Below are 60,864 nucleotides of genomic sequence, written 5' to 3'. Positions count from 1 at the left end.
CCCGGTGACGACGCTTACGATCTAGCCGGTTTACAATAGGTTTTATACAAGAGTACTAGAATAGATCGGAGTATACTTACAGTTTTCGACGTTCCCATGTACTCCTTGTTTACCTTCAATACTACTTCCTTCTCTTGTTGTATTGTGTTTTTGGATATGCCACTTCCATCATCCCTCTGACATAAGATAATGGATCCTCGCTCCGGAATGTCTTCAAAACTGGGGGGGGGGATTAAAATCGCTCCTCGTGCACAATTCTTCCAGATTACCGAAAGAGCGCCTGGTGCGATTGGTCTCACCCGATATTCTTGAAATGCTTGACATTTTGAATAAAACATTGCCATTTCCAGACTTCGTGTTGTTAGTTTTCTTGTGCTTAATGCTTGATTTGTCATTCGCTTCGTGTATCTAAGAATTGACTCTATAAATAGATAAAAAAAAAAACAAAAACAAACACAACGCTTCCCGCCCACAAGCTGAAGACCGAGTGCAGAATCTTTGTGATGATACTTTCCAAACGTGCATATCCATAGAAATAAATCCAATTCAATAAAGGATTGATTTCCACTGCGACTAAATCCAGCATTCCTACTAAAACATCAAATGCTGTGCTTAATCATTTATTATTAGTACAGAGCAATAAACAATGTACGGTGATGATTAATCTGTTAATATGCTTTTATAAGCGGGTTCAAATGCACTTTTAGTAAGCATCAACACTGATCTGGCAACACTAGTGTGCATTTTTCCAATGTGGTAAAGATCCAGATCAGCCCTGGGACCTGGTAGCCTAATTAAACTACCTCAAGGTTTTGCCAAAGCCCAGGGAATTTTGTTTTCATTTGCTCTTCAAAAATATATTGTTGCGGGTTTGTTTTCATAGCCTTGGCATAACATCAAATGGAATACTTGTTTTGTTATCAACGGGAAAAATTGATATCAAATTAAGTTTCCAGTTTGCTCTCACTGATAGTAGAAATAGTTTTCAATGTGATGTCACAGGAAGATTTGTTTGCTCTCAATTTTGATATTTTAACCGTTAAAACAACAAAAACGACAGCAACCTGAGTAATCATTATCAGCGAAATCACAACATCAAATTTAGATTTTAATTTGATCTCAGACTTTGCTCGGGGATTGTGTCAGGTTTCGCACTGGTCCCAACCCATATAGTAAAAAAAATCGCTTTTAGAAAGGCCCTAGACATAAAGCCAAAATTCGCTTAACCTCAATGCCTCACATTGAAACCAAATATGTTCTGCAGGACCTTATCTGTTAATGTCTTACCATAGTTTTTATGTGTTTGTGTGATACTGGACTCTGAGTACAGAAAAAAATCTTTTGACAGGGTTTTGTGTATTTTCCCCCAACAGTCGGTTTGTTTTTTGAATCAATTTTGTACTATTTTCCCTATAACAACAACACTATAAATCTGGGCCTAAACAAACAAAAACAATCAGCTAATAAATTTATAAAACTAGATAACCGTCTTTCCTTAAAAATGCGCCCTCAAAAAATGCTACTCGAGTTGACTTCATTCGAATGCGAATTTGGTTCTTAATGAATATAATGATGTGATATTGTCTCCTACAGCCAAGAACTGCCGACGCATTCTAATAAAAGTAAATTTATAATAAGTTTCATTCTCTCCTACTTCTGATACTAAATTTACAAAGGTTTTAGTTGTTTTTTGATTTTTAGTTCCACTTAATTAAATATAGGCTTTTTTCGTTCTATCTTAAGTATGCTGTTTTAGCTTCAAGCAACAAGGCATTGTTTTTAACATTCTTCTCAATTGATAGAATTTGGAAGATACACATTCTCTCTCTCTCTCGTTTTGTTTTGCAATAAAAATGAATACAAATAAATATTCTTCTGTTCACACGATATTTTACTTTTATAGTATTAAAAAAAAAACTTTTGTTTGAGCGCTCGCGTTTTCCTCTTTGCTTTCGTGCATACATCTTTCCTGTGTAGCCGCAGTTCTTTTTTTTTCTGTATACCTAAGTTCTCATGCATCAATCGAAAATGAAATAGTTTCTTGCTTTACTAGTACACTGCTTGATGAGTATGCCAATTCCATGATTTGTTCAGGTTGTGTGCTCTTGTATGGGTAATCGACTTTATTGCATTGCTCTACACTTCGTCCGGTGCTAGGTTCGTGTTGGTGTAGTGGCTACCACCGTCGCCATGCTGCTCATCGTGAGTAGTTCCGGTTTGGTTCGTCCCAACGATCGTGGGTGAAGGCGTCGAGGTGATGAGTGGGGCAGAATCGGTTGCATCGGTTGCACCCCGATCTGCCATGGCTTTCATGGTGGCCTCTAGGGAGCGGATGCGATTTTCGTGCTTTACGATGATTGCCTTCAGTTTCCTGAACTCGTCCTCGAATTTGGTGCGCAGATCAGTCAGTGCTTGTTCCTGTTGGAGAAAGAGAAGATGATAGCTTAGATACACTGCGATTCATTTGGAGTATTCGAGAATACGCTTACTGCAACTCCACTGATGATCACCGTTTCAGACTGTTGACTGTTGGTGTTGGCTGGTGAGGTGGATTGCGTCGTTCCGTTTGCAGCGGTTGCTCCATTGGATGTTGCGCTAGATGCTGTTGTCGTCGCTGTTGCACCCGCTACCGGGCCGCTCTTTGGTCCACGAGGTGGCATCTTGTCTAGCACGTTTGACTTCTTGGTTACCGTTAGTGTGGTGCTCTGGGACTGCGAAACGTATCCACCCTTTTCAACGAAAACACGATCCTATTGAGCGGTTTACATACCATGTTCTTGCACTAATAATACTACAAGGTGCCTTACAAACTAAATATGTGTTATTTGGATTCGTATAGAATGAACAATATGTTTGACTGTTCAGTGATGCTTGTGTAGTGAATGTATAAGTAATCGTTTATCGACATGCACAGAAAACGGAAACAATTTATTGTAGATGCTTAATAAGTATAAGTTGAAAAGCAAAATTTTGTTTTGCATTGTTAGTTCGGTCATTCCGTGGACATTTCGCATATTTTAATAGAAAAATGGCATGACAGTTATTGAAAGACAAGCACACATGTGAATGATTAAATAACATCAAAGATCTTTGAGCAACATTTTCACTGTGTAGTTATAACTTCTAGTGCGTAGTGAATATTTAAATTTTGTGACTCAGAGAAAGTGAGCGATGGTCATCTCTGCGTGAACGACCGAATTTTTTGTTTGTTCTTTAATTTTCTTGTCATTTACCGTAGGATCAGCGATGCCATGTATCGTGATTTTTGTACACGATAAAAGTTGGAACTCCCTTATATATTTTGATACCGTAAGGTTTAACTATTTTACTATTTTTTGAGCTATCATACTATCAAATTGGGCAAGGGGGTCTCAACTTTTTTCGTTTACAAAATCAGGATACATGGCATCGTTGCGTAGGATACAAACGATGTGCATTAGGGGAACGAATTGAATGGTGCAGCGCTCTCGCACTAAGCCTGCGCTTTAGTCAGTACTATCATTCACCTTAATTTTAATCGATGAAATTATGTGACATGCATCACTGGTATACAAATGTGTACACGTATTAGCAGCAGATGCAAGCGCATCTTCTGGTCGGTAATACTAGAAAATGAAAGCAGCACAAAAAGGAGATAGCAGTTGCACTCAAGGGGGATTAAAAAAAAAACAAACACACAAAATCATCAACACTTTTCGATGGGGAAGCATCATGCAGGTATAACTGAAAGACAAGCCATTTAACACATATTTTCGTTTGAATTTAATTCAAGAAAATTATTCAGCATGGGGCAGCGTGAATGCAATTGATTTTATGAAGTAGTATTATTGAATGCTGTTATTTACCATTAACGTGAAAAAGGAGATTTGTAGCTGTTTTCCGCAGAACAGGACCAAGACTCGGGCAGAGAAAGTAAAGAAATCAGACACGGTTATCCATCTGATTTCTAGACTATTCAGATATCATAAGCTTCTGAGGATGAAAAGCATTTCCCAGAAGAATGGTTATGATGTTGTCCTGTCCTATTCATGCGTAGTCTGAACTGTGGTAAACGATGATGAATGCATAACTCCTATAACTTACTTTTAGCGACACCAGCTGTGGATCCGCATCCGACCCGGAGATCCAATCTTCCGCCGATATGGACGCTTCATCAGCGAGCGTATCCGGGTAGAGATCCTCCTGGAAGAGTTCACTCTTTCGAGGCACAATCATTGAGATCACCTGGCATAGGCCACTATTGTTGAGCCGGTAGAATCGCGCTAGCTCGCATGTGCTGACATCACATCCTCGCTTGGGCATCAAACCGATGGCTCGTTGGGAATCGGGTGTCTGGAACTGATTGATGTAATGCACAAATGGTTGCTCTGGTGTCACTTCAAAGTAACGGATAACCGAGTCGCCTTTGCCGCACAGGTAGATCAGGTTCGTGTCCGGGTCGTAGAGTGGGAACATCACACCGTTCGATGTGTCCAGGTCTACCATCACAATAGGATCACCTAAAGCGTCCGGCGCTCGTAGAGAATACTGTCGTTCCGAGGATCGATTGAAACCAGTCGTAAAAATAAGGCCATGTCGTAAAAATATTGCCCGTGTTGCTTTCGACCCTTCATGTGCAATGGCTTCAGCTAGCATTTCACCCGAACGGGGATTGAGTATGCGAATTTTTTTATCTTTACATGTAGTCACTAGCTGGGACCCATCCCAGTTCCAGCATGCACTGTAGATCGTATCCGGATGACATTCGATTCGCACCAGCACTTCACCCGTGCCGACGTTCCAGATTACGATGAGGTTGTCTGATCCAGCCGTGAGCAGGACGTTCAACGCCGAAGGGTGCCATAACACAAGGCCTACCCTGCGCTGGTGATACACCAGATCTACAACTGGCTCGGTAATTGTCCGGCTCAGTCCACCATCCGGTATCTGCCACACCTGCAATGAACAAATTGGTAAATGGTTAGTTTGTTTGTCAATGGGTATATTAATGGACACTGTGAACTGTGGCATTATCTCGCGCTATTCGCATAACAGTCCCATGTTCTGTGGAATTCCTATCTACATAGGACTGTTATGAGAAATGGCGGCAGTATACCCATTGATCAAATATGGTTTAAAAAACAAGATCAATGCTGAGTGCCAGGACCATATTGGTCAAATCCCTAAGACTTAATTAAAATTCCACCATATTTTCATTGTGTGGTCAGGACCACTATGATCACACCCCGATATCCTGTTACCTGAGGAAGTGGCAAGATTGTGACTTGTACTAAAACCTATATTAAGAAAGAGAGAGGGTGTTTATGGTTTTGAAGGAAATGAGTTCATCCCTGACTGATTTTTAAGCAATACAATTACTGTGAGAGAGAGAGAGAGAGAGAGAGATTTCAAGAACAGGAACTGTGCCTGTCTACCCGATATAATTTGTTTTTTTTTTTATATTTTTGTTCCACAAGTTTTATTCATTTTCGGTTGTGGAAATTCGGAAAAGTTTTGGTAGAACTTTGCGTAATTTCTCGGTAGTCGTGCCTTGTCCACTTCCAAAACATTTCGAACGACATAACAGAGGGATTACAAATTTCTTTTTAATTCCACTTCCTTAATTGGTTATCCTTGACTGATACGGTTATTTCGTCTACATGTGCAGACATCTTCAGTGCCCTGTACTAATACTCAACTAATACAGAAAAAATCGAAATCGAAGTTACGAACTGCGATTCCCATATAAATATTTGAAATATCATAGTAAATTTATTAATATTTTTCATGTTAAAATCGGTTGCATTGAAGCTTGCATGTTATGTTATATCAGCAAAAAATATGGCAATTCGAAAAACAGAACTGTAACTTAATCTCTGGACGATTTAATTTAAGGGTATGACTGATATGCGATTACTTTGCTTGATTGGACAAACTGACTTGATGTTGTTTTCACATTTTTCATGATCATAGTATGTAGTTTTATCACATAATATGAAAGTAGATGCCAATCGATAGTCGATAGCATTGTTATCTCAATATTTGGCGACAATCCATATGGGACTGCTATGCGATTATTGGCAGTGTAGAAGTCCGCACATTGTAGACGACATACGCGCATCTGTCAAGGATAAGCAATTAACGTTTTGGAAATAAATTAAAATTACTAATCCTTCTCTCTTTACACAGTTATTCCACTATGGATCAGGAAAACCTATTTCTTCTTCTAGGCTTTTTACGCTTCTTTAACGAGGCACAGTTATTAACTCTCAGAGTACTACCAAAGCCTGCCAACTGCTTCTCGGCAACGGGACAGTCATGCTGTGTCACAGCATCGACACGCGGTTTACAGGCTTGGTACTCTGGCTGTTCGTTGAAAGCTTTCTATGTCAACCAATGCATGAATTTGCATATTTTGGGGTAAGTACAAAGATACTCTATGCCCTGGGAAGTCGAGAAATTTTCAAACCCGTCTAGTTTTCTTGACCGGGCCGTGAACCGAACCCGCCGCATCCGGCTTGGTGCCGGATGATACCGTGCTTTTACCTACTAGACTACGCTATCTGAGGTCTGAACATATCATGCGGCACCCTAATTGATATATTTAAGAACTCAACAAAAGTTCAATGGCAGTCAAAAATTCGTCAAGCTTCGTATACAATTTGGACTTCTACATCAACACATGTCAGGCAGCCTTCAGGTTCAATTGGTTAAACTTGGTGAGTTCGTTCGATTTTGTAAATTTTTATCTTTTCAAACCAGTAACGTTGGGAGATCTACCACCGAACCCTAGTCATGACAACTTCAAACTAGGGAATCAGGATTTTCCAGTAATCGAATGATCACATTTTAGTCCTTGTTACTTTTGACTTGACAATAGTGACAAGACTCGGGTAGTGACCACCGCGCCGTTATGTAAATTTCAAATCAAAAATATTGTTTATGTTCATAGATTTCACATGATCTTTTTTCCCTTTGTCCTTCTCCTTTTCCTTTCCCTCTTCTCTCTTCAGAAAGTGAGTAATGGCGCTATAGCCATAAGTCATAAAAGGCTAGGACAAGAGTTAGTGCTCATGCCTCAACCGTCAGAAGAAAATGGAGCATCACTTAGCCCTTTCTAGCCTTGATGCTTCCACCGACTAACCAATCATATAATTACCAAAATCGGAAGGTACGGTACGAAATCCATTTATTGGATTCTGAAGCATCGTGTTTAAATCTTCGATTTAAACAGGCCCGATGTTTTCTGAATCATCTTGCCCCATAAATGCTGCACAGTAGGCCTGGCCGTTTTGATATGTGCGACGCATCTTCAATGTGAAACATATATTGAATAGATAAGAAACATGATGTTGGCATTTCAGTACAGGGGAGGTTACTTGGGGAATGCTGAGGAGATTTCCTAAGGAAAAGAAGTAATACCACCGACGAACCGACGTACCAGCTCATAGAAGCTGCATTCAAATTCTTGCCCAAGACGCCATATTTAAAATACGTTAAACACTACCGCATTTTCTCATTCGATCGCTTCATATCGTGAGCAAGGACACGAACACACGTAAAATGTATATTGACTTTGGTTTGCGCCTCGTTTGAAAGATCTGATCGCCCATTTGACAGACAGAATTGCTCATTTGAAAAATCGAATTGCGGACAAACATAATGCTTCAGTGGCATGTCGTTTAATCGGTGGTAATACTAGCTATGTATATATATCCAAGCAGAATTCTCAAAGGTTTTGAAGAATTTTAACATCATTTGAGGAAAAATTAATTGAAATCATGAGGAGAATTCCAACGAAATTCAGTGGATAATTCCAGGGCTACAAAGTCGGAACAGTGCATTTTTGGTAGCCCGGAGTCACAGCTAATACTGTTTTAGTGATTAAACAGTAAGAATACCTCTGATTTGGACCATAGATACTACAAAAGTGCCCTCGACTCCGACCCAGAATTCAGAGGGAAAACGGAAAATAATTTCTTTGAAATACTTTTGAATTTTCCTAGGAAATAACAAGATTTCTGATAACAAATCTAACAAAGGAATTCTGAATCTAATGATAGTTTGATAGGAATTCTAAGGCAATCTCCAATTTTAAGAGTTTGAAGGGCATTATGAGAAAAATTCCAAGTGAGTTGTATGAAGGATATTTAAAACCAGAGGGATTTCTAGGGATTTTTTTTAAAGATAATTTGAAGGTTAATTTTGAGAGAATATTTGGGGAATACGGAATGAACTCGTAACCAATTTTCAAGGGTATTTCAATGAATCTGTGGGAGCATTCCAAGCAAAATTTTGAAGGATTTTAAGCGATCAGTGAGGAGTTCCTAGAAAGGTTGCATGATAATTCAGAGGTTATTTCCCATATAATACTGAGAAGAAATCCATAATTGTTTTGAACCATTCAACCGTAAGGTTGCCATTCACTGCTTGATCTTCTTTTACATCTATACTTTGCATGCTTTTCATTCGGGGGCTACTTTGGACACATTCGAATCTGTTGAACCAAATCAAGTAGATTTAAGAATCGATGCGAATGCTACTGGGTCTGCAGTATTATCGATCATAAGAAACCCCAAGGAAATATTATTAAGCGCTTTTCAGAACTAAAGGGTGTACCGTTTAAAATCCGCACACACTAAAATTGCTCTAACTTTTGATCCGTTGGGTAAAATTAATTGAAATTTTGCATAGACATAGTTTAATGTGTATTGTTTACACTCTATGAGTTGATTTCATCAGGTACGAAAAAAGTTTTCAACATGGCGACGAAAGAACAGTGCGTGCGCGAAACAGTTTGCAAGAGTACTTTGAGAATAAGGATCGCATCGTGCCATCGGAAAAAAAAGTTGGGAATCGTGAATTCTACGGTGTCTGGCATCATAAAACGTTCGAAGAACGTCTGACTGTTGATCGGAAGCGAAGATCCGAAAAAAAAGCCGTCAGGTCAACGAGAACGATCACAAACGCGTGATTGGGGCCTTTAAACGGAAACCGAACGCCTCAGCTCGAGATGTGGCTAAAAAGTTGCATGTGAGCTTGACTTTCGTGCAGAATACCAAAACTCGAGCTGGGCTACGTACGTTTAAGGTTCAGAAGTTCCCAAACCGTGACGAGAAACAGAATACGGTCGAAAGACCATAAGTTAACGAAACCACACTGCTACGTAATGGATGACTAGACATATGTGAAGGCGGACTTCAACCAGAGTCCAGGAAACCTGTATGTGACTACCAAGGATAAGTGTGATGTTCCCGAGAACCTCCGGACACAGAAGATGTCGAAGTTCGCCAAGAAGTTCTTAATTTGGCAAGCGATTTGTACTTGCGGTAAGCGGAGTACACATTTCGTTACCGCAAGCACCAGGTGTATTTGGAAGAGTGTCTCCAAAAGCGGCTGCTCCCTCTCCTGAAGGCTCATGACGGTCCGACGATCTTCTGGCCGCATTTGGCATCATGCCACTACACGAAGGACGTGCTAGAGTGGTATAAGGCGAATGATGTCGATTTCGTGCCGAAGGATCTGAACCCCTCAAAAACTCCGGAACTGCGCCCAATAGAAAATTACTGGGCCATTAAGAAGGAGCACCTTCTAAAACGACTTAAAGTGGTGAAGAATGTAGAAAAAATAAAGAAAGCATGGATTAATATGCAAAAAATTGTCGATTCTGAGGTCGTGCAGAACCTTATGGCTGGGGTTAAGGCCAAGGTTCGCGCATTCGAATATAAAGGATTAGTATTTACTTCATACGAACATGTTAAAGTTCGCCTTCACACAAAAAAGTGTCGAGAGAAACCCCGTTATACGGTAATTATTTTTGTAAATGATTGAACAAAAATTAATATTTTTGTACAACATTTAATTCGATTGATTTTTATTGAAATAATTTGCGAATTTGTAGAAAAATATTTATGCTAAATATATAGTTAGCAGGGACAGCTCTCTTGAGAACGGTGAATAGCGAAGTAATTAAACAATAGTTAATAGCATTGAAATTTTTGAAAATTTTATTGCTTCGAGATCGCGATCTTCTAAGTTCTAAGTTTATAATTTCTGGGTCTTTCCTTTTTTTCAAGAATCTAGGTTGTTCGCAGTTTTGCGAGTTCTTAGACAATTGTTTGAGATTCCGTACATAGCGAAGTTTTGAAATGCCATGCATTAGAAGTTTTCGAGAAGCTTGGACTTGGAAATATTTGTTTATACAAAGATAGTATATATATGTGAATGATTAGCTGTTTTTTTTTTCGAACGGTTAGGGTATGCATTTGGAAACGTGAAAATTGAATAAATGCTGACGTCGAATGTCGAAAAATTAATCCAAATTTCGGCCTTATGCCTTTCACCAAAAATAAATTTAAACCGCTAGCCCTACCTTAGCAAGCATTTAAAATCCTTCCAAAGATTTGCAAGAATTACACGATTACAACTTCGATCGGCGCATGCTTACCTTAACTACGCAGTCCTCTGATCCGGAAGCGATCACATTGTCATTGTGCGGACACCATGAAATATCTAGAACAGGTCCTTTGTGTCCTCCTACCAACGCATGGTCAGCTGCAATACGTCCGACCTAGAAGAATACAATGAGAAAATTCCATTATCGCTCAGCTCATATCAATCATCTTTGTTTGTGGTTTCGATCACTCGTCGCTTTCACCCACGCGGCGGTCGCTCTTCGTGTCCCCCTACATCTCAATCAATAATTTTCCACCTACGTTCACTACCTTCCAAGGGAAAAATATGGGAGGAAATATTTCGGGCAAATAAGCCAGCTATTAATAGTTTTGCGCACGAGCACCGTCAGATCGTGCCGAACAGAACGGCGTCGAGGGTCATGTTCACTAACCTACATCGCTTTCCCATCAGCGTTTTTCCACGAAGGCAAACCCGAGGGAAACTCTTAACGTTGCGTTCTTGACGCGAGTTTCCACGATTGACCTTAAAGTTTGACAACATGCGCGGGCGTATTTTCTTCGCTTTTGACGTTTTATCGTTTTGCTTGGGCGACTTTGAACCTGCTCGAGTCTCCAACTGGCGGTCCACCAGCGTATGGCACGATCATCGAAAATCACACGGAGAGACCTTTCTTCTCTTTATGGATTTATAAATGTTTGGCGCACCGAAAATAGATTCCACAGCCGCATCCCTTCGCTCGGGAGGTATTTATTTTACAAGCAGCTCGTATACGAGCGGAAACGCAAACGTTGATTTTCCTCACAATTTTCGCATTCTACCAAAAAAGACGACGATTCTTGTTTATTGACCAAAAATAAGTCGTTGAGGTTAAGATGTACTGAACGAGGTGGGTGGTAAAGATGGTGGCAGCTGGGAAGATACTTCGCGAAGCGCGAGAAACGTGACAGTTGCAATTTGGCTATAGCAGTCGGCAGCCGGAGGTGATGCATGCGATTTTATTAGAAGTATGAGAAATATTTGGGCCAAAGTCAAAAATCTGATCATTCATTTTAAATTTAGAGTGACATTAAGGGTGTGAATTATTGTACGTTTAAGACAGAAATAAGTGAGTTGTATCAATGAATCAAATGTATATCTTTCTTGGTTTCAATTACTTACGTTCTTGAGATAATGGATATTGATCAGGGTTGTTATCGACGGTTATCCATTAACAGCCCTGATCAAGATCCTTCGATACAGTTACAATACACAACAAAACAATACCATCCATCTCCCACTGTCCGACAGTGCTTTTATGAAAGAAACTTGTCTGCATCAATGTAACATTTTGATAGATGCGAAAAATTTGAATTCTGGAGATGTAAGGTGATAGCTCTATAGCTATTGTAGATCCAGCGACATATTTTAAAATGACTGCTTATACGCATGCCCATTAAACCCATTTTTATACACAACATGCCGCGCATACATACATTTGCGTTTATCAATTGAATATACAAAAAAACATAAAATGATCCATCAATTCATCACCAGTCACCACGTGTTGGTCGTTCTATGTTTTCTCTGGAAAAATGATAATTATTCATCGAGGGTTTCACGATACCGTGTTGTTAAGACCCTAGCGTTCGATTATCTCATTACGCTTTTGCACCTTCGTTAAGCTGTAACTTTTTTGGAAGTCCCTTACGCAGTCATCATAACCAAAATTTTCCAATAACGATTGGAGCAGTTTCAGGCAAAAAGTGATAAAAAATTGAAGTTTTGAATCGACCTTCTCTGATTTAGATTAGGTCATTTTGGGTCTTGTAAAATTTTCAATATGACTTTCTTGAAAATTTTCTAACTATTTTAATTGTGACAATTGTGGCAACGGAATGTCTCATCAAAATTACGTCTGAGACAAAGTTGTAGAGAAAAATCTTGTCTTTCTGAAAAAAATATGCAAAAAATATACCAATATATATATAAAAAACCAAATAAATATACCAGATTTTAAAAATACTTTATTAAAAAAAAAAAACTTAAAATTATTACTTTTTTAATGTTTAAAACCATAGGCAGATGAAAAGTGACAAGAACTGTTGGTCAAGTTTTTAAACTTTTGTTAGTAAGTTTTTTTTTGTATTTTTTTACAGATAATAATTTAAAAATGTCTCAAACATTTTTTTCTGAGTATAAATTGCATAAAACAACGTTTTAACAAAAAGCTGAAAAATTTGACCAAATGTTCTTGTGCTACGATTTTTGCTAATTTTAAAAATTGGTGTACATAATTTTAAACATTCCAAAAGTTTGTATTTTCTATGAGTTTTTCTCTAAAAGAACAATTTAACAAATTGGACTAAGGCATTTTGATATTTAGGTTTTCATTTTTTTTTTTTAATTTCTACTGGAAATTACTTAATTTTTGTTTGTATATTTCTTCCAAAAAAACATTATTTATCTCAACAACTTTGTCTCAGACGTTATTTAGATCAGAAGAGCCGTTTCCATGCTAAATTTTTTTTAGTGTCAAAGACGCCATTTTGAAAATTTTACAAGATCCAAAATGGTTGAAATTTAGCAAAAATGTGAATCGTTGCCCATAACAAACAATTATGCAAAGTTTCATGCAAATTGGAGAAGGTTAAGTTTTTCCGAATCGTCATTTGCCGTCAAACTGCTCATTGCCAACTGTCTTTGTAAACTCCAAATCGATAAATCGGAAATAGTCAAGTTGTCTGTACTAGAGATGGGCAATCCGTTCACGAACAATTCTAAAGAATAAGTTCTTCTTAATGAACAAATGTTCTTTTGGAACGAATAAAGCAAAAGGAATGAACGGGTCGAAGAACATGAACTACCTACATTGAAGAACTAATACGGTAAAACTAGTACGAGAATGAACTTGTAAGAGAACCATACGGAAGGGAACACAACGGCCAAGAGGAGACTATAAGGTGATCTCACTCGTATCAATTTCAGCCGTTTTGAAATCTCTGAGCTATTTTCTGAGTTCCCCCGAGATTTATTTACAAACATTTCTAGAAACTGCATGAACACATAAGCATATTAGATGCACACTAAAATATTTTCAACTAATGAAGAACATAATTTCACAAACGATTCTAAAAACCACGATGCTATCGATTCGAAAAAAAATCTAGGCTAACCACGTTGCTGTTTCATACAAATTGTTGACTGCCAATGACATAAACAAACAACTGAGTACCAGTTCTCAGAGTTTTCCTCCCTGCGCTGCTTAACGCTCGTTTTCTCTACAAACTGACGAAGTGAGATTACCTTACAGTAGTAATCTTGGTTGCATACGCGTAGGTACACTCAGAATTTTTTCACTCAGATCTTACATGAAAACATATATAGATTTTTTCCATCTAGTTTTTCACGTAAATTTCACGTTTTTCATATGTGGATTGGTTTGAAAGTACTAATATCAATTCACATACAACTCTAATAGGTAGTATAGGATTTGGAAATAAATTTCACTTTATTTTCATGTAGCATCTAAGTGAAAATTACTCAAAGTGAAAAGATCTTTGCCCAATTCACTAGAAAACAACATAGATTTTATGGTACTTTCTAAGTAAACTTTATTATGTTTCCATTGTTAGGAATTTTAAAATTATGTTTAAAGATTATAAAAATTGTATTGTTCAGAAAGCTGATAATATATTCCTATTAAAAACTACCATAAACGAACGATAACTCAAATAATAGAACTATTACACAAATGGTTTGGATGATTCCCAAACACGTCGTTAAGCAAAATAACCAAAACAATTTTATTAGGGATGTCTTATGTGTTCCAGCAACTTCCGGCCAGCTGCACTTCCTCTGCCAATCTTTGGGGTGAGCTCATTCCTCGTTCTAAAAACATACCATAAATAAATGGTGCATCATGACAAAAATAAAACATCATACTTATCAGAAAATTCAACAAATTCAATGGTATTTGTGAATGCAGCAACAACTCGTCAGCAATGCACCGTTTGGATGCCATGTTAGGTTTTGTTAGTGCCATCACCACTCAGAAATTTTCACACTATAAATTCATGTAGAATCTAAGCGAAGACAACATATAAAGATTGATTTGAAGTCGTTGATCTAAGTGAAATTATCTTACATGAAATTCATTTGAATCTTATATATATTCATCTAAGTTTCAAAGCGTATATTGCTTTTAATACGATTTGTAATAAATTTTATTAACGTCATGTACTTTACAGACAATTTTTAATATCTGAAGGCTACGTGTTTTTTCCAGTCAAATTTTTGTGACAAATTTTTTGAATGTACATACGGCGAAGCGAGGTGTTGATCGTTCATCAAGGACCGGTAGATTAATTGTTTTTTTTTACAGATTTCTGAAAAGCAATTTAAAACAACATATGAACATAGGAATTCTGCGAAGAATTAAAGGGGAAGATTCCCAGAAAATTCTGAGATCATATCCAAGAGAGTTCTGAGGAGAATTTCAAAGAAATTTAAAAAAAAAGCTGAAGAGAATTCTGGAAAATTCTGATGATAGTTCAGAAATTCAGAGCAAACTTCAAACGCAGCTCTGAAGAGAATTTCAAGAGAATTTCCAAAAAATGTTCTAAGTCAATTCTGCCTAGTTTACCAAGAAAATTCAATTGAATTTTCTTCGAGAACTCAATAGAGATTTAAAAATGTTGAAGGCAAATTGTTAAATGAATACCATGCGATTCCGTTTGTAATTTGAAGGTATTATCAAAAGAGAATTACATTTTCTCTAGGGCAGTGGTTTGCAGACTGTGCTTTGCGGAGCACTTTAATAATTCTTCGTGGTGTTACTCTTAAACTTGATATATGGTAAAATTGAATTAAAATTGCAACCAATAGCATATTATGGAGCTGGTTTTCATTGGTTTTCAGGTTGTGTAAACATCTAATCTAATCTAACACCAACACAGCCAGTTCATGAAAGCATCCTAAATATACCTCCATCATTTTTCTTGTCTATTTGGTATATGTTGCAGAGATGTGCAAAATATATCAAAACGGGCAGGCCTACTGTGCAGCATTTAAGGGGCAAGATGATTCACAAACATCGGGCTTGTTTAAGTCAAAGATTTAAACACAATGCTTCAGAATCCAATAAATGTATGAAACGTGGACATCTCGTACCGTACGTTCCGTTGTATTGTTATTTATAAATGATTGGTCGTTGGGAGCATCTAGTCTAAAAATGTTAAGGGATGCTCCATCTTCCTTTAGTGGTCCGGACATGAGCACTAACTCTTGTCCTAGCCCTGTATGGTTTGTGGTTATAGCGCCATTACTCGCTTTCTGAAAAAAAGTTGAAGGAACTGTAAAAAGGGAAAAGAAGCTAGTTTTGTGGGCATCTTTAAGAAGAAGTTCACCGAACCGGAAATTAAATTTCTTTTTTGGTGCGTTTTTATTTACCCAAAAATACCGGGAAAAACATAAAAAAAATTCAAGAAAATCAGTTCCCTCCTTAGCTTCCTGAGAAAATTCACTTGCAAAAACATGTTTTCCGTCTCATAATTAAAAAAATAGACGCTCAGCAAAACCGAAAGGTCGCTGTTTCGTGGTTTTTTGTGTCCAGTTTGCACATGAATCCTCCTTAAAAATCAGAAAAAAATGTGATGTCTCTAGGTTTCTGTTATCTCTCGCCAATACCTTTACAAAAATCAAAACGTATTTATTTTTTTCGGAGCCGTGAACTTCCCCTTAACTGGATATCTGTATGTGTGAGTTTGTGTCTTCACGCCAGCTGACCAGAGTTCAACAGTGGAAATAAGGAAAAATACAAGTCTGCATTATCGATTGATTTTAATTAACACCAGCAATGTCTAGAACTCAAAACACAACTTGTTGCCATATATAAATTGAAATTGTTCGCAAAATAATATAAACAGAATATCAGCAACGCCTCTAGCAATAGATGTGCCGCTGGCCGTATTTGTTTTCCTTCTTTTTCAGCTCGGAAAAATAAATACACCGGAACTGCTGCTGGTTTCCGAATCTTCAGCATTCAGGTGCTCCGAAATATCAGAGGTAACCAAAATCGTAAAAGCACCACTACACTTCGCAACCCGTAAATTTAACTCTTGAACCGCGCACTAGAAAATACAAATCTCACGACTGAACCGAAAATAACGGAAAACCCGAATCACAGCTCACACGCCCGGAATTCCGTTAGAAATTCTTATGGAAATAGCCTTCAATTTTTATACTCACGCAATTTCTAGAAAAATCTTATCAAGCGCCTTCAACCAAAAGTCAAAAAAAAAACATAAACGAAAAATATGACAACTGACAAATTTTCGCGTCCGTTTAGAAGCAGGGCAAACTTCGATCGGGGTGGTTCGCAGTCCTAATCGCAGGTTGTGTAAACATCTTAAGCTAAATTCATTATTTTTACGGGCTAGTTCATCTCCGGAAACATAGTTTGCAACTATGAAACTCTGCCCCAGAATCTTAACAAATGTTCGAAGTCCGGAAAAAAAATGTTAATGCCCGGAAATCAAACCCATTCATATTAGCCGGAACCATTATTAAAAAAGTCATAGTTCAGTATGAAACCTAAATAATTATCGAAATGCCACTGAATGTTACAATTATAATTCAAAAAAGTTTATAAACTCATGAGCATTTCCAGCCCAAAACGTTAAAACAAATTTGGTGAAAAAAAAGTTTTATATATTTTTTTTTATTATTTTTTTTTTGATTTTCACAATTTAGTGAAATTGCATATTGCATAGTCAAATAATAATTTATTTGGAATCTACGCATCATTTTTGATAAATTTGCAGATATAAACTTTTTCCTAAGTCCAACCGTTCTCTAGCTAATGCGAGTTTAGAAAATAATAATTATGAATTTTCAACATTGATATGGTGGCTGTCAGACTTACCTGGTTCTATGTGTAGATAGAAGCGGGTAAGTCTGACAGCCACCATATCAATTTTGAAAATTCATAATTATTATTTTTTAAACTCGCATTAGCTAGAGAACGGTTGGCCCGTAGCGGGTATATCGGAGAGTATTAACAAGTTCATAAATTAATACTCTCCGATAAATCCAAATAATCAACAAATCCGCATTGTGCCTTTTCAGGCCTCTTTTAGCTATATAAAACAGCAAAGAAGATTATCTTCCATTTAATTACACCTAATTAATTTTTATATCCATGACAGATACATATTTCGACTACAATGTGCAGTCTGCATCAGTATCTTTCCCACAGAAAGTTTTTTTCTTTCAGCATGTTTTTTTTTTCTCAAAGCACATTTAATTACCTACATCTTTTTCTCAGATGTCATTGTGATCTGATCAATGATTTTCATGTTAGGATTTTTTGAAAAAAATATAATCCTTTTTTTTAATACGCCTTTTTCAAAAGTTACTCCAGAGAAAAAAAAATCATATTTAAATTCAAAATGCAAGCAGTAGCAAGTGGTAGCAGCGAACATTTGAGTAATGTTTCATTCAAACACTCATATCCAACCGATTTGCGTTTTGGGCTGGAAATCCTCATAGTCATATCCAGGGGTTGGAACGTATGCCTTTTTTAACTACACTCGGTTCGTTGTCCTGCGCGACAGTCTGTTTTGTATTGGTACACTCATGCTCTACCGTCGTCTATCTCATACAACACAACCGTAGAATAACATTCGAGCAAAAAGAAAATTATCAAATAACTATCATATGACATCCGTGATTTCGTTCTAATTCCTCAATTGGTGGAAATTAAACCATTTCTGATCAGAAATGTTTTTACTATGAAATTATTGCTTGCTATTTTCAGAATTCACACAAGCACAGCTTCAGCAGCTCTTATTATGAGTAAAACTAAAATACATACATTCGTGACGGTCTTCGGCGACAGTGTCGTATGACAGAGCCTATCATATGAAATTTTAGTTTGGTACTGTACTATGATAGCTTGTTTTGCAAGTGCCGGAGTCGATTATCACAGAAAATGTGTCGACTACCGTGACCGCTTACAAGACTGGTTATATCATTATTTTTCTTAGCCTGAAATCTCGCAAATTCGTTGATGTCCCAGAATATTGAAAACTTGTCTAAGTTATAAGCATGTCAATCGTTCGTCAACAATTTGTGACACATTGTTCGTGATGATACAATGGTTTTTGTCCTGGTTTTTTTTACAGTTTTTGTATTTTAACTGAAAAAATAAATAAATTGATCCTTAAATATTATTGCAGATTTGGAAGTGCGTTGAATTTCATATGAGTAATGATCAAGAGTTTCTGATATAAACAGCTCAAAACGTGTTGGTGAATAGTTGTGGTGGAGTAGTTTAGTTGATAAGTGCAAAACGTTGTAACGTCACGTTACTTTCAGTTATCTTTGAATTTTTACAGTTACAGCACCGACAAACCGACACGACACTTAATTCTGACTTATGCCCGAAAATCTTTAACATCCGATTTAAATGTGCAGTCAGAACCATAGGATTTTTTGATCTAGATAAAAATAATTTGTCCTGAATAGATCAGACATGAACCAATACATAAATTTTGCATGCGGGTTCAATTTTCCCGCGATCACGGAGCCAGATGTCAGTAGTGTGCTTTGGTCAGAATTTTTATTGTCGTTGCTATGATCATTCATGTCGGTTTTTCGGTGGTTACAGTAAAAATACTGTAAAAAAGCAGGCAAAACGTGAATACTTCCTGATAGAATGTGTTTCTATATTCAAATCTGCTCTAGGGCTCTTATAAAAAAAAATCTGTGGAAATTCTATGATGATTCTAAGGCGATTCTTTAAAAAATGCTCAGGCTCTGTCATACGACACTGTCGCCGAAGAAGACCGTCACGAATGTATGTATTTTCGGTTTTTCTCATAATAAGAGTTGCTGATGTTGTGCTTGTGTGAATTCTGAAAATAGCAAGTAACGATGTCCTTGTAAAAACATTTCTGATCAGAATTGGTTTAATTTACACCGAATTGAGGAATTAGAACGACATCACACATGTCGTATGATAGTTATCTGATAAGTATCTTGTTGCTCGAATGTTGTTCTACCGTTTGTATTGTGTAAGAGTCGTCTCTCTTAGGTAGAGCATATGAGCACCGAAAAACCGACATGAAACTAAAACTTAACTCTTGATCGCGTATCCATAACGGCGGATTCAAATGTGCAGCGATCCCATCTGTCAAACCAAAGAAATTTGTTATCTAGATAAAAATAATTTGCCCGGAATAGATTAGACACGAACCAACTCATACATTTAGGTTGTGTGTTCGTGGCTAGGATATACATTTTTCGCGAACACGACGGCAGATGTCAGTTTTGTGCTTTGATCAGAAATTTGATGATACTTTGTATGATCAATCATGTCGGTTTGTCGGTGGGGGGAGAGGTAGCTCATCGATTCTTCCGGTTCGCCTCCTAGCATCGTGCTATAAGGTACCAGGCGATAACCAGGGTAGTTGATCGATAGCTCGATGACGTCATTTCGTTGACGTCTGCAATGGGAAATTCTCATAGCAGGCGTTGACGATGGGACGTTGTCGTGTTGTTGAATAGCAACTATCGTGGTAATTCACCGATTACCTGTCGATCTGCCAAATTTGGAAAGACGTCTGCATTGAATTGTCTCATATAATAATATTCCGCCCACTATATCACAAGAAATTGCGAGTAGCTGAGTGGAATGGAGATAAGTTAAGCATTGGGTACAGGACCAAGTCTCCCCTGGGTGGTGCCAAAAGATGAGCGCAATAGAATCATCAAGTTGCCATAAGGCACGGAATGAGACTATTGCATGGCTGGATAGTCAAAGTCTTCCATTCGTTAGTCATTTCAGGTGGATTAGAACAGGTTTAGGTGGGCGTTGGCCAGATTTGGGTTTTTCAGATGTAATCCTGGATAGGACCCTGTCATTGAACGTCGCGTGAAAGTGGAACTTAATGAAGGCCTAAGTACTTTTTCGTAGTTATTAGTTTTCGGATTTGAAAGATCGTCGGTTACAGTGGCCTGCTTACTGAGCAGAAAAACGCTGTCCCAGGTCCTTACATATCAAAGAGATTTATGGTAAAATCGCTTGTGTATCGTGTATTTTGCGAAACTCGTTGTTGTCGTTGGTTCCGGGTTTGAATGGATATACAAATTTGAGCAACGGTATTATGTGTTATGAGGGGCTCGGTGGCCTTAGAGCAACCGTTTTTGCTTACTGAGCAGAACATCATGAGTCTAATCTCAGGCCCATCCACATTCAAGATTCGTCAATCGTTTTATTTGTTAATATGACTACATGGTAATAACAGCAACTCGATGATTAAAAAGGTGCTCGTCTGCCTAGTGGCAAACGTTTTTGCTTACTGAGCAGAAGACCGTGGGTTTAGTCCCAAGCTCCTTCGCGTTATATGATCGCTAGGACATCAATTCAGCTTATCGTTTACCAAAACGAACCCTGCTGCAAACCCAACCCTCTTATCCAACATCCCAGTGATTCCTCGTGGAAGTGCAGAGGTGTTCTCGGCTTCCATCAAAGCGAGTGTCATGTCAACACAATCCTTCCCATTCCTTTCTTGACCTGTGTTCGGGCGCGGCCAGCGCTAGTATTGCCTAATTTAAGATCACCAGTTTTTACACATTGAGGATGATTGCTAGTCCCAAGCATCGTCTATTGGTTCTCTGTGTAATTACAGCTGATCTGGCAGTAACAGAGTAGCAACCGTGGGCGGTCAATCAAGCTCAAGCTCAATCATGTCGGTTTGTCGGTGATATGAGTACGAATACAAACAGACTGTCGCATACGACAACGAAGCGAGTATCCCAAGTAACAATCCAAATGCTTGGAAGATTTATTCTTATTTTATCATTGTTTTATCATAGCATCCCTTCCAGCCTGTGGTTGTATTACGGTTTTGTGTGCTTGTCATAAAATCAGGCCGTCAAGTCGTCTATAAAACTGTTTTATGACTACTAAATTAAAACTCAGACTTCATAGTTTTAACGGTAGCTGTAAGGTGGTTCTGCATCACTACTTATAACCGAAATATAAAACCAAAACAAAACATACAATTATGTTTTATGGTACACTTTTCATGACCGATATAAAACTTGAAGCAGTCTTAGACCTTCATTAAAGCTTCATTACAACTATCATCTTTATCAGAGGCCTAAGATTCACAGATAAGAAATATACTGCTACAACAAAAAATACTCTGAAATTTTTTGTCATTATAAAAAACAAATCTATTCAGATATATGAAATGAAAACCCCTTCAGTGCTTCTGAACACGATGAAGATGAGACGATCGACAATATGAAACTCCTGGAGGAACTACAGTTATACGATCCCTACGTAAGGCACAGTGCGGTGAAGGAGCTCTTAAAAATATTGAACAAGCGGTTTTCCGATACACTTCCGAAAGATCCACGAACCCTTCTTAAAGCAACGCCGACAGTTTCACTAAATCCGTTTGGAGATGGCCAGTATTGACATCACGGCTTTAAACCTTGTATTGAAAAAGCTTTTAGTGGATCCAATAAGCATTTCTTACATCTTGATTACAAGCGAAAATAGGAGGATCGCTTGGAATGTTGACTTTTTGACAGGTGGTCATGGTTTTTGTTTTGTTTTGATTCGCTGTACCGAATAAAACCAGCAAGCTAGTTATATAGCTTAAATATAACTTAACGCTTTCAATTTGGACTACGAAATGCTAAGATACAACCATTAGGTTTATGTTATGCTATAGAATTCCAATCTAAGAGAATATGTTATATTGAGGTATTTTTAAGGAGTAGCAAGTTATAACGAAAAAAAATGTCGCCGTATGAACAAATTTCACACAGTATGAATAATTATGCTTTAATTTATAGGCAATAAAACACTTTCATACATCTATGTATAATTAAATAATATGTGACTGGTTACTGCTCAACAGTAGTAACAGTTTTGTACTAAATAGATAATCTTTGAATGACTCTTTAATGCATGGTGCTAATGCAGACAAATTAAAAATATCCCTATATTTTAGTATTCATATGGCGCACTAAATTTATGCTCCTATTTGGTATAATAATCACCATAAATATTGCACGGCATGCTGTGAAGCATATACAGATTGGTTTAAAATTATAATAAAGTCGTCTTATTTTCAATGTACAATAATATCAGCCATTATTACCAACTGACAAGGATCATGATTTCACATCAAACATCGAAAGAATAAAACCACAATAAAATATTTCTCAATATTAACTATCATCCAAAAACCCCAACTTAAAACCTTCAAAGCTGTCAAAATGTTTTGCGTATCATGTTTTATCAACTTCTTCAGGAGCGATTTATGCGGTTGTAATATAGTTTTATGGTAGTCATTAGAAGGCTGTTAAAACTTTCTGACCTGGAGGAGGTTTTATGTTTTCATTTTTAACAATCACGTCTAGAGTGTGATAAAACTGACATAAATCCTATGCTCCTAAAATAGTTCGCATATCAAGTTTTAATGACTGCATTAAAACTGGGCCAATTGGCCATGACATGGCTGTATTGCGGTTCTCAGGAGATTGTTAAAGCAATGTGGTCGTCAGTGAAGGTTTTATAATTTGGTTATATCAACTGCTATAAAACTTAAATAAAACAAAAATTGTTGCTGGTTCTAAAAAAAACTTGAAATGGTAAGACATGACCTACAATTTTGAAATATACTGGCGTCTAGGATAAAATTGTTGTGCTAATGACCAAAGTCAGGCTGACAAGTGAACATGGGCGCACTGATTTTGCATTCATAATGTTTAACTGAATACGGGCCTGGCGTAAATGGTTAGCATCCATGATACCCCTCATCATCCCTCTCCAACGGGGGAGTTTGGTAAAGAGAGATGATTATCCAGATTCGTACCGTCCTCAAAGTTGTCCTTGCTCGCTTTCTACTCTCCATATACAATTTTCACAATGCCGTACTCTTACTCTATATTTTTATCTCCTCATCTTCACTGACTTAGAAGTATGTTATTTGAAACTTGGCATCTTCAACTATGTTAAACAAGACGTCAACAGAAGAAGTTCAAGTTAAGTTGCTTTAATTTAAAAAATCTTGACTGCATAATGAAAGCTCAATACGATATCAGACTTCTGTCGCGATAATTGAAACAAAAATGAATTTTCATTATGATAGGAACTGCAAACTTTAATATCGCTTTACTTTCATTTTGCTAACCGACTTTGCTCGGGGTTGCAAGGTTGCTGTAGTTGCTTACGCAATATTTGGGGTCAAACCAAATTTTCAACCCTAATGTGAAATCTGTGCTGTTATACGCCTGGTGTATTTCGAACTCTATTGTCAATGTTTTCAATTTTGGCTCCATTTCTAAAGTAGATTACTAATATCCCAAGTAACTACCAAGCCCGCTAACTACCCGATAATCGCCCTTTTTGCGATATAAGGTAAATATAGGGTTTCTGAACTTTATATCAGTCGTATAGCAGCCTTATATACCAAAAAGGGCGATTAACGGGCTTGTTGGTTACTTGGGATGTCTCTTAGGAGCGAAATACTTTTTAAAATTACTCCATTTTAATTTTAATTCGTTGTTGCTTTCCGTAATGCTCCAAATATATAGGTCCAAATTATGAAACCCAATAACATTTTGCATAAAAGTCAGTCAGCCGAATTAACTTTGATCGATTTGATTTGATGGTTTATGAAAAATGGATTACTTTTCATACAGCTGTACAGCTTTTCTGAATTTTAAATGGATTAAAATTTATAATTTGAAAAATTAACAAAACTTCAGGTTTTTGTGAATGATGGTCTAAATTAAGTAATTTCACCAATTTTGGTTCAAATCGGAGATAGTCAATGTGATTCTGCAAATTTACTCGGTCACTTAAGATATATAGAATAAACCGTATGCGAAATAACTTAAGTTTTTTTTTGCAGCTCTTGGTCACTGATGTTTGGAATCTACAAAATAATCCAGGGATGTCAGAAGTATTTCAAAAGTCTATGTTCTTGTTTTAAAACTTTTCTCAGGTTGGGCATGTTATGTTTAAAAAGTCAATCATCTTGAATTAGTTTTGGTTCATGATCTTTTTTTTTTTTAATGCCAGGTCTTCAATGTTTATGATCGGGAATTTTGGATCCATAACAAATCTTAAGTGAAATTGGAATATCCATTGTTCTGTCACCCATTAAACCACGTGAGCGTTTGATAACGATAATGATAATGATAATGATCATTGGCACCATATGAGCTCACCATCGTAATTTTAATATGTAAGAGGGGTCTGATCCCACCTTAGGTGGATAAATGCGCGTTATAAGATCATTTTGTCCTTATAATATTTGTCTTTACTATAGGTGGGTCACGAGCTATGTCTTTTGTGGGTGGAAATCTACTCAATTTATAAAATTTGATAACACTAATTTTCCGACGTAAACATTCAAGCAATTTTGGGCATGTGGAACAAAATTCTCCGAATTTCTCACGCTAAATTCCCAGTAAATCAGCCAATTAATTAGCATCGGCATTCTTCTATGCAGTGCGCCATTCTCATCTCAACAGAAGCATCTGATAGCCATAAACATCGGCGTAAAAATTCTATTCTGTATAACCTACCGCACCACCTTCAGTCCATCTGACCGATACAGGCAATAGAATAGATGATGAGGCGAAGAAACAAATTGAGCGCGGTAGCGGGTGGTTGGTTGGTTGGCGGTGGAATCTGACCGAACGGAAGCAATTCTGAAAAAAGTGCTGTTGTTCTTTTTTCAAAGATCAGCAGTTCTGTTTTCGTTCATTTTCCTCCCTACCAACAGATGATAGGTTGGTCCGAAAGAGGCAGTCTCGAGCAGCTTGATGATCGAGACGGAAAATGTGTGAATAAGTAAAAGTGTGTAGCGAAGCAAAAAATGCCTATAACCTAAACCAACACTTTATTTCTTAAATTTGGATGGCGTAAAAATAGACCTTTAAACATACAGGTCTATTTTTGAGCGTAGTTCTTAGACTTTTGCAGTCGAACGTGTTTCGCAGCAGAACGAAACGATGATGTGAAGAAGTGCCCGCGGTAATGTGCGTGGTTCGTCTGCTATAGCTGAGATTTGACTCATCATCGTCGCACAATCCCGCGATCGTCGTGTGGGACTTTCTTCAGAGTCGTATAATGTGAGCAAGATTTTTGTGCAGAAACGTGAGAATACATCATTTGCATATGTATGTTGGACGACGGTATCGGGGTGACATGAATGTGCTAAACATTATATGTCAGTGCGGGTGCATTCCGGCTTTCTTACAAAGTGTGGTAATTTTTGGTAAGGGTAAATGTTATTGTACAATCAACTTGTAGCACATCTGCTTACAGAGGCAAACAACACGCAATTACTCTCGATAAACCGTCAACAGTTTTATCAAACTCGGCAAGTGTTCACAATGAAAGCGAAATTACGGTCTGAGGCAATTCGAAGGCGGATGAGTCATTGTTCTGCTGTTAAGGAAGAGGAAAAGACAGTGAGAATAAACTTTCGTTCTGTTTATGTTTGCTGATGCGCGTTGCACATTCCACACATGCAGTTTATACGAAAAATGAGCGCGTGTGCAGTTCTGATGCGTTTTCGGGTAATTTCATTGCGGTTTGGCGTGAGTTTGCAGCAGATGATGAAAACGGGCCAATTCCGTGGATGGAACATTTTGACACATACATTTTTTTTAAATCGGGTTTTATAAACTACTAGCTGAGTGTGCCTTGCTCGGGATTCAATATTAGTTTGAGTTTATACGCCGATTCAAAAAAGCATGCTATATTTTTCTGTTTCATTTGTATGGGAAGCCCTCCCCCCCCCCTTATCGAGGGGAGAGGGGTCTCGAACCATCATAAGAACATTTCCCGGACCCAAAAACCCCTGCACGCCGATTGGTTCAGTAGTTTCCGAGTCTATAAGGGTCAGACAGACAGACCGAAATTCATTTTTATGTAGGGGAAATGGCTCTACTGGCCCATCGCTTAAAACCTGCTATTTATCAATTTTATCTAGATGAACGCGTCATTGGGACGGTACTAATGGATATTTTGGGTTGCTATTGAAAATTAAGCCGGTTGCTGAATTTATGTATGGGCCCAAATTAGGGGCATTTAGGCCGACATTACATCCATTTCCCCCTGTATAGATAGATCCGGTTAATTTTATTTTGTTGATTGCATACACCGAGATTTATAAGTTTCGCAGTATTCAGTAATTATACGTTTACATATTTTTTAAATTTTGGCTGTCAAAATGTCACATTTCAAAGTTGTATTTAAACCAAAATGTTTAACTTGTTGCAGATAACGCCATTTTGAATTTGTTACCGAAAACTTCACCAAAACATTTAGGAACAGTATCGGAACTATTTCCTAAGGTGTTTTTCAGTAATTATAATAAACCCGGATTAAATAGCCTATGCAGTAGAGATAGTCGGGTACAGGTATTTTTACCTGTAACCCGACTCGTACGGGGCACCCCTCGGGTACGGGTATGCAAATGCATAAATTTTCGGGTCTACCTAGGTCGGGTACGGGTAATAACAAACGTGGAATAGTCGGGTATTTTTTGCATGTTATTCAATCAATAAGCGCGCTGACCAGTGTTGCCAGATATGCCAATTTATCGGATTATTTATTCCAATTTCCAAGCTCAATAATGATATACCGATAAAGCTTTTCGGAATACCGATTTTGGAGATTTCATACCGATTTTTACCAAGTTTAAAGGCGAGTTCGATTGCTAAGCTAAAAGCAGAAACTGCTCCCCTTGAATGATCTTCTGCAAACAGGACCAAAAGGTTATACTGCAATGCTGTGCATCGTCGTCAATTCTAGCTTCCACCAGTTTGCCATAACAAGAGATGTGGTGGAATTGTTTCGACAAACTTTGGGTCATCAGAACGAGCGAACTCTACTGTAAAGACCCAAGCGCAATGGCAACGGAAGCGGGAAAGCCCTATCTAAGGAAGCCTACTTGTCGGATTGAAAACTAGTTAGAACCAAATCGACTTCAGTTAGACATCTTGATGACATTTGTGACAACTGTCAAACTTTCTGTTTCCGTTCCGCTTCCGCCCAAATTGCGTTTGGGCCTTAACAGCAAATGACGCAAAACGGAATCCGAGGCACTTAAAATCTATAGCCAGAACATACCGACGATACATCTTGTACTCCGTATCAGGCATCTCAGGCTATTTCTGCTTGATGTCCCAATTTTTAAGGACTTATATTTACATATGTCGACGATGCAGAAGATAGCATCGAAACACTAGTTGAAGCATGTACTTGCACACAGCTGATTGAACTACTATTTTAACAGATGGGTTTTTAATCTCCACAAGAGGAGCGAGTATCATTTCAGTATCCTGAAACATACTCTAAGCGGTCTTATGGAGGAACTAGAAGTTGATCACTCTCTAAAACATTGACCTTTTGAGCTTCCCAAAGAACGCTGATTTTGAGTTTAAAGCTTAATTCAAAGTTCCTGAGACGCATTTTTCTCTATGGCAGGATCAACTGAATTAGGACGATCAACTTCCGGAGGTTCTAAAGTCTTTGTGACTGCCCTTTAAAGAATCGGTCCGTGTCAGGTACGACCTGCACTGCTTTATCGAAGCTTTTTCAAAAATCCACTGCAAAAATGGCAGATAGTTAAAGGGTCTTTAGTTAATTTAATAAAAAATAAACTACTAATTCTTGAAGAACCTAGCTTAGCTTAAAATTTGTGGTCAAAACATTGAGCTGCTAATGCTTTAAATTTGTTTTGAAAGTTGGTGCACAGGTAAAAAGTGAGGTTACGGGACGCCACTGCCTTGATGTAGAAATTTACGAGGCTGATCATCTTCGTTAAAGCGGCCGGTTATCGCAATAACGTTGCACATTCGACTGGTGATAAAATATATTCCAAGTTCTTCACATCTAAAATAGTTTTAATAAATATGATTAAAAAATTAAGATTTGGAAATCTGATTTTCGGGTCTTAATATTTTAAACATTCTTTGCAGCTTTGCTTCAAAGTTTAGTCAAGGTGTCAGAGATCATACAATGTTCAAAAAAATTGTATGTTATTACTAGTTAGAGATATTTTGTACCAAAAAAACAATCTTGGCCTAAAGTATAGAAATCATAGCTTCCATAGTTTGTATCATATTTTTTTCATAAATTAGAACAAAAGTCTAAAAGTCAGGTTGATGTATGATTTCATCATCATTTAACAATCCACTCATTCAAATATGAGAAATGATCTGCCTTCCAAACGACAAAGCAAAACCTGTTCAGTTAATCAACAACAGAGCTTAAATTAGCTATTTTTAAAAGATTTTGAAAATTTGATAAGAATTTTAGAATGTTTAACGAATTTCAATTAATGATCTCCAAAGGTGGTTTTTCAAGTCAGGCTCTTTTTTACCATCAAATTAAAGCTTAAATAACCTGAACCCTGAACCCTGAGAGCAATCTGGCAACACTGGTGCCGACTCAAAATCATCGTCGGGGGCGTGTGAAAAAGGGCAATGTGAAATGCATTAGTTGGCATAGAAAGCTCTCAATTATCAAATGTTCAAGTGCCTAAAAGAACGCTAAGTTAAGAGCCGACAAAACGGTCGTATAAAAAGCGTTAAAAGCCAAGAAGAAGAACAGTCATTCAGAATATTACAGCAGCCAATAAACATTAATGTTCATTCTTTAGGCGAGGACAGTGCAGTAGACTGGCCCAACTTTTAAGGGGGGAGTTCTTTTTCATTTTTTTTCAACGGCCAACCATCAGATTTATGACTTTAAATGAAAATCAAAAAAAATCAGCTCATGTGATTGTAACCCGTACATAAAACTGGTTCAGTATACTGAATGAAGTTCAGGAATTCACCACTAATTTTGTGGCTTCAACACAACCCATAGCTATTGATGAATAAAATAAGTAACGAAAGCGCATTTTCAACTAATATATAGCCTATTACTCAAATAATAAACTGTAAGTCACCCAGTAACAATTTTGGTTTTATGAGGGTTCTATAGACCGTGATTTAGACTTGTAGAATGCTTTAAAACCTCGATGAAACTTGCACTTGCACCCATTAATTTGAGAACATGAACATGATTGATGGTCCGTCGTTGCTACTCCGTTATTGCCAGATAATCTGTAATTACTCAGAGAACAAACATATAGTAGGGTTAACTACCCCATTTCCAGCCTATTAAGCACAACGCACACTTAGTCTTTCTTAATCTTGCATATTTTAGCACTAAACGGAATGTTATTATTACTGATGGCTTCCAAATTTATTTACCTTTCCGTACGGTACCGTATGATTTGATAAAGAGAAAAAAATTATTGAGATATTTTTAAAAGCCTAACACTGCTTCTTGACGCCAAATTCAGCCCACGGATTCTAAACTCGGCCTAACGCATTGAAACGCCACTTAATTCAGTTCGGCCTATCGGATGATTGATTCGGTCGGAGCGCTTCATTTGTTTTTGAGAATATGCGGTGCAAACATTCATATCACGCGTTCTTACCCGAACAGGGAAAAATAACTTATTAATACCAAATTCAGGTATGAAAATAGCATAACTGGCAACCTAAATGTGGTATTAGTGAGGCTGACATAAGAGGTAAAATACCAAAAATAATACTTCAAAAATATTCTACGAATAACAAACTAATAAATAATTTAGTTATTACAATAACAAACGGATAACATACGCTTTTTTAGATGCCAGAATACCATATTTTGTTATTTTGAAGGTCTTCTAATACCAATTCATTTACTCTTTTAGATGTTATTGTCTAAAAACTGAAAGATTACATTTTATTATTTTGGTATTCATTTGATATTTTACAAAATATTTTGATAACTGAATAATATCAAAACAAGGTTTTATACCACAAGCATACCGAAATCTGGTATCATACCATATTAAGATATTCATTTGACATCGATTAGCTATCGGTTCCTGCTCGGGTATTGACTTCGTTCGGTAGCATTTGAACTAACGTATCGTATCAAGCGCATAATTTACCTGTTAACGCTGAAATCATGGATTGAGTTGATGTTTTCTGCTTGATAGGCCTAAAATGGCCGAAGTAGTTCTCTACCCTACATCCTCAATTTGTAAAAACTGGTGATCTCAAACTTTGTATTAAGCAACACCCGCGTTGGCCACGTCCGACTGCAGGTCAATTATGGAATAGGTAGGAATGTGTTGACGTGATACTCGGTTTGTTTGAAGGCGAGAAATTTTCTGCTCGTGTCGGGTTTGCAGCAGGGTTCGTTTTGGCATACGGTACGCTGAATTAAAGTGCTGGGTTTAATTTAAGAATGAAAACCACTGACGAATGTTGAATGTGAAAGGGCCTGAGCTTGAACTCATGATGTTCTGGTCAGTAAACAAAACCGGTTGCTCTAAAGCCACCGAGCCTCCTATCACAGCACAACACATATGACCGAGTTGTTGTTTGAACCATTCAAACTCGGCACTGATGAAGACGACAAGTTTTACGAAACACACAATGAGCAAGCAATGTGACTAAAAATTCCTTTAAACACACTTAATCTAGCTCGGTAAAATCTCCAACAGCCGATTACCTCGGCATTTACTTTTCCTGATAGGGGAAATGGTTCTAATGTTGGCCTAAGTATCTAAGATTGGGCCCATGGATAAAAATTTGCTAGGGTAAACAGCCATGTTGTTGCGGTACGTTAGCAGCGTTAGAAGCCTATTGTTGTGTATGGAGGTCTCCATACACAACAATAGCTTCTGACGCTTCTAACTTATCGCAACAATAGGGCTATTTCCCCTATTTATTAATTTTATCTAGATGAACGCGTCATTGAGACGGTACCAATGGATATTTTTGGTCGCTATTGAAAATTTAGTCGATTGCTGAATTTATGTATGGTCCCAAATTAGGGGCATTTAGGCCAACATTACTTCCATTTCCCCTATATCTGCAAAATATCTGTTTTTTAACTGATATCTCAGCATAATGATATTTGTTAGCTGAGTCTCGGCAATTGTTTTACTGAATCTCAGCTACTACTACTCGGCTGTTGCAATCTCGGCGAAAAGCTTTAAGTGTGACTGATGGGTCCTGAGTTTGATCCCACGATTTCCTGCTCAGTAAGCAAAAACGGCTGTCTAAGGCAGCCGAGCCCGTCACATCATAACACTCAACTTATGATCGAGGTGATGCCGACGATGGCAACTAGATCATAAAACAGGACGAGCAAGCAATGTGAGCATGAGTAGATAGTAGGAGCATTGACGAGTCAGGCAAACCAGTACTTTCAAGATCATTACAGGCGCCGGAAAAATCCTTACGGTTATCCAGGAGGAGATTGTTAGTTAGATTCCCGTTCTTACAAGAAACCGAGTATACTTCTGGCTCCATGGTTGTCACACGAAGGGCGTTTTTGTTAGTGGGAAGTATGAATTAGATATGAATACACTTTGGAAAGTAATACGACCTTTAAAACTATGAACTCAGAAATGTAATGGGCCTTGGAATAGAACCTGTGATCTTCTTGCCATCGGGGGATCTTGAGCAAATAACATTTCATCGATATGTTTCATTCAATAGGATTATACGGAAAGTTAAGATCAACAATTGAAAAGGCCTGTAAACAAAACGGGTTTTTCTCGTGAATCGGAGCTCATATATGCAAACCCGATAGTGATGTTGGTATGCGCAGACGAGCTCTGATTTACGCGAAAAGGCCGCAAGAAGTTGTGCTTCCAAACGCTGATGAAGCCTTTTCAGTTGTTGATCTTGATAGCAAAAATCCCTCAAATTGATTCGCATATGAAAAAGTGTAAAACATGACCCACACTTAGTATAAATAAAACAGATACAGAAGGGGGAGGGGGGATTTGAACCCATAACCCCTCCTTTGCTATACCAGTGAGTCAATATCTCAGAAGTTTTATATTAAAATTTCGTGCAATTCTGTGGAACCAAAAATTACCATAACTATTTCATAACTCCTAAAAACGTCTTCGATTGGTTAACAAACAACAATCTAAATTAATTGATGAGCAATTTAGTAGAATCCCAAGCAACACAATTTGTCATAAACGGGTTTACATAACTTATTTATGACAATATCAGCGGTAAACATTTACACACTTAGATTTTTTTACAGGAGTCAGTATTTTTTTACTGGGTTTTTGAATTGCTGAAAAAGTCGGTAAAAATTCAAATGACCGTTATCCGTAAGGAATCAATGAAATCAATCAATTTTATTTTCTATCTCTAAATGGGGTTAACAGAACTAAGTATGTACAAGTTCAGAACAAATTTTCTCACTAATAAATTTTCCACAGATTTTTAAACTTTTACCGAACAGTTCCGCAATTCAAAAACTCGGTAAAACAGTACTGACTCGATTAGTGTGTACGTCTAATCACTTATATACAACTTATTTATACCGAAAAAAGCGCAAGAGATGGGATCTATATATAACATATGCTTGACTTGCGCAACTTATTTATGACTATAACGCAACCTACTGTATTGGACATGTTGTAAATTAATTTCATGCATCCTACGAATGGAATTTGTATCATCAATGTACACAACTTATTCTTCTGAGGAATTTTGTCGTGCGAATAAAGTGCCTAAACTTAGAATCCGTACTGCAAACATTTATGCGGTTACAAATTTATGGTAAATCTATACATTCTACTTCTAAAAAACTCATTGGCTCTTAGAAAAAGCATAATATTATAAATTGAATTGCATAAAAAATCCTGGATAAAATTCCCCAACTTTGCAAAAAACAAAAAAAAAAATAGAATATCAACTTCCTTTTTTAATTATCTTACTTTTCTCTGTTACAAAACGTACATGTGATGTAGAAACACAAATTAAATGTTTTTTTTCATTCTATACATTGCTTCATTGTTCAGCCATATTGTAGTGCAGTTTGTAGAATGCATTGAGAAATTTCATAATTGTTATCAAAACATGTTTATAACACGAAAAACAAGAACATTACTTGTATCGTATATTGAAGTTATAATTAGGTATGGCAACTCTCAATTGCCTATTTATAACACTTTTATAACTGATAGTTTTTGATGAAAACTTGCTAGCCTTATATACAACATGTTTTCATATGTCATTTTTGGAAACATGAGTACAACTGAATTATAGCTTATTAATAACATGTTATAAATAAGTTATATCTCAGATGTATTCATGTTTCTAATAATGACATATGAAAACATGTTGTATATAAGGCTAGCCAGTTTTCACCAAATACAATCAGTTATAAATGTGTTATAAACTGGTAATTGAGACATGCAATACCGAATTATAGCTTCAAGATAACAAGTGCTTGTCAGAAAGGTTGAATACTTCACAAACAACAATACAACGCGTCTAAAACAGGGTGTTTTAGAAGCAATTAATATATAACTAATTTACAACTGGATTTATTTTTTATTTTTCATGCAAGATGTTGCAAGTGTTACTTGGGATAATTATATTCCTTATCACTTTGTTTTTCTTTTTAATTCTACTACTATTGTATCACTTTTACTTTCACTTTTCACTTTCACTATCACTTAAAAAAAACTATAGCAGATACGTATTTCGTTTACTACTTGCAAACTATGACTAGACACTGAAGAAGTTTCAAGTAGTAAATTAAACACGTATCGACTATAGTTTTTTTTTAAGTGATAGTGAAAGTAGTAACTAAAGTGAAAGTGACAAAATAGTAGTAGAATTAAAAGGAAAAACAATGTTTTGCATGGCAATAAAATTAAAGGCAGCTATTTTTAATACGGGTTGAAAATCAACATTTAATCTGTAATTTGTGTGTCACCTCAACATATTCGACACCATGAAGAACCTAAATTCATAAGGTTACCCAATGGTGCACTGAACTTCACAACATTTTCACTCACCTTGTTATGTGGCAGCACAATGAAGGCACCACCGCCGGCCGACTCAACGATGATGGCGAGGAACTTCGGATTGACCGCACAGAACGTGGAATCCCAGCTGCTCTTGGAGACTCTGATGTTGTCATAGCACTGCTCCCGTTTCAGCGCTTGGCCGTACACGTGCCGAAATTTTGAACTTCTCACGACGCGAAATGACATTTTCTGCCACCTTTAGCTTCTTCCTGAATTTTGATAGCTTCGATTTGGAACCGATGGTAACAGCTAATCCACCACTGTGCTGTGCTTTCCGTGATATGAACAGATTACTCAACGATTTATCACCAACGAATTTTGATTACATCCAATTTTGAATTCACATTCACATTCAATTTCGATTACACACAACCACAATTTGTTTCCTAACGTATAAAAAAACAATATGTTTCGTCACTAAATATTACAACCTGCAAAGATTGAGAGAATAAAATGTGTTAGTAAGATGAACTGATGGTACAGGTACTTTGCTGAGTAAACTTGAATCCCAAAACCCTCGTCAGTATTGCACTTTTTTCATGAATGAAATCACAAATCATTCAGTTCGTACAATTGTTTGCTATCTGTACGATTGGCTTTCAATTTTACCGGTCTTCGTGTGAAAGTTTATCGATGTCCCTGTGAGTCTAGGTCTTTTAGAGCGATACCAAGGCAAGACGTGCGGGAAAAAAATGGATACACTGCACGGAGAGGAGTCACGAATGAAACTCAGACAAACTTCGGGGAGGATTTTGTCGATTGACGGGTGGCGTTTGCGCAGGCTGTTAATTTCGAATTTTGAAGCGCGGATGATGTCAGCGTTGTGGATTTAGAATTTATTATTACGCGCGGTCCAACCTGACGGACTTCGATGACGATGATGCAGCTCGCAACTGTCGCCGATTATCGACGCGACGAAGACAACAACGTCAGGGAGTGGTGATCGGTGATTGTAAGTGGTTGGTTGGTGTGTGTAATGGTTGAGTAAGACATATCAAATCTGTTGTTAAACGAGTTAATAGCTTGCAGATTAATATTAGTGTTGAAGTAATGAAATTGGGTTGATAGTGGAATTTACGGAAAAAAAATGTTATCTTCCTTTTAATTCCACTAAATTAATTATGGTATCTATGACAGATACGTATTTCGACTACAATGTGCAGTCTTCATAAGTGTCAATTCCACCAAAGACTTATCAAATTTCTTCGGTAACATTTCAAGATCACAAATATAAAAATGAAACTACAACGTGCAGCAGAATGGGAAGCTTTTCTAACTAATAACCTCAGAATTTAGTATAAATTCTAAACAGCTATATAATGAGTTGCGTTGCGCAGCTATATAATAAAAAAAAAATCCCCAAAGGCTTGGTAGCCATCATATTGAAGTAATCCAATTAATGCTAGTGCTTTAAACAAATGTGGAGAAGTAACGTGAATAATCAACAGCTTGGGAAGAAAATTGCATTGTCTTTTTCAGAAACATTCGATGATACAAAAATACCATGTACAATTACATTACAATTCAAATTTGAGTCCTTCAACGTTTTTCTTTATGTTGGGGGCTGCTTCTAAACTACGTAGACAGCTTAAGGGGGAGAGGTACCCGAGCAAAGTCGGTTAACAAAATGAAAGCAAATCGATATTAAAGTTTGCAGTTCCTATCATAATTCAACAGTGTAAAATGTTGCTCTAATTTTTGCTGTGTTAACCGTTAAGTCAACCAAAATGAAATCAAATGGAGTATTCAAAATAAGTTACATCATAACAGCAAATTCTGATTTCAATTTGATCTCTAACTTTGCTCGGGTAGCGAGTGTCTACGGTCCATACACTTTTGTCTTTAAATATGTTATCTCAGAATTAATTTCACTTGTAATTTTCCTTCACGCAAACCAAAAATGTATTACAATGAATGTTAGTTCCATTTCCTATCATCCTCTGTTCATGAATATCGCAGCGAATGTTAGAAGTTGACCTTGCAGGTGATGTAATGGTTTTTTGCCTTTTTTATTTCGTGTTCTGTTTGTGCTTTCATCTACACAAGCAAGCATTTGCCTTAATTTTTATGTATAACATGGTAGAACGACGCACACACTTGCCTCGAATCTCTCCAGCAGAAAAAGCATACAAAGTCGAGTGTGAGCGCTTCTTGTTTGCTTTTAGGCTCTCCTTATTCAGAAGTATGGAGAGAGCAGTGGAGGAAGCACAGGTCTGATAATCGGAACGTTCGTTGTTCGAGTCCAGTCGGCAACCTTTTTCCTATTTTTTTCGACATAATTAATTTACCTCACTAATACACTCTACATTTTTCGGTCTCCAATTTTCTTGCATTGGACCGCAGCTAGGTATATCGCATCCTCGGTTCATGCGGTCTCCACTTACATCCTCTGATGATGAATCCCACATAATTGTAAGCGAATCTTACATCCACCGGTTGGGTGTTGAAATTTCTTAGAAACCAGCCCAAACCTCCTTGGGAGTACTCCTTGCAATTGCTTTGGAATATTCCTCCGAATTTTCATGAAATTTTCATCAGAATTCCCTTCGAATGGTATCAGATGTTCCTTGAAATTCTCGCGCAACACGAGAAAAGGGCCTATCATTGTTGATTGATTATCTTCATCGATTTTATCTTTCGTGAATAACTCGACTGTAAATGAGTTTCCCATTGAGCGTGTTGTTTCATTTTCTGTCTAACTGTGCTAACAAAAGCTTCAAACGCTATTTTACGGAATTCTGTTTGTGAAAAAAGTTAGAGGCAAATGAATGTAAATGAATGCACGAAATGAATGTAAATGATTTTCCATCACTGTCCGTGGTAAACCAAAGAGAAAGTCGATGAAGAGAATCGATCGATGAGGATAGGCCCTTTTGAAATGTTTTGCGAGAATTCTTCTCAGAATTTCCTTGAACTTTGACACCACCTTTCTAAATCTGCTCATGCGGCGAAATATTATTATACGCATATGCCGTGTATGCAAGAAATCCACACTTATATTTGATGTTCATGTCATTTGTTTTGCGTGTATGATACACGCAAAACAAATGACATGAACATCAAATATCAGTGTGGATTTCTTGCATCATCTGCATTTTTTCTACAAAAAATTAAATGCCAGTTTTACCAATGGACTGTAGGGGATTTTTTTAAAATTATTGGACAGGTTTGGGCCGCTAAGACTCATTTTTTTTTTAATTTGTTCAAAATATGGTTTTGACAGATCGGATCGCTGCCCATTTGAATAGGCCGTTCTAGATATGATCAAAAGCTAAGTTTAAGTTTCATTTCGGTTTTTCGGTGGAAGCACGATCATTTGTGAACAGGTCAAGTGGTAAGCGTGATTGCCTCTCACCCCAAAAGGCCTGGGTTCAATCACAGTCGGCGCCGCCAGGATGTTCTGAGGTTTAACATCTCTGATCACGCCTTCCTTCGGAAGTAAAGCCGTTGGTCCCCGGTCTATGAGTTGATTGGTTGATAGGTAGGGTCCAGGTGTGGGAGCTGTCTTCATGGCGTCGGTAGAATTGGTATACAGTACGGAAAACGAGATCGACGGAAAACAAATCCAGGAAAAAAAGTGCTAAGGAAGTTGCCAGAATTTGACCTGAGTCAAACAGAGGACCCTCGGGGAAGTGCCAGAATTTGAAATAAGTCAGATCACATGAGAATTGAAAATTGAGATCATTGGCGCACAAGTTGAGTTCCTAGAATCACAAGATCATTAGTGATCGAGTACAATGCCCAAGACCACAACGACCACACCCAGACATTTTCTGGATACTCGCTGAGAAGAGGTTGGAATCCCGAGCAAAGCCTATGATCAAATTGAAATCTAAATTTGATGTTGTGATTTCGCTTATAATGATTACTCAGGCTGCTGTCATTTTGGTCGTTTTAACGGTTAAAATATCAAAATTGAGAGCAAAAAAAACTTGCTGTGACATCATATTGAAAACTAATTCTGCTATCAGTGACAGCAAACTGAAAACTGAATTTGATATCTATTTTTCCTGTTGATAACAAAACTAGTATTCAATTTGATTATATGCTAAGGCAATGAAAACAAACCCGCAACAATATATTTTTGAAGAGCAAATGTACAGCAAAATGAAAACAAAATTTGGTATCAAATTTGTCAATTGCGTAAACTGAAATCAAATAATGATTTCAGTTTGATGTTGATATTAAAACTTGATTTCAATTTGCAGTCATTTTGATGCTGGACTTTGCTCGGGATCTGACTCGAATCACAACCCAGCAGACAAAACATCAAATCACAAGCTTATTGGTAGTCAATTGGAGTGCCCAGGTCCGCATTGGTTACATCCCTACATGATGTGAGTACCCTCGGAAAAGTGGTTAGAATCTTAAATGATCCAAAACTCATCATGTAGCGTCATCGAATTACATGAGAATTCAATTTTATCATTATTGGCAGTCATAAATAGCAACTAAATTATTTACGTGGTTTGAAAACAGCCCGTGGAATCAGAATTGATCATATTGTTCAAAATGAATTACCTCCATTTCGAAATTGTATGTGACAACGAGCCTTTATATCTGGACTGTGGTGGGCACCGTTAATCCAGAAGTTAGATTCGTTAATCGTTTATAAGTTTGTCGGTGAATTTAACGCGTCACGATAACACGTTAAAGTTAAAGATAAAATTAACGGCGTTGACGTTAATCGTTAACGTTTATTTTTCAAAGAAATCCGTTATTGTATTTTAATTGCCTATTCATGAATTTATAATGATCAAGCACCAGGGCTACCAGATTTTGACTGAAACTAGCTAAGAGTGTTTACGCTGGCAGAATTTCATCACAATCTGTCAAGTGGTTATCGAGATGGCAAGAGCAGATCCGCCAACAAATCTTGTCCGTCGTTGTGGAAAATCCGACTGCATTCCACAGATGGATCGGGTGAAGCCATTCAAGGAGACCCAGATGACCCAACGGCAGGCTTGCTGCGTCAGAAAACCGGAGACAGCTGACCCGGTGAAGGCCAGGAAGGTGTTGAGTCTGCTCAAGCGTCGGCCGAATCTATCGATCCGTGATGGCCATGGGATGTTTCCATTTGGTTTGTCCAAAAAACGCTGAAAAGTGCCGGCATCCACGTCTACAAAGTCCGGAAGGCACCGAACCTTTACGACAAACAAATCACGGTTGCTAAAACCTGCTTCAGGAAACTGTACGTGTGTGATGGACGACGAGACTTACATTAAGGCGGACACAAGGCAGGAGTTTAACGTTGCCACATCACGGTTGGGCGTTCCTATGGAGGTGAGGAAGAAGAAGGTGGACAAATTCACCAAAAAGTTCTTGGTTTGGAAGGCCATCTGTGGGTGCGGCAAGATGAGCCAGCCGTACATCACGACGAGTACCATCAACGGGCAAATTTACCGGGACGAGTGTCTCCAAAAGCGCTTCCTACCCTTCCTGCGGTCTCACGGTCACTACGCGCGGCCGATGTTAGACTGGTACAGAGACAACAATGTTGGAAAATTATCAAGACTACAGACTTAGTGAAGGAACTTTCGATGAGATTTTTTAAAGAATTTGTAGGTGCTCATAAATTCTAGGGATGAATCCAAATGAATTCAAAATGAGGAGCTCTTCTAGAAAAAAGATCTGTGTACCTTCTAAAAGAATTAGATTTGGGTTTTATTATACTTAAAGAGAATTGTATGGAAATTGTGAGAAGACCATCCAATTAATTCTAAGGTAATGGCATTATTCCAAGGTAGTTTTGAGAAAAATCTCATATTAATCTTGAAGAAAATTCTAGGGGCATTCCAAGGGAATTCGAAGGAAGAATACCACGGAAGTTTCAAACATGGAACATTGAATGGGAGTTATGAGGAGAATGATGAATTTTAAAATTCAGAGTGTCGAAGGTATTTTGAACTAACTTCCAAGATAATTATGAGGAGAATACTAATTTCAATGAATTGAACTCTTAGTATGGTCAAAGGAGAATTCCAAGGTAGCTCTAGCTAGAATACCAAGAGAACTCAATGGAAATGTTATGGATGATGCCAAAATAATCCAAGAAGTATTCGAAGAGAATGCTGAGAAGAATTCCATAGGAATTTCAAAAGAACTCGTAGGAGAATTCCATGCGATTACTGACGAACTTTTAAAAGAATTCCTTAGAAAAAATCAAAAATGAATCATGGAATAATCCCACCAAGGAGAATACGTATAAAATGCTATGGAAAATAAAATAAATATCAAGGGAATTGTAAGGGAAATTCCATCGAATTTCTGCGATTATTATTAGAAATTATTCCAAGATGGAGAAATACTCAAAAGCTCAAATCTCATGCATGAATTTATACGCCTATGAGTTTTGCCTCAAACAAATCAACGTGTAGTGGTAAGCGTGATTATCTCTCACCTCAAAAGGCCTGGGTTCAATCCCAGTCGGCGTCGCCGGGATTTTCTGAGGCATAAAATCTCTGATCACGTTTTCCTTCGGAGGGGATGTAAAGCCGTTGGTCCCCCGTGAGTTGATGGGTCGATAGGTAAGGTCCAGGTGTGGGAGCTGCCTCCCTGGTGTCGGCAGCATTGGTATTTAGTACGGAAAACAAGATCGACGAAAAACAAATCAAGGAAAAAAAAATCACCGATGAGTTTTCAGGTTCTAACATTAATTTCTTGATATGTCGGAGCTTTTAATTGTTATTACTATTGTGTGTGCATCATGGGTTGGACAACTAATACAACATGCATAAGAATGCTATCAATTGAAGTTGGTGTAGTTTTAATTTAAAGCTGGAATGAGTTTACGGCGTTGTGAGTGTAAGTGCGTGAATATGCATGAGAATCTCAAACATGACTTTTGTTTGTCGCAGCAAGGACATTCTTGAGAAAAGTCCTATGCAGAGTTTCAATATACTTTTTAGATATCACAATCGTAAATTCTAGATTGTACTTGAGAGTATGATTGTAAGTACTTGCCACATACTAATGCAAAAATGGCATTGAAAGCATTAACAACTGTGAAAGTGCATCTAGAACACTAAGTTAAGAGCACGCAATAAGCTACTAATATGCGATAAGCAACAATTCGTTAACGGTTCTCATATTTAACGGAAACGTTAATTCATTAACATAAAATTTACGGCGTTGATTAACGGTTAACAAATATTTATATTTACATGGTAGAGTGATTTATTTTAAGGTTATGAAACATTAGGAGGCCGGATAATTACTGATCATTTGGACGAGATCCTTTTCAGTTATTTGTTTAAATTTAATTCAATATTTACAAAATAACGTCTCAAAAAATTAATTAAGGAGTTCGGCTAGATTGATAGCTGCCGCTTTTGCTTACTGAATAGCATATCGTCTGTTTAAGAAGAGTTGATCGGAAATCTATATCAAATCCTTCACAAGAGCAGTTGTTGTCGTTGTCTGAGGGGTCGCCGCTGGGACCGAAATCTAGTAACAGCAACTTGATCGTATTTTTTTGTGATATGAGGAGCTCGGTGGCCTCGTGGCAGCCAATTTTGCATATTGAGCAGAATATTATGGGTTTAATCTCAAGCTCCTTCACATTATAGAGTTTTAGTCGGAATCGGAATTGAGATAAAGCGTATTGAAATGGAGGAACAAGTACGTAAAAGAAATAATATTCGTCGTTTATTGTCTTGTAGGTGCTTTAATCAGGGTTATTAAAATACCCATAGCGAGCAAAATGCACCCCCTTATATCTCGGCTGCTAGGTGATTTTTTTCCACTGCGACCAGTAATTTGATCTATTGTAGCATATCCCGTGTCCTTAGTTTAGTGCATGTTGTATTACTCCATCACTATTGTTGTCATTCTTGGCTTCATCGCAAGGAATCGATTCTAATTGAAAGGTCCCGCTATTTATACCCTTCGAAAAGTGAGAGCACCCTCCAAAGGCGCACCCCTTTGTCAGTCAAAATTGGATTCATTAGCAACAAAACTAAGCAATGATACCGATAATGACCATGCATCAGAACCCTAATCTTATCCACTTCAAACTAGGGAATAATGAATAGAAGATTAGGAATCACGTTGAAGACTAACTAACTCATTTTTTTTCCTTGTTTCATGTTCATCCTCGGTGGACAATGACGAGTACTGTCACTCTTAACAAGCGTTAGCGTTGTTATGATATACTTCGTAGATTGGATACTACACACTTAGATTTTTTTACAGGAGTCAGTATTTTTGGCTGGGTTTTTGAATTACTGAAAAACTCGGCTAAAATTCAAATGACCGAAAGATTCGATAAAATCGACAAATTTTATTTTTCATCATTAAACGGGGTTAACAGAAGTAAGTCTTTAAATTTTCGTAACACAGTTTTCGCATCTTTGAATTTTTCACAGATTTTATAAATTTTACCGAACAGTTCCGCAATTCAAAAACTCGGTAAAAATTACTGACTGGATAAGTGTGGAGCGACAGTCACGATTCTTTTGAAATTCTCAGTCAGACTACTTTCAGGAATAATGTTGGGGAGTAAACATTGATTTCAATCTAAATAAGAATATCAGAAGCATGACTGTCGCTATTCCTGGCCACCATAACAAGGGATGTTGCGAAGGAGATGTTGACGTAAAGTTTAAAGAGCTTGGGGTTAAATCCATGATTTTCTGCTCAGTAAGCAAAAACGATTCCTCAAGGGTCATCGGGCTTCTCACAATCCACAGCGCTTCGCGTCAAAGTACGATTAAATTCTCTTTTAGTATTTCTTTTTTCTTGATTTTTTTTCCCGTCGATCTTGTTTTCCGTGCTGAGCACCAATGCTATCGACGCCAGGGAGGTAGCTGCCACACCGGGACCCTACCTATCGACCCATCAACTCATTAACCGGGAACCAACGGGTTTACTTCCCTTCCGAAGGAAGGCGTGATCAGAGATTTTATGCTTCAGAACATCCCGGCGGCGCCGACTGGGATTGAACCCAGGCCTGCTGGGGTGAGAGGTAATCACACTTACCTCTTTTAGTATGTAACGATCGATTAAGATACGCGATAATTCATGTATTTTCTACGGTCGATGGTTAATTTAAAATATACGAATAGTACTGCCAACGACGACGATAGTAGCGAATTTGAAGCTTACCTTTTGCCTAGGATAAAAATACCTTGGCACTTCCACTGGATCCTCATGTGCATCTAGCTCCAATTCTTGTTTTTGTTTTGCGCTAAATTCCTTGCGGTAAAATCAGTTCGTAATCTCTCTATTGGTTTCTGTCCTCCATGGTGGACGCTCGGGTTGGCGAAGTATTTCCTTTAACGCCGTGCTACGGTTATCGTGCGCCGCACCTTTACACTTTACTATTGTCGGATTGACAACATTGCTCAGGCTACGCCACCCAGGCTGAGTTCACGTTTCTGCTGGTAGTCGTTTGTAATCATATGACTCGTGGAGGCGTGAGGTAGGGACTTGTGAGGACCGGAGCCAGGTACCACGCTCCTTCCAGGTTATCAACTCACCATTTGTAGCCCGAGTACTGTCACTCTTAACAAGGCATAAAAGGTAACAAGGACTAAGATGCGTTCCTTTGATTGCTGAAAAATACTCTCCTAGGTTGAAGTAGTCAGGACTAGGATTCGGTGCTGGATCTTACATCCCGAAACGTACCACGAAAAGGTGATCTACCCACGTTACGTTATGTGCTATGTGAATGGAAGCAAACATTTGTTTGATGAAAGTCGTTTGAAATTAATCAAATTGAAAAACAATTTTGGCAAGGAACACTTTTGGCTCGTAGCCCTAATGGCATGTTTATTAGAAAAATAGTAGTTATTTTCACCATTACTATTTGTTACTGTGAGTGGTTCATGATGCACTCCTGGAATTGTTGCGTGGAAAGCATAACCATCAGGCGGGAACCATTGAAATTCAATAGAGGAAGAAAATAGATAAAGCCTAAATGTATGTCTCCTCGGCATGAAGTCAGTATGCGCATTTTGCCCAGCAGTATTTCGAAAACAGGTTATTGTTGGCCTTTTGAATTTTACCAATTTAAACAAGAATTTAATAATTTTCGGTAAGCATATCAATTGTAACATCTTGCCTGTAATCGAAAAGAACATTGAGATGACATTACACTTAAATATCGATTCACTTTGTGGATTAAACGGAGATCTTCTATAACATGGTCATTTTACCCGGTCGGAGACGAGCCAGCCAACGGCTGAAAGTCTCCTTAATAAAGATATTAAAAAAAAAAAAAATAATTTTACCCCAAATCTTTTATTTCTTATGTCCTTTTTGGTATTGTTTGTAATGTTAGTTTTACGAAAAGATGTTGTATATTTAATACGCCTATTTGTGCAAGTCTGACAAGCTCAAACAGAATTGTCCCCATCAGGCTTCATTTAGACAACTAAATTCAGATGAATAAAATAAATAAGTAAGTAAATAATTTGCTAGAACATTAACTGCAAATTAAAAAAAAAAGAGTTCATATCGAAAGGCAACGGCACTCTACCTATGTCTTCCATTAACGGCAGTGGGCGTAACCTGCGGTAAACTGGGCTGACTGAAACTAGCTCTTTTGCAAGGTTTCAGGATAATCCCATGCACGAACGAAAGGGAACACGTATCAAGTGTAGATATGCAAATTAAGTATGCGTTCTTTCCTTGAATGAATCAGCTGCACGAAGTGGAATGTAAGTCCGTTTCCAAAAAAATAAAGTTCTTAGAGAACGGAACGTTTGCTGCGAAAACCGAGCGGATGCATGATGATATCATTCCGGCAGCATAAGCCTTACTCATTCTTCAATGCTCTCGGTTGTTTCGATAACAAAACAAGCAGTGCCGATTAGTATAATAATAATTCACTCGCTCTTTTTTTCTTATTGCATTTTCCACAGATTCTCACCTCCCCTACTTCCCCTGCCCATGTATCCACTTAGCATACTGCATGATTTTTCTTTTCACTCAATGAATGAGAATATGCCACGAATATAGCTCGATCACTAGATTTTTCAGTATTTTCAAGGTGCACCGAAAAAAATAAACTCACTGAAAGTTGACGTACATGAGGTACATAAAAAACACGCCCACGGAGTTGCGAACGTCTGATATTTTTTGTTGTTGTTACTTCGTCTATGACACACCACGACGAAACGGCAATCAACTGACTGAGAAGGCGACGTCAACGAAAAATATAGACGTCGCGAGGTGGATTTCGACCAAGGCCCTGGAGAGAGGTACTCAGCAGCGGTTTGGCGACGATTCTAGACTTTTTTGGGGATCAGGATAACTTTCCCTCGCACAGCATAAAACCAGTGGGGTGTGCGGTGTAACTTTTTTTTTTTCTACTCTGGTTTTATTTTCTTCTCACGTCAACTCTCCACTCTATATGCAAACACATCGTTTGACCTAGTTCGCGTACACCGACACGACGGTCAGCGGTTGGAGAGTTGGTGAAATTTTCAAACCTTGATATGGCTAGATCACCGGCCGTCGTCACCAGACCTTGGACAAAAATCCGCTCCGCTCGTAGAACTGACACTGGAGTTCAGGTTTCCAAGCCCACTATTCACTGAGCGGTAAACATAACCTCCAATGGATATTTATATACACCCTAGCACAATTATCGATGGGGAATAATATTTCTGATATCGTACCGTACTGCCAGTTCTGCGCACACAGTTCCCGGTTCTCCGGTAATGATTTGGCACACGATTTTTTTACACTGCAGTGTAATTTTCTCAATCACTTGAACACTCGTCGCGTATACGACTGATACGCCTCTCCCGCTGGCACTATTTGGCAAGTCCTTAAAAGCTTAACGAAAATTCACTTCACTTCACATCACCAACATACACGTCATTTTCGAACGGCCGAGATTTTACTACTCAAAGTAGGACCTTCGACAGGCCTCTTCGCTATCTAACGAATAATACTGCCACAGAAAAAAAAACATACTTTTGCCTAATACACACTTCCAACTCGACTCTTTCTTCTGCGTTTACGTGCCACTATACATCCACACGAGCCGTACGCTAGCTGCACGGTGCTTGAGTCATGAATCCATTCGGAAATATGTACTTCAGCGGCTTGAAGATAAACTAGTCTTGAGAGTACTGTCGAAATTCGGTGAAACAAGTTAAAATTTAATATTATTAGATTTAGGGGAGAATTAATGTTTGCAACTGTGCATTACATAATCGTATTCTATGCTATTTAACAGCAAATTGAATAAAAATATTAATCGTTTATTTTAGAAGAAAAATAGAACATCGTGTAGCACTTCGTTTGCTTTTATTTAAGCAGTAAATAATGTTTAATGTTTTTTTGACTTTTTATAGATATAATTGCTTTTTAATGCTATGCATAAGTTGTGAATTAAAATCAGAAAATTGTTTCACAAACATTATACGTTGATACATTTTATTTTTAAATCATGCAAAAATAACCGTACACACAGTACACTACAGAGTTATAACATATTTTAAAAATTATCGACAAGAAAAATATCATCAAGATAGCATTATAACATGTTATGACTGCGCAGTCTGAACATATTTCATTGTTCTTAAATTTTTGAACAGCGTAACTGTTCGGTAAAAGTTTAAACATCGGTGAAAAATTCAAAAATCAAGCTATCGATTCCAAACTTTATCAGACCTTGTTCTATTAGCTTAATCAAACGTTTTAAAAATCCTATTTTATTGATTTCTTACGTAGTTGTCGATACTTATTTCACCGACCTTTTCAGTAGTTCAAAAACCCAGCTAAAAATTACTGCTTCATGTAAAAGGTGTAAACTTTAATCGTTTGAAATAAACACATTTCAAAACACTTTCACACAACCGGGCAATATTTTTCCCTCTCAACACCTCTCATGGAAACGCCGCACCATCTATCTAGTCTCGTCGTTCTGTTGCGTTCCGTCGGTCGTCGGTATACTGTAACACCCAAAACCCGAGAGTAAAAAAAAAATCGCGTACAACACTGAGAGAAAGGCTGAGGCACAGCAGAAAATTCCTTCACACACAAACGCCCCCGTCTTCTTCGTCTCGTCGATTTTCGGCTCAAAGAATCTACCCGTTTTCTCACTGAAACTGGCCACAACCGTGCGGTATAATTTCACCCCTTCGCACAACGCTGATACCTACATGGAAAAAAATCACAAAATTCAACAATTTCTACGTCTAAAACTTGTAACAAGAACTCAAAAAGTGGATATATTTAATTTTTAATGTATCACGATCAATCCAAAAAAGGCAATGATCAAGCTGGGCTTGCCCGATGTGGCAATGGTATATGTTTAATTTGAAGTTTTAAACGTTAAAAGTAGTTCTCGCGACGGCCACCGACAGAGCGCTGCAGTGCTTGTGTCAGAAAGTGGTGGCTTGAACCATCAGTGGCATATTTATGTGTATGTCATTTGTGTTTCTGTCGATAACGCTTGCAAAAGCGTTAGTAGCGCTGTTTTCCGTTAAGACTGCCCTAGACTTAAATCCTTATTCATCTTTCATTAGGAAGATTTTTGATAAATGTGTTATTTTAATATGTAGCGATGGTGGGGTTAAAATAAGCACCCTAAGGATATTTATGTTGTTTATGGTGAAAGTTAGTGTATTGTGGGCAGCGTTGCCAGGTCATGTTCAGAAAAATTTGGACCAGTTAAAATATAAAATCTGGAAAAATCTGGAATGCTTCAAAAATCCAGTTTTTAATATAATGCTATTGAAATCAAAGTGATGTGCCAATCTCCCGTAGAAATCGGTCAATATGATCATCTGGAATTTATTTAAAGTACTAAAATGGTTATGAATTACATGTTTAAATAAATTATATAAAGCAAATAACTTGTTAGCATTGCTGAAATCATCCAGAAGCTGAAAAGTATTGACAATATGCCAAAAAAATTATATATCCATTACGCAGAACTTCAAAAGTTGAGTTAAATATGGGCAAAATACTGCAGAAAATATGTTTAGAATTGTTGCTTAAAGTGTAAGTTTTTTTTAAAAGAATGAGAAGCAAAGAATCAAGCAATTTTGAAGGGGAAAATTTTATTTAACAAATAGTCCTTACTATTTGATGCAGTACCAGAATATATCTTAACGACTTTATTAGTTCTAAATAACTCTAATATTACCCTGAGGTTTATCAGATTTAAAATTTAATTCTTAACATCATACTACACACAACACCCAGTAGACCACTTGGCCATTTTATTTTGAAGTAAAATCTACCTGACTGAAGTGGGAATCAAAGTCTAACATCGTGGTACTCACACACAGTTTACCCAAACTACGGGTAACTCCACTATTCGCATGACCATTACGAATAATTTTATGCCAAAGAATAATTTTATTATATTACTAAAATGAAAGTCTTATAGCTTCATTTTTGAAGTCTCAGGATCTCGAAATGATTCTGAATTCCGGAATTTATATTTTTCCTGTGTGAATTTACTTGGAACTCTTCACAGGATCTGTTCGCCGTTTCTTTAGTTCCATTTCAATCATCCTAGAATTCCATCATACTTTTTTTTCTATATTCCCTTAAAATAATCTTGATAATATCCAAACTTTTCCAGTAACATTCAAAGAGTTCTTAGCATTACCTCTTGAAATCTCTTATAAATCACTCTCCAATTCCGCAATTCCCTCAAACTGGTAATAATTCCCAAGAATTGAATATTTTTAATAATTTCCTTGGTACACTCTTCGGAATGACCGTCACGCTCTTCTCAGACCCATCCGATAATTCCCTTTGAACTACTTTGTAGGTAAGGATAGAATTGTGCTGAAATCCTCTTCAGTATTTCCTAATTACTCAAGTATTCTGCCAAAATGGTTTTGAAAGTCTCGCAGAAATTGCGCATAATTCCGTTTAAATTTTTATTAAAATTAATCTTCATAGAAACATTGGACAGAATTCCATTGAAATTATGCTCATGATTCGTATCAGCATACTCCTTAAGTTTCATGAATTTTCTATGATTTCTCTTCCGGATAGTATTTCCTTTATCCACAAAATCTCCATGCAACTGTCATCAGAGTTTACAAGACAATTGATACCGTCTTCAACCAGACTGACAGACTGAATATTTAACACTAGACAACAGACAATACACCACACCCAGTAGACCAGTAAGGAAATTATCAGGTTGCCAAAATTTGCACCGGCTGGGAGCGGGAATCGAACCCTCACTTTGTGGCACTCACAATACGCCGAATCGACGGGTGAAGTCACACGACCACGAAGCCCACAAAGATGGATGGAACTCTACTCAGAATTAGCTTGAAATTCTCGTTTGATTTCACAGGAATACATCTTACACTTCACTGTGAACTATTTCCAGAATTACCTTAAACTTCCAATAATGTCCAACGTTGATGGACTTTAATAATTAAAGTAGCAAGTTTGGCTTTTTATTTTTTGATTAGATTGTTAAAGCAACATGTTTAAAAAATCTGGGAAAATCTGGAACATATTTAAAAAATCTGGAAATATACGTGGTCTGTCTGTGTATCTGGCAAGATAACTAACAATCTGGATAAATCTGGAATACTGCCATCGCTGATTGTGGGTATCTCGTTAGCCATAATCTTAGCTAAACTTATGTTCAGTGATACCACATCAAAAATTTTAAGTAAAAAAAATCATGTAGATTTACTGTCCTGTCCGTGTTCTATTCGTCCGAGGAGTGGAGCGACGGGCAAGCGTCTAGAATAAGCTTCTAAAATAAACTATAAAAAAAGCTTCTTTTGGAAGATGCTCTGACTAAAAATCACGGGCAGGACAGTAAATGTGAGTAGCTAAGTACGCAATAAAAGAGCATTTTTCGAATTATATTATAATATAATTTGAAAAATGCTCTTTTATTGCGTAACATTAATCCAATCGTAATAAGAACCATTTCAATTGCTGCCTTTCTAAATATAACCCATAAAGCACAGAACAGAAAGAGAAGTGCAAACAAATCTGTGAATCAAAAAGTGATACGTTTTTCGATGCGTTGTGGTAGCGTTTCACACGGGCCTTCTATGCACACTCACACTATCATAGCATGCTGCCTATTTTAACTGCAGGCAGAAGATGCCTTCTACCGCTAGGTATGCTAGTGTTCTCCAATGAAAAGTGGAGCCACTTTCTGATCCGAAGTAACCCTTCTGCTCTGTGCATAAACGCTCTCTTATTGGATATTCTTTTGGATATGTAACAAACATGCAAAGCAGTTTTCAATCAATCAATCTTTTAAATTTGTCGAACCTTTTAACGGAATCCCTTTATGAAGAGCCACATTCAATGCTAAGGTTGATAAAAGCATTTTCTATGATTATTTGTCAGTGAATTAGTTAGAGCACCCGCACCAATACTTTGCTAAAGCTATTTTAGCAGCCTCCACCATAACGCAGCAACCGCACCGAGGGATTGCTATTCCAGCGCAGGAAATAACAACCTGCTTCTTGGTGAACAGTACACTGAATTTGAATTGCGATGTAAACATTCATTCGCGTAAACTTGTATTTAATTTCACGCAAATAAGTAACTTGTTAGCAATGTTATTTTCAAATATGGGCATATGTATACAATATTTGCAAATTTTTATGAAATGTCTCAAAAGTTCATCAACCGGTGGGCAGTGCGCTCTACACTCCAAGTTCCCTTTCTTTCAAATTCAACCCAAATTTTATATTTTACCCCTTTGAGTGTTGACTAATCACAATGAAACATTGTGATAGACCACGGACTTGAGGTAACTAGAGTTTTAAATAATCTAGGTAATATTTAGGATTTTATCTGAAAAATCCAAATCTGGCCAACGCCAGAAAAATCAAAGATTTTCGTTAAAAAACATTAAACTGTGTTCATTTAACGTCGGTCTCTGTTCCGCAATCTAGTGCCAATCACCGACGGATATTGATTGCCATCCATTGATGGCAATCGAATGTGCAGAAAGGCAGCCTCCACACCTGCGTAGGATATCGCACCCATTCAAACACACATGGGCCGGGACCAACGGCTTTACTTCCCTTCCGAAGGAAGACGTGACCAGAGAATGTTATGCCTTAGAAAAATCCCACCGACCTCGGCTGGGATTGAACCCAGACCCATTGGGGTGAGAAAGCAGTCACGCTTACCACTACACCACAAGCAGAGTGCAAATGCTGGTCTGAGATTCAGCTTCATTCATATAACTTCACAACAAGTGATTTAGAAAAACTCGCGGAGCTCTAGAATAATTTTTACGAATTGACCACTTTTACGGATGTTCCGGATCTCCCAGAGGACCGATAGGTGATGACCACACACTTAGATTAATTCACAAGAGTCAGTATTTTTTTTACTGGGATTTTGAATAGGTGAAAAAAATTCAAATGAGCTGAAATCGGTATAAATTCAAATTACATTTATCTGTAAGGAATCAATGAAATTGACAAATTTTATTTTCTATCATTAAATGGGGTTAGCAGAACTAAGTCTGCACAAGTTTGGAACAAATTTTATAATTATGGAATTTTCCACAGATTTTCAAACTTTACTTTTTGTTCAGCAATTCAAAACCCCAGTAAAACCTTACTGACTGGATTAGTGTGCAGTATGGATATGCTGGTCCCAGATTCAAATTCATGCATGTAGCATCTTCTTCTTCTTCTTCGCATTTTCAAGCTGCTTATCGCATTTACAATCATACTCTATGCCCAGGGAAGTCGAGATATTTTCCAACCCGAAAAATTCCTATACCGGACCGGGAATCGAACCAAGCTACCTCCAGCATGGTCATGCTTTGTAGCTGCGCCTATACTGACTGAGCTAAGGGAGGCCCGTCATGTAGCATCACAATAAGTTATTTAAAAAAAAATAATCGCTGAGCTGTAGAATCAATTATTGACAGCCTTCACGCATGTTTCAGATCTTCCGGAGTACCGTTTCTTGAGCCCCTGGGTTTGAAGTTACACCTCAACCTTCAATCTTCAATCTTCATGGTATTTCAATCTTCCATCTTCATAGGTAGGGGAAATGGATGTAATGTCGGTCTAAATGCCAAATGCCCCTAATTTGGGCCCATACATAAATACAGCAATTGACTAAATTTTCAATAGCGACTAAAAATATCCATTAGTACCGTCCTAATGACGCGTTCATCTAGAGAAAATTGATAAATAGCAGATTTTTAGCGATGGGCCCAATCTTAGATCCATAGGCCAACATTAGAGCCATTTCCCCTATTTCATTATTTTCGAAAAAAAAAATAAACGCGATGCTCTGCGATCAGTTTTATCTCGACTGGTGCGAAAGTTAAAAACACCTAACTAGTTGCTAACTAAAATAACAACGGCTAAAGTTGTCAAACTAGCAGTCCGAATAGCAACGCTCTTAAAAGTGATGCCTTAAAGCAACCGTACCGATGTGTTGCTATACGGGTGAGTAAAATAGCAATCAGCCTCTCGGATACCAGCGGGTCGCTGTGAAATGTAATTTTTGTGTTTGATGTGAAATTTGATATGAAATCACTTGTAGTAGTGATAAATTAATTAGTTTGGATACAGGACCGAAATGTGGACCATAGTCACAAAGCTAAAGTCACAGATCTGGAACATCCGTAATTTTTAACATCCGTCAATTATTAAAACTGATTCAAGAATTCCGCAATCGAAATGTGCTTACACATTCTATGACAAATTCTTAAATCATGCTTATAAATAACTGAATTCGATTTCAAAAACATCAACAAATGTTAACAACATGTGTATTTTCAATGATCCCCAAGTCTAGTGCAGATTTTCTACATTTTATATTACTGTTGTAAATTTCATGAATTAAATTATTATGCATTGTTTTTTTTTTTTGCAATTATGCTTAATTGTGGAATTCAGTTTGATCTACTATAAGAAGCATACAGCATTTTGTTTAGCCGGTCGAACTCCAGACGAATCTAGAACCGAACTACCGTTCATTCTTTCCTTCGACAATGTACCTCTCTAACCTCGGGTAACTAAGAGCATTTGGCCCAATTTATTTGTTTATTTGTATATTTGTATACTGAAAAATACAACTGACAATTATTGTCTAAATGAATAAAACTTAAACTTAATAGTTACGGTCAACGGATGACGAAACACGTCAGCTGATTCATTGAAGTCGAACATATAAAAGAAGTTGTTGAATTGCCGGCTCAAATTGGCTCGTGTTGTGTATTATTTCGGCGCCGTGGTTCCAAAAACAGAAAGTCGCATTGACGAAGAGGCCTCTCAGGGGCATACATATTTAGCTGAGCCAGCAGTGTTGGACAGTCAATGTCACCCGTAAGTAGCTTTCTAGCGAACATAGCTTGAGCGACCGTCCGTCTCACCTCTAATGGCTCGATTCTCAGGAGACGGCAACGCTCCTCGTACGGTGGCAAGTTCGTTGGGTCACGCCAGTTGAGGAAACGAAGAGCATATCTCACAAACTTGCGTTGAACGGATTCAATTCTAGTGATCCAGCTAGCATGGAAAGGGCACCAAACAACTGAATTTGACTCCAATAAGGATCGCACAAGCGAGCAGTAGAGTGACCTGAGGCATATCGGGTCACGGAACTCGCCGGCAATTTTGAAAATAAAGCCCAATTGTCGATTAGCTCTGGAGATAATGTCATTGTAGTGGATTCTGAAAGTGAGTCTGCAGTCCAAGGTAACGCCGAGATCCTTTATGTGCTCCACACGAGCAAGACAGTGTCCGTAGAGAACATAGTCAAACATAATTGGTTCGATTTTACGGTGATAGGAAATAATGTTACATTTTTCGATGCTTAGACTCATCAAATTTCTAACATATTCTGGAGATCCCAACAGTCCGAGAGACTTATAATAATTTTGTAGATATTCGTATCGTCTGCATAGAAAACGCGGCATCCTGATGGTCTCAGAAAGGCGACGTCGTTTAAAAAGACCGAAAACAGTAGCGGTCCTAGGTTACTGCCTTGCGGAACTCCCGAGTTTTTTTTAGAAAACATCCGACTCCGACGCGACAATCTTAACCCGTACATCCCTAGTAACACGCTTGTCGCAAATCAATTGTAGAAACTTATATACGACTAATTTCAGTCATAATCAAGTTGCTGTATCTAACCAATTGTGATGAAAGTGTGCTACTCGGGATAGCGATTCACCAAGTAAGATCTGAACCAATCCACAACCGTTGATGAGACGCCAAGTATCTCCAGCTTGGTAAGCAAGATATTATGGTCCACCGTGTCAAATGCAGCTTTTAGATCAATATACGCAGCATCGACTTGCCATTCTGAATCCATGCATCGCAAATAGTTAGAAGTAAACTGCACCAGCTTCGTGGACACGGAGCGCTTCGGGTAAAAGCCGTGTTGTTCTGTATCGATAAAAATTTTGCAACACGCGAACAGAGCATCATTTATGATAATCTCGAACAGTTTTGAACAGGCACACAGGGAGGTGATTCCACGATAATTTGCGACATTCCGTTTATCTCCTTTTTTGTAGACTGGGAACAGATAAGAAAGTTTCCAGCGGCAGGGGAACTCACATTGCTGTGCCAAAAGATTGAATATCCTCGCAAGTGGAAGGCAGAGATTGGCTACACAACGTTTTAGAACTGATGACGGAATGTCGTCAAGTCCGGCGGTGAACGAGAGCTTAAGTTTGCGTATTGCGGCTATCACCATGACTTCTGAAATGCGCGGAATATCGAAACTAAACGCATCACATGGCACCCAACAGAAGAGAAATCGTGGAACACTTGCCTGAAATGACGAGCAAACAAGTCGCCTTTTTCTCTTTCGCTATTAGCCGAGTCATTCCCGAGAAACATGGAACAAGGCAACCCGGATTCCTTCCGTTTGGAGTTGACAAACGACCAAAAACTTTTCGGATTAGTGCGAAGGTTCGCTTCAGTGCGTCTCACGTGTCGATTATAGAGAAAACAATTGTAATTTCTATAACTACGACTCGCAAAATTGAACAGCCGTTTGTAGTACGGTGAGCGAGAGTTACAATACTTTCGGAGGGCAGCAGCGTTGACGTTTTAGACCTACTAGACATAGAAATAAGTTAATTTTGTTACAAACAATGAACAATTAATTATCGGCTCCCTAAAGCTAACGCGATTGAGCCTTCCAAAATAAACGAACTAGATAAAAAAAAAGCATTTTATTTGTAATCACAGGAGACCTTTTTTTGTAAATTGCTATATATTTATAGGCTCAATCGAATAAACTTTACAGAGCCAAGTTATGACTTTCATTATACATGAGCTAGAGGAGACTGGAACTTGGACTTCAAAAAGATACTATGTACAGTGACGCAAGAAAATGTTAATACATTTTTGAGAAAATTCTTTCGAAACATTGTCCAAAAATTTAATATTTTGCAATCGTAAAATTGCACATATTTGTAGTTCTTCGGCGAACGTTTCAGCTCAATCATAATTTAACAAAGTTACATCATGTCAAAGTTGACCATCTTGTATGAAAATCGGCATACGCTGCTATTTTATTGAACACAGCTGTTATTGGATTTGAGCTTAATTAGCAAAAAAAGTTTGAGAAATTTTAGTAAAACGCTCAATTTGAATGCTTCGTTATTTTTTTTTTTTTTTCGTTGTGAACAGATTTCAGTTACATCTGATACATACCAAAAATCTTTGATGTTATTAAAAAAGTTAGGTTCATTTCAGATCAAGACACAGTAGTTATTTTGGAGCTTTCCTTAAATCGATGAAATTTCAAACATACGCAACAAATCAAGCAGCGGCGCCGGTGGTGTAGTGGTAAGCGTGATTGTCTCTCACCTCAGCAGGCCTGGGTTCAATCCCAGTCGGTGCCACCGGGATGTTCTTGAGGCATAACATCTCTGATCACGCCTTTCTTCGGAAGGGAAGTAAAGTCGTTACCTGGCCCAGTGCCGTAAATTATCAAAATCATATGAACATTTTTGATGAAAATGAGAAAAGTAGCTATTCGCTATCAAAGGAGACCTCCTCCGAATGGGTGATATCAGTTGCTTAGTCATTTGACGAAGGCATGGATCATTCTCATTTGAGAAACGCTATATGTATATCATTCAATTGAGTGTAACCTACACACAAAGGGAGCTCTGGCCGACATTCCGGCGAAAAAGCTAAGCCAATCCGACACCAACCTGACTTCTATCAAACCCCAACCTGATGTTGACCCGACAACAACACGACATTGGGTTGACATCGACCTTAAATTAGCCTTACATTGATCCGACATCGGGTCGACTTGTCTGTTCGGGACCATTTTGCTGGATTTCTTCCATACTCCACTGTAGTATATCAAATGATAGTGAGTGACTCAATTGACAGTGACAATGAGCTTCGAATGAGAAAGGGGCTCTTCAAATTATGATCATGTGAGAATTCGTTTACACAGAATTGATTGAATGGTTGTATTGGTTCATCTTCAATAGGGTGGGTGGAGCTGCCTCCCTGGGTGGAGCTGCCTCCCTGGGTGGAGCTGCCACCCTGGCGTGGGTAGCATTGGTACACAGTACGCAAAACATGATCGACGGAAAAAAATAAAGGGTTGTGTCCTAGACACGACCGCAGTATGACGTAGAACTACGCAAAATTGATGTATGTCATGCATTTTTGGACTATTATACTTTATCTAGAATTTTTCAAGTACTGTAAAACGGGGTATCTTTGATAATGCGGGTAACTTTGATAGTATAATTTAAAGATTAAATTTAGTCGCTGCGCTTTTTCCAAACTAGAAACATTGGTTCGATATTGTAGCTTAGGGTATTTCCGTTGATATCGTATACAGTTTTTATATAGTATGTGTTACATATTTTACAAACATATTAAAAAACAATTTTCGTGTTTTCGCTTGTTTGAAAAAGCACTCAAACCATCACTTATGAAATGTATTTTCTATATAGCCATCACAAATTCAATGTGGCATTCTTATTGCTTATGATATTTTGTGATTATATACTCATTCAAAGTTTCATATTTAAAGAACTACATTGTTTGAGTTTCACCCATTTTTTTCTACATTCATCGAGCATTATCAAAGTAAACCCAAATAAAAAAACTGAAGTTCGGTCACAAAACTAAAAAAAATAGTGCAAATTATTTAATTTTCGTTAAACATATTACTAACGTATTGACTCTTGGATCCTCAGTACTTGTTTTAAAAATATAAAATTTGAAAAACATTTATTGCCGTAAAAATTATTTAGGATATACTTTAAAAAACTATCAATGTTACCCCGTTTTACGGTATTTCAATGTTTCGGTTATGGTTCAATGTTGGTTCAAGTATTTTTCCTGGAATGTAATAAATTATGAAAATTCAAATGTGGGGTCCTAAACAAGCCGTTATTTATTTTAAAGTAGCACCCCAGGTATAGTAAACAAATACGCCATGCAAGTTGTGGAATAAAACAATTGCCAAAAAATACGCAATTTTTTCAGTAGCTCCATGATTAGTTTTAAATTAGGACCCTTATTACGGGTGTCACTTCACGGTGAAAACGAAGTGAAGTGACCATGGTGAAGTGATTGCCGTGTAAATCAAATGGGAATCACTTCACCGTGAGTGATGAGTTGTCACTTCACCGTGAAGTGACATCGGTAATAAGCAGAGAAGAGAGTGAAAGTTGCCTTTTATGATAACGCAATAGGCAGTTGTGTTATCCTTATTAGAAGACGGTACGTTCAGTATTGAACACAATGTTGGTTCATATGTCAGCGAAGTAAGGCAGGAAGTTAAGTTAAGTTTTCTTTATTAGGGAGGCTTTCGAAGTGGAGGAAGGGAAATAACGATCATACGGGGATTAAGCACCAATTTGGAGGACAACCCTAACATAAAATTATCATGCATCATCATTATACAGTTTACAGCGTGGTCGTAAAATGATGCAAAATAGAATACTGTTACTTTTCTCAAGTCAAACGTTTGGTTTTCAATAAGTAGGTGCTTACTACAACTTTAATTAAAAATCCCCCTAATTTTCAGTTATTAAATTTCAAAGTTCCACCTGTTCAATGTTTTGATTGTAAGCATCATAGTTAAGGTACACCGGGGTAAGTTGAAACGGTACGTGTATCTCTTAGCGGAAATGAATATTATTCACTGTATTTATTTTTGAGAGGCATTGTGTTTTGTGCAAATAATTTCCGCGTTTCGATCAAGTTGAACCCAAGTCTCCTTCGACCCCCTCGTGAGTGATCCACCTCTAGGTGTGTTTACATCTGTGCGGATTTTCTAACGCTAGTGTACTAGCCAACTAGCACATGCTGGTAGACGCTGATGCCCTGCTTACATTATGCTGGCTACTTTTTTGCACAGTACTAATACACTAGCGCTAGCGAATCCACATAGATGTAAACACCACATTAACCACTGACCTACTCCTGCTTGCTGCAGGACCCAGTGCCACGCCGTCCCAAGCGGTAATGAGCAGAGGCACGACAGCAGCGCTGTTTTATATGTTTTTAGGTTCAAGCAGAACGATGTGCAACCGTATGATACTCGATTATGATGACGTTTATTTCATGAAAACAGTGATAAAATTATCATTTGTACATTCTTCAAAAGTTTTTTTTACGGAAAATTGGAAAAGTATTTCAGCGGATTCGTTAAGTAATATCCTATCGATTTTAATTTCATTTATAAATGACAAAATTTACAAGCGTTCAAAACCTAACACTATTTCACCATACATATTTTTTGATTTGCAGTATAGTCGACAAAGACGTAGTTCTACGTCAAAAATAACTTTTGAACCTCAAGTTCCACATATGTTATGTGCTATTACCGTAAGCTTTTGGTTTAAAAAAAAAAGTCGTACTTCATATCACTTATTCGAGTTCACCAAAGCGCTAGGATGTAATGACTATATTTGCGCTTATCACACGTTATACAAAATCATGCAATTGTGAGCCTGAATTAAGAAAATGCAATTAATTAAAAATAATAGTGTGAATTTAGTATTAAACATAATATTAGCAAATACAATTAATAAAAAAATAATAATTTGCTTCAAGGAGCTCTCTAGAGGCGGAGCAACTTAGCTGAATATATCAAAATATGTTTTGATACTTTCATTTTATTGGGATATTCTTGCAAACAAACATATTCGAAGAACAAACATTGTTCTGTACAAATAGCTTTTAAGTTTTAACGCCAACTCATCCAGTGGTTGGCAGCACCCTCTCAGAACCTTATGGAACTTTGTGGGTGTGGAGACTTAGCAATTTTAAGCAACTTTGCGTACTTATTTTTTTCAAAATTTATCTCGCCTAACATTTGATAAGGGTCAAAGTTTTTTGTCGATTTTTTTTTCAAATCGATATAGCTTAAAAATGACAAGCCCTACAAAATAGTGATGTATGGCGAACTTTTAGCAAATAATCTGAAATTTTATAAAAAAATTTAAATAAAATAAAAAATCGGTTTATACACTCTAAAAAAATATATTTAAAAATTAAAAGTCATTTTCCCAAAAATGGTACCCCTCAGATTTGCTTGATATTTTTTCTCATGAAAGGCAATATAATTACCTAACTTTTCTTCATACATTGCAAAGTGGGCGCTTTTAAGGAAAAAAAGTTGTTCGAACAACAACTTTTTCATGTTAATTTTTTTTTAGCGTGTTTCACTCAAAGTCGAATAGTAATACGCGCACAACCTTATTAAAATTCGATTAAACTTTATGGGTATACTTTTCGATAATCTGGGCGAAATCTAGCCTAACATTTGAAAAGGGTACAGAGAAGTTACCTGCAAATCGTCCAATAAGAGTTCAGAACAAAACGTTCTAATGAGGAACAGCCATCTCAGCAAGGTGCACTTTCCTGTGATGGATTGTATTATAATATATGCATACACTCTATCCAACTTCTATAAAACCACCCTCAAATTGTTCCAAATCAACAGGTAAACTAAGTAAAAATCACTTAGTATGTTTTATTCATGAAAAGATTTCAATTCATGTATTTGTGATTAATTTAATTAGAAAAATAATCATTAATTTATTTTTATGTATTAGGTGTGTCCATTAGTAAGCAATATGCATATATGTTTATACCTCATCTCTCAAGTGAATACATATAATAGCGCAGGTAACTTAACGATTATTTAAGGCATGCCTAAAATAATCGTTAAGTTACCTGCTATATAGCAGTTATATAACAACGCAGGTAGTCACATGAGAGATATAAGGTATAAACTTAAAGCACCGCAGTCTGTTTCTACCGACATAATCTAATATTTAAGTTTGGTGATATCACAACAATGCTCATAGTTGCTGTAGTGCATAGTTGTTGAAAGTGTAGTGCTGCATAGTTGTTGAAACGAAAAAGTGTTTATATATACAACAATGGAAAAATCTGCTGAATTGATTATTAAAAGGGTGCAATGTAGTGCCAACATAAACAATCCCAATTGCAGCCGCAATAATTTACGTAATTTATCATCAAGTCTCATAGAGAAAATACATTCATGGGGCTTTGATCATCAATTGGATGTAACAATGCGTATTTGTGAATCGTGTCGTGGAATTTTAGTGCACAATAGGACACCTCTCCCGAAAAAG

The 60,864-nt window shown here is 37.4% G+C and overlaps 1 protein-coding gene across 3 annotated transcripts; it reads right to left on the bottom strand.

Moving 5' to 3' along the window:
• Positions 1–2,085: 2,085 nt before the first annotated feature.
• On the bottom strand, positions 2,086–47,560 carry coro (protein coronin). Of its 3 annotated transcripts, none has more exons than XM_065229690.1 (6): positions 47,438–47,560; positions 34,308–34,750; positions 10,427–10,549; positions 4,084–4,935; positions 2,490–2,750; positions 2,086–2,418 (listed from the first exon to the last, which is right to left on the bottom strand). In XM_065229690.1, the coding sequence occupies exons 2-6, from the start codon at positions 34,503–34,505 to the stop codon at positions 2,137–2,139; spliced, it is 1,716 nt and encodes a 571-aa protein (XP_065085762.1). In that variant the 5' UTR covers positions 34,506–34,750; positions 47,438–47,560; the 3' UTR covers positions 2,086–2,136. The 3 variants fall into 3 exon arrangements, with proteins under 3 accessions (XP_065085762.1, XP_065085764.1, XP_065085763.1); XM_065229692.1 differs by having other exon boundaries at positions 2,490–2,729; XM_065229691.1 differs by lacking the exon at positions 47,438–47,560 and adding an exon at positions 45,944–46,257.
• Positions 47,561–60,864: the final 13,304 nt, after the last annotated feature.

Source organism: Ochlerotatus camptorhynchus, unplaced genomic scaffold (assembly GCF_037179485.1).
Source record: "Ochlerotatus camptorhynchus isolate MF236.1 unplaced genomic scaffold, CSIRO-AGI_Acam_v1.1 ptg000319l, whole genome shotgun sequence".
NCBI lineage: Eukaryota > Metazoa > Arthropoda > Insecta > Diptera > Culicidae > Ochlerotatus > Ochlerotatus camptorhynchus.
This window is presented reverse-complemented; position numbering and strand designations above follow the sequence as displayed.

Coding starts and splice junctions, on each gene's coding strand:
- coro (XM_065229690.1), bottom strand. CDS start 34,505: ATGTCATTTCGCGTCGTGAGAAGTTCAAAATTTCGGCACGTGTACGGC. Junction 4,936..10,426: donor CAGAGGACTGCGTAGTTAAG/GTAAGCATGCGC, acceptor TGTTCATTGCAG/GTGTGGCAGATACCGGATGG. Junction 2,751..4,083: donor CACAGCTGGTGTCGCTAAAA/GTAAGTTATAGG, acceptor ACCGCTCAATAG/GATCGTGTTTTCGTTGAAAA.